General features: G+C 34.0%; 2 protein-coding genes and 1 long non-coding RNA gene across 5 annotated transcripts; all 3 read left to right on the top strand.

The window, feature by feature from the left end:
* Positions 1–1,901: 1,901 nt before the first annotated feature.
* On the top strand, positions 1,902–8,316 carry LOC147386753 (uncharacterized). Its single transcript, XM_086424503.1, has 3 exons — positions 1,902–2,475; positions 6,203–6,432; positions 7,894–8,316. The coding sequence occupies exons 1-3, from the start codon at positions 2,115–2,117 to the stop codon at positions 8,170–8,172; spliced, it is 870 nt and encodes a 289-aa protein (XP_086280629.1). The 5' UTR covers positions 1,902–2,114; the 3' UTR covers positions 8,173–8,316.
* Positions 8,317–35,480: 27,164 nt separating this feature from the next.
* On the top strand, positions 35,481–38,086 carry LOC147386752 (uncharacterized). The gene is made up of 3 exons (XR_015172187.1): positions 35,481–36,110; positions 36,202–36,768; positions 37,509–38,086. It is a non-coding gene; the product is annotated as an uncharacterized LOC147386752 (long non-coding RNA).
* A 12,568-nt stretch (positions 38,087–50,654) lies between these two features.
* Positions 50,655–56,696, top strand: LOC147386751 (uncharacterized). Of its 3 annotated transcripts, XR_015172298.1 has the most exons (7): positions 50,655–50,784; positions 51,252–51,351; positions 53,441–53,507; positions 53,680–53,805; positions 53,998–54,072; positions 55,475–56,568; positions 56,662–56,696. XR_015172298.1 is itself a non-coding variant. In XM_086424466.1 (6 exons), exons 1-5 carry the CDS (start codon positions 52,612–52,614, stop codon positions 55,493–55,495), a joined length of 369 nt encoding a protein of 122 aa, XP_086280592.1. In that variant the 5' UTR covers positions 51,363–52,611; the 3' UTR covers positions 55,496–56,568; positions 56,662–56,696. The 3 variants fall into 3 exon arrangements, 1 of the variants encoding a protein (XP_086280592.1); XM_086424466.1 differs by lacking the exons at positions 50,655–50,784; positions 51,252–51,351 and adding an exon at positions 51,363–52,763 and having other exon boundaries at positions 53,752–53,805; XR_015172299.1 differs by lacking the exons at positions 50,655–50,784; positions 51,252–51,351 and adding an exon at positions 52,272–52,763.
* The last annotated feature ends 15,393 nt before the right edge of the window (positions 56,697–72,089 follow it).

The following is a 72,089-nucleotide window of genomic DNA, read 5'->3' as shown; positions in this document are numbered from 1 at the left end:
TATTTATCTGATATGGGACTAAAATTTTGAAGAATTGTCTCTACAAATCTTATTACCAAGAAAGTAAAAGAATATGACTTTCAAATAAAGCAAAAAAGGAAAAAGCTTATTTAACTTAGATTACACCAATTAAGAAAATCTCTATACTTTACAAATAATACTTAAGAGATCTTGAGTTCAAAATTTACCTCTAGCAAATACATAAATAAAATTATGATAAACATATGAATTTTACAGTAATACCATGAACCAGATCTTTGTAATGTTTGAATAGTGTGTTTTAATTTTTAATTGGGATGTGATAAATAATTTAAGAAATTGGTGTGTAATAAGTAAAAGTTAGAGTGCTGATAGTAGCTCTTAAGGAAAAAGAAAAAGATTTTGAATATTTTTCATTAAAAAAACATGATGTACAAGTACGACCATTACTGAGCATTTCAGTTTCTCCAACCAACAACTGTCGAAATTTGAACACTTGGTACGGTGATGAGGAGAAGGAATTTGATGGGCAGTCCTCGCATCATAATAGTTCTGCAGAGAGCCCAGAAGAAGTCCCGTCATAGGAGATAAGAATTCGTTGTCTTCCTAAACACATAATATTTTATGTTTGGGCCCATTTACCCAATGATATTCAAACCACTGACTATATATATAATCAAGTAAAAGAATATGACTTTCAAATAATACAAAAAAAGAAAAAACTAATTTAACTTAGATTACACCAATTAAGAAAATCTCTATACTTTACAAATAATACTTAAGAGATCTTGAGTTCAAAATTTACCCCCAGCAAATACATAAATAAAATTATGAATTTTACAGCAATATGATAAAAATATCCAATGATATTCAAACCACTTACTATATATATAATCAAGTTAAATGTTTATGTATGCATCCTTTTTCTTCTGTTTTTAGAATACAAAAAATCTCGTGCTTCTTATGATCTCTATCTTCCTAGTTTTTCATGCGTTTTCAATGCGATGACGTTTTTTTTTTCTTTGAGATTGTCCTATTTGCTTGCATTTTTAGAAGAATTCTCGTTTGTTTGTTGTAAGACATGAGTTGAGTTGTTTTACTTATGAATTTCATTTTTGGATGGTCATGTGGGAGCATTTTACATATTTTTAGATTTTATATATATCCTATAAGTGACGTATTTTTGATTGAGTTTTCTACTTTTCTTTTTTACTTTGCATTTTTCTCTTTTTGACAGTTCTCCTAATTAGGACTATCAATGAATCGGATTAGATCTAAAATCCGATTCGTTTCGATATTTCTAGGTTTAAATCAGTGTTTTGGATTCAGACAAGGATCCGATCGATAAGGTTTAGATTTGATATCTTATTGGATCAGATATGGATCAATCATGTCTCGATCTGATAATATATTAGAAAGTATACAAATTATATTATATATTTGTTGAGATATATAAAGTTTACTTAGATTTTATATATATAATTGGGTTTGGGCAAATCCGATTGTTAATGGATCAGATATGGATCTTTGGATACATGCACATCCCCATAAAAAAGTGTATCTCGAGGGAATCATGTTTCTTGAGGAGCATAGATCTACGATTTTTGAACTTGTCATGTTAGGTAGTTGATTGAGCTTGCCACGTGGGGTAGTCAGATTATTACTACTTGAAATGAAATCCCAACCCCATTATTATTCTGTACTTGTAAATTGAGTTGGGTACGCGACATGGACCGAAAACCAGCTACAACCAGTAACTCAGGGGCAGATTTACGATGGGGACTACGAGGCATTTGCCCCCACAAGAATTTTCAAATTATATGATTAGTGAGCTATTGCAGCAGATTTTAACAGTTTGATAAAAAAATCTGTCGTTATTACCCTCACAAAAAATGTTTCACTCTCAATTGCTATCGTAACTATTATTTTCTCTTAATTTTCCTCACAAATTTTTTTCTACTCTTACCCACGTGGGAAAAATCCTGGCTCCGCCACTGTAGTAACCCCTCATAATTCGTGTTGAAGCTGGCGCCGCTTATTCAAATAAACGTTCCAGAAATCTTATCTCGAACAAAACCTTATAAAAATAGAAAAAGTTTCACAGAGCTTCAAATATTCTTCAAAAAGCAGAATCCATGGCAGAGGAATCTAAGAAGAACTTATATCTGGAACCATGGAGACGATTAGATGGGAAGATAGTAATGGTAACTGGTGCTTCTTCAGGTCTTGGCCGTGAATTCTGTGTAGATCTCGCCAGGGCTGGTTGTAAGATCATCGCTGCTGCTCGAAGGATGGATCTGTTGAAGTCTCTCTGTGAGGAGATCAATTCAAGTTCAAGCTCAAATTCAAGTTCGAAGCCTGTTATTAGTGACAGCAGAGCTGTTGCTGTGGAATTAGATGTAAGCGCTCCAGGGAGTGTGATTGATGCGGCTGTGCAGAAGGCATGGGACGCATTTGGTGGGATCGATGTTTTAATCAACAATGCTGGAGTCAGAGGTAATTTTATTTTATTAATTAATTAGTTAATTTTTGTGATTTCTATGTGGATTAATGGTTCTGGAGATTTCGGTTGGATTTGTAGAGTCGTTTGATTTGTGTGGAATGGAATGGGCGATTTGTTACTGTTCGTATAAGAGTAGTTCGATGTTAGATTATTTGGGGATAGAAAGCTTAAGATTTGAAGTTGTTTAAATTTTTTATTTTTATTTTTGAACAAAAAAAATCTGAATTTTCTAATGTTTGGAAACTCGTCAAAGTTAGAATAGAAATCAGGCAGAGTTCTGTACTACTATATTTTTTTTTTCTAACCGAGTGTCCAGGCCAGCTTGCGTGCATCGCAACTAATCTCGGGAGGACTACCACAACAACCCACCGCCATGGCTCCCTGGTTAAATCGTAAGAAAAATCCAAGAGGGAAATTTGAATCCGTGACGTGCGCCTAACCCACACTTCCTGCTCGCCCATACCACTTAGGCAACCCATGTGTGGGTTCTGTACTACTATATTAATAGGGTTTAAATGTTCATTTCTATTCTAAATTAATTAATTAATTTTTTTCAGTAAGAAACTTATTTGAACATTTTAGAAATATAAGTCTGTTAAATTGATGATATTAGGTTTCCCCCTTACAAAATACAATAATAGGTTTACGTCCCTGACCCTAAGCCAACGCATTTTCTTGATGGTTTAATGGAGAAATATTGTGCTTTTTTTTCTTCAAAATTATATTCAAATACTTAAATTACTTTAATTTAAATATTTGTTTATTGTACAAAAATGAATGAATCAGCTCTTATTTTAATTTTATTAAAATTGTCATTTACCCTAGAGTTGTGCTACTGGGTTAGGGGTGTCCATGGGTACCCATTTAACCGAAGCCAAACTGAAATCAAACCATAAACCCTGATTTTGGTTTCCTTTTTATTGGAATTGATTAGAGTCAGGTCTAAAATGGAATCGAATCGATAGGAATTAGAATTGTCAGGTTCTATTCAATGGATACCCACGAATATCCAAAATCGATTTATTTTGTCATTTCTTTTTATATTATAAATGGTTTAAAGTATTCTTTTATTTACACAAAATTCTTCAATTTTTCATGTAAATTATTGATTGGAAAATAAAACAAGCTATGTCTTCAATTTTTTTTTTTTTTTTAACTTTTAACTAAGATGGATTTTTATTTTTGAAAAAAAAACCATTAATTTGTATATTTAGTATAACAAATTATAAGAAAGTTAACAATTTTGTAAATAATATATTCATTTTTTATAATGATTTGAAATACTTGTTTTCCCATTAGAATCTTGAGAATCGAAACCGATGGGTACGAATGTTTTTTGACGGTTTCGATTCCAATTCCATTTATTTTGGAATCGAACTCAGAACCGACAAGAACCAGAACCACAATAAGTATAATGGTTATGGTTCTAAGTTCCTTAGGAAATCAGAACCAACCCATTAACACCCCTAGTGCCCACCATATATGCTCTCTGCATTCATTTTAGGTTTTTTTTTTATTTAATACAAAAACAAAAAAAAGAGATAAAAAATTATAATAATACCTTCATCGAATTACTCTCCACAACCACCATCTTCTCCACAATCCATCGAACAAAAAATCCACTTCTAGTTCTCTCTCTCTCCCTCCATATTTATCTCATTTTGAGCTTTGTGAGAGTTTGAATTAATGGAGATTAGGTTTTATGATTTTTTTCGTTCAAAAATCTTTTTTTCTTTTACTTTTTTGCATTTAATCATCAAAGAAGATTGAAAAACCAACTTTAAAATCTTCAAAAATGAAGATTTTGAATCAAAGAACTAGAATTTTTTTTTTTTTTTTTTTTTACAGTTTTGTCCAATAGGGACTCAGACCGAATTTGTTTTGGCAAATTTGGTAGGTACCTACCGAACATAACATCCTACTGAACATTACCAAACCGTTTTAGTGGGAGCTTACCGAACCAAAATTTTCTTGTGTAATCCTAATGTCTGCAATAGCTATCAACTGAATCTATTTTCCAATGTTCGGTAAGTACCTACTAAATCCGATTTGTAATGTTCCATAGAAAATTATGTGCGGTAAAATGCTTACCGAATATTCTTAAACAAGTTCGATTTGAACCTACTGAATAATATCTATCAAAGAATCTATAACTGCTTCGGTAAGCTTCCACTGAAATGCTTTTGTAATGTTCAGTAGGAAGTTATGTTTGGTAGGTACTACCGAACTTGCTAAAACAATTTCGATCTGAACCTATAGGATAAAATTGAAAAAAAAAACTTTGAGTTCTCTGATTCGAAATTATCATTTTTAAAGGTTTTAATGATAATTTTTTCATTTTCTTTGATGATTAAATGTAAAAAAGTAAAAAAAAAAAATTTTTTTGAAAGAAAAGAACCCTAAAACCTAATTTGCATTGATTCAGCCTCTCACTAACCCAAAAGGAGATGAATTTAAGGAAAAAGAACAAGAAGATTGGGGGGGAGAGAGAGAGATGTAGATGGTGGAAAAGAAGGAGAGAATGGATGGAGAAGATGGTTTGGATTTTTTAATTGATATATGGAGAAGATGGTGGGTGTATGGAGAAGGGTAAAAATATAATTTCCTATTTTATTTATTTATTTATTTATTTTTGTAACTTAAGAACATATATGGTGGGCATCATTACCACGACTCTTTATTCTATTCTTAAATATTTTCTATTTTTAAAATGTTGTTTATCTAAGGTACTATTGCAAATTTTTTTGATGAGTTCACCTTTACGCCCTCGAGTTGAATGAAGGTTCACAATAAAGGTAAATAAGTAAATAGAAATGAGAATATAACCATTTTGTGAAAATAAATAATTACAAAATCAGGTATATAATCATTTCATAAATATGAAAAAAATGTTGTTACAGTATTTTGTGTAAACTACTTGAGGATTTCGTAAAGCACCTTTCATTTGAAGTTCGTTAAAAAAAATAATAATAATTATACTTATAAATTTAATAATGCAAATATCTTGTTTAAAATATATATATATATATATATATATATATATATATATATATATATATATATATATATAATTTGGTGAATTGATAGAACTTCTCAATGAGGTTGTATTTGACAACACATAACTCGCTTCAGAGAGTTCTCGAAATTTTTATTCTAAAACATAATCTACTTGAGACAATAGTTTAGAACTCAAAAAGCTTGATTTGACTCGGATGTCCATGAAGTTAAGTCAAGTTGATAGCTTGCAAGTTTACTCACTTAAATTTAATAAAGAGTCGTGATTTTCTAACTTTTCCCTTCTGAAAAACTCCCCCTCCCCCCGTCCAGTATATTTAATTAATAAATACAAGGCCCAAACAACAATATTGAACTTATGACTTATTGAATTTTCGAGTTTTTGAGTTGAGTTGCCTCAAAATCAAATTGAGTTTAGTCAATTTGACAACTGTTTTTAGTCAACTTAACCAGTAAAATTTTTTAAGAGAGCTGCTATTGGCACCCCAACTTTTACTTATTGCACTCCAATTAAAAATAAAGAAAATGAGTGAATAAGCAAAATTTAGGGGTGCCAATAGGAGCTCTCTCTATTTTTTACACTTTTACCCCCTTAACCCAAGAGAGGATGGCGAACTCTAGTATATATATATATAAAGTAGAATGTATACACAATTCCAAAATTAATATCTTCAATTAACGTGGTGTTTAATTAATGTGTATCAGGTGAGGTGTGTTCTTCACTGGAATTATCGGAAGAGGAGTGGAACAAAGCTTTCAGAGTTAACTTAACTGGAACTTGGCTAGTCTCCAAGTATGTGTGCAAACGCATGCGCAATGGAGGTCTCAAAGGATCAGTCATCAACATATCTTCTATCGGTGGTATTAATCGTGGGCAGTTCCAAGGAGGTGTTGCCTATAGTGCTTCCAAGGCTGGCATGGACACCTTGTCCAAGGTTATACATTAATTTCATTTCATGATGATAAATGAAAATTAGATTGGATTAAGATTATAATATATAAAGAGAGATTCTATTGTCACACCAACTTTTACTAAGATCACTCCCGACCTAATTCTTTGTTGATATCATACAAATGGGATGCTCTTAGTAAAAGTTGGTGTGGTAATAGAAACTCTCCATAAAGAGAGAAAAGGGTCAGATTCTAGTGACTCATATTGAGAAAAACACATGATCCTGACGCTATAAACTCAAAATCTAAAAAGTTAGGGATTTATAAGTATACACAATATCACACATCTCGAAGATACTATATATAAATCCATTAGAATTCTTTCCATCATTTCTTTACCATTATAACGAGAGAAGATGAAGTAAAAGTGGTTCAACACCAAAATTTGAGTGATCATAAATTCCCCCACTTTTATATTTAAATTTAACATAATCAGGATAATTTTAATCAAAAACCCATATGATTGCAACCCTTGATGCTAGAATCATGTTTCTTAATTTTCAAAATTACAAATGTATCATTTTTTTTTTACTACATAATCTACAAAAGAACATTTAATCAATATTTTAAATTACAAATAAACACTTTTGATACATGTGGGTTTGCACATGCCATTATCACCTTTTAGTTCTTGTTGGATTATGATTTATATAAATAAATTTAATAATTAATTTTCTTTTCGAAGGAGATATATTGTGTGTAGATATGAACAAAAAAGGTTTATTGTATCTAGTTCAAATTTAAATTCATGAACATAAATTAATGGATTTAGATGCATTGATTAAGGTTCATGGCATTTATATTGGTTCATAGATCAATGTTTATTCATTAATTTTAGATGAAAGAATTTAGAGATAAACCTAAGGTTGGGAGGTATTATGGGACATGTATTTAATAAATACATGTACAATGCATCTTAGTTAAAAAATTTTGTGGGACATGTATCAATTTATCGTGATACACTTCCCCAAGTTCATCTCATTCACTATATAAACTCATAATCTCATTGATTTTTAAAAAACTCACTCAATTTTTTCATCTCTCTCCATTTTCACTTTACTTTTTGTAAGAATATTTTATTTATTTTCCTTTTGGGCATCTTAAAGAGACAAAGTACAAGTTTCTACCAAGTAGTGCAAACTTGTAGAGGAATGGGATCGAGTCCAAGCTAGGTTGAATCTCAGAGATAGTGTTGCTATATTCCCTTGTACAAACGGGAGGTCCGATTATCTTCAAGAAGCGTTTATGCACCTTTTAACCAAGTTTATTTGATCGGAAATTATAATTATTTATTTGTTTCTTTAAAAAAAATCGAGTTTTGTGCACAATCCCAACAGTTTTATATAAATACAATTTCATTTTGGGATCTAGTTAATGATAATCGAAGAATTATTTTCTTTATTTTTATGTCTAAATTATTACCTAATGTACTGTAATATTTACAGGTGATGGCTTTAGAGTTGGGGAAGCATAAAATCAGAGTGAACTCAATAGCACCTGGGCTGTTCAAATCTGAGATTACTGAGATCCTCATGAAGAAAGATTGGCTAAAAAATGTGGCAATGAAAACTATTCCACTGGGCACATATGGCACATCGGACCCAGCATTGACATCTCTCGTTCGTTATTTGATCCATGACTCTTCTGAATATGTGTCGGGCAACATTTTCATTGCTGATGCTGGTAACACCCTGCCTGGTGTTCCCATTTTCTCTTCTCTTTGATATGTTATCTACTGAGTACTGATTTCTTATGGACAGAAAGAGAAGAAGTTTGAAAAATTCTGATTTTCAAAATAGATGTAATAGGAAAAATATTATCTAAATAAAATGGTTGAGGCATGCATAACGTACTGTCCTAAAATGAAATTTGCCCTTGCTACGGTACCACAATCTGTAAGCGCTCGTTCTCCAGGATACAACAACCCATGTTTCTAATAAGATACTCTAAATTAGAAACATAACTTCAAACTCGACAATGTTGTGTGCTTTCACAACGAATAATAAAATATACTGATAGTCGAAAATATGTTAAAATAAAAATCAGACACCCCCCTATGCGCATGTAGTACGTGAGTACAAGCATTAAGGTTTTTGAATTGGTGGATTCTTGGGTTTTTCTCTTAGAAACCCCTTATGTGCGCGCGTGAGCCCGTCCACTACTTCTATCCACTTTGAAGCTATTAGAAGTACAACTATTTAAGAATTGCAAATCAATTCTTCTTCTAATCGATGTGAGACTAAAATTACTCAAGGCATAAACAAAACTATCAACTAAACTTAAAGTAATAAAGTAAAAAGCATAAAGCATAAAACATAAAGCAAATATGGGATTGGATTACCCTATGGTTAAAAGATTGGTTTACCAAATCTATTGAATATTAAAGGGTTTTCATATTTAACCCTATAAATTCCAACAATATTTACTATATTTTATATCTAATTAAGTACTTATAAATAAATAAGGCTTGCATTTCAAAGTTTTAATCTCAGATTTCATGAATTATTATGATTTTAGCAATTTCATTTTTTTTGTTGATGGAACTCTGGAGCATCTAGTAATCAAATATGAGTCGAGTCTCCCATCAATAGAGTTGGGTTTGTAATCATCTTGAGAACTCCTTTCACACCCTAGTTTCATAGTTTTTAAAAAATTGCCTGAATCTGCTCTAAACTCGGCCAAGTTGAATCAATTGGATTTTAAGGTTACTCGACCCCAAAATTTGATGGTATCAACTTTCTGAGTCAGCTCAATCATCACGGTTTAGTCAAATAAAAAATGCACCAAGTTGGGTTCGAAACTTGATTGAGTATATATACTAATTTTTTGGGAGAGCAAAAAACAATCTATTTAATTTGTTAGAAATATTTAAAATTATTATTTTAAAATATCTATGAGTTTAATATATTTTATTTGACTTGTGGGAATCAACTCACAAGTTTTTGACTTAACATGATTCAGTGGACATCCGAGTTGAGTCGTACTTTCAATTTTCAAACTATGCGTCTGTGAGTCATGCATGGCTTTATTGGTTTCTTAATGTCTCATAATGAGAAAGTTTGGTGCCTTACCCATGAAAATGTCCCTTAAAATAATTTTCATGGGAATACTTATCATGTCTCCTATAATAATTAGAATTTATTGATGCCTTATAACAATTACATGTCTCCCTAAAATAGAGGAAATTATCAAAATGGAGCACTGAAATTGATTAATTCTCAAAATGGTGCACTATTCAAATTGATGCCTTATAATAATTAGAATTTAATGATGCCTTATAACAATTACATGTCTCCCTAAAATAGAGGAAATTATCAAAATGGAGCACTGAAATTGATTAATTCTCAAAATGGTGCACTATTCAAATTGATTTCGAAAATGGTATTTTACCTTGTATGGACATAATTTTTTTTATCAAATCGATAAAAAAAAAATTTCATACTAATTTTTATAATTTTCTTACTCAAAATTCCCTTTCCTTTTTTTTCTACCTTTTTAACCATTTCCACCTTTCACACTTATGAAAACACCACTCATTTATATAATATTGGTACCAAAATTGACCCTGTAATATGTCTTTAATTTTTTTTTTCCATCATTTTTATACCATTTTATCATAAAGATTTAAAAAAAATGTATTTTGGGTACAAAAATTGTAGAAATCACTGTTCATTTTATTTCTTATAGTTTTGCTAAAAAAAATATTTGCAAAATTGATAAATTACCATTTTTGGAATTAATTTAAATAGTACACATTTCCGGAATTAATTAATTTTCAAAACATATTTTGATAAATTAACCCCTTAAATAATCATGTTCAATGTTTAGAAAGTAGAAACCATCCATAAAAATACTCGGAAAGATAATCTTCATTCTAAGGTAACTCTGCTTGTGAGTGGCCCACTTATTGTTGAATAGTTGAAGCGGTAGATACCCGAGAATGAACAAAATAAAAGTTTGACCGAGGCTTGTGTTGAACACAATGTCCTTAAGACAATTTTGTTCCCGCAACTTGGTGCACACGGATTAATGAACAATTGTCTCCCAGGATACAACGATCACACGTGTAGAGGCAGCACTACAATCTACACGTCTAGCGAACCGAACGCTACTGTTTATACTCTCAAAGAATGCAAAAGGAAAATAAAATGCTTGCACGTTTTAAACAGCACAGCAAAGAAGAAGAAGAGAAAATTTTTTGAGTGAATAAAACTGAGGTCGAGATGACCTATTTATAGAAATTTAAGAGACAAGGTGTCTCTTAGGAAAAGGAATGTGCAAGTGTCTCTTAGAAAAGGACAGGTGCATGTGTGTCTCTTAAGAGACACCCAAAGAAATCAAAGGAGGTGTCCTTACTGGTCGAACAGGCACCCATGGTGTTCTAATGGACGGTGAGGGGTGTGCCCCTTAGACGGTGAGGGGTGTGTGTGCCCCTTCATAAGAAAACGGATTTTGAGCCCAGCCCAAGCCCAATACGAAATTAGCAAAAGGGCCCGTCGCCCGCATACGCATTAAGGATATTTTGGACCAATAGATCAAATCCTTCTTGAGCCCATGGGCCCCTTGTGCGCGTGCGTGGGCTTATCCAAGTCTCTCTCTCATATACACTTAAGTGATATAAGAAGTTCTATATAAGAACTAAACAATTTTCTTATTCCTATCCGATGTGGGACTAAAGAGTTTCTCTTATAAACTCAATAATCTTATAAACCACATACAACAAACCATGGCTAATAGGGGTTTTTTGGAGCTGATTTGTCATTCACCCATAATGAATTTTTGACAACTTAAAACATGAAATTATTCTCTTCAAAGAGATGAATAAGTTTCCAAGTGGTCCAACTACAAAAAAGTAATGGGACCCACTTGAATCGTAGCTCAAATATCCCTACTTGATAAAAAAAATCTGGATAGAAATGCAGATTTTTCCAACAATCCCCCACATGAATGAAAAATGGCGACAAATAAAATCGATAAAATAAAATAAAGAGAGTATAAATAGGAAATAAACTACATCGGGGTAGGTAGCTTGCGGCTTTGAACCTTCCCTAGTAAAAAACTATAGGATTTACTAGCTAAACAGTGAACACCATGTTTTGAACTGTTCAAGCTTAAGTGTAAATCTAGACAATAGAATTCACATAGTTCCTTTCCTGACATAGTCGGTTCTCACGATTGTGTTCATTTTGGCCCTGAACATTCCTGGATTCATGAGTGCTATAGAGAATTTTAGCCTTTATAAATTCTCATGGAAGCGGCCCAACTTCACACTCACATAGGTGATTCCTATTAAGAGTACCCTGTTGTACCCCACTTGAAAATCAAGTTATAGGAATCATTAAAAGCAAAGCTTACCCTAAAAAACTATTACAGGCAGCACCGTTACATCATAGGAGTGGATAAGAGGTTTTTCCTCTTTAGTGCTTCTGGCGAATCACACACAACTAGTTGTCCCATTGAACCAAGATCTTGGGATCTCCAGTCAACTAGGTTGGGTTTCCATTGTGATGATTCTTTTGTGTAGGCTTTAATCCCATTCCTCTCGATGTGCAATATATTTGTTCTCTTGTTAAACCTTTGGTAAGCGGATCCGCGAGATTTTCCTTAGATTTTATATAATCAATTGAAATAACTCCATTTGAGAGTAACTACTTAACAGTATTGTGTCTACGACGAATATGTCGAGATTTACCATTATAAATATTATTTTGTGCCCTAGCTATCGCTGCTTGATTATCACAATGTACACAGATGGCGGGCACGGGTTTTGGCCATAAAGGAATATCTTCTAAAAAATGTCGAAGCCACTCAGCTTCTTCTCCTGCTTTATCTAACGCTATAAATTCCGATTCCATGGTAGATTAGGCTATACACGTCTGCTTAGAAGATTTCCAAGAAACGGCTGCACCTCCAAGTGTAAAAATATATCCACTTGTGGATTTTGATTCTTCAAAATATGATATCCAATTCGCATCACAATATCCTTCAAGTACCGTCGGATATCTTCTATAGTGCAACCCATAGTCTAGAGTATATTTTAAGTATCTTAAAACTCTGACTAATGCCTTCCAGTGATCTAATCCTGGATTTCTTGTATATCTACTCAGTTTGCCAACTGAGTAAGCAATATCTGGCCTTGTGCAGTTCATGAGATACATTAAACTGCCAATTATACGAGAATATTCTAATTGAGAGATACTCTCACCAGTATTTTTCTTTAAATGAAAATTAACTTCTATTGGTATTTTAACTGGACTACAATCAAATTGATTAAATTTCTTAAGTATTTTCTCAATATAATGTGATTGAGATAATACAATTCCTTCTGATGTTCTACTAATTTTTATCCCTAGTATAACATCAGCAACACCTAAGTCTTTCATTTCAAACTTATTAGTCAATATTTTCTTTGTTGACTTGATGATATTTTTGTTAGTTCCTAAAATTAACATATCATCAACATATAAGCAAACAATGACATAAGCATCTTCAATGCTTTTAACGTATACACATTTGTCACATTCATTTATTTTGAAACCATTTGACATCATTACACTGTCAAATTTTTCATGCCATTGTTTAGGTGCTTGTTTTAATCCATAAAGAGATTTAACAAGTCTGCACACTTTTCTTTCCTGTCCTTTGACAGTAAAACCTTCTGGTTGTTCCATATAAATTTCTTCATTTAATTCACCATTTAAAAATGCTGTTTTAACATCCATTTGATGCATTTCTAGCTTATGCAACGCTGCAATAGCTATCAACATGCGAATGGAAGTTATTCTTGTAACTGGTGAATAGTGTCAAAATAATCCAAACCTTCTTTTTGTTTGAACCCTTTGGCAACAAGTCTTGCCTTATACTTGTCTATGGAACCATCGGGTTTCATCTTCTTTTTGAAGATCCATTTACAACCTATAGGTTTGCTGCCTGGTGGAAGATCCACTAATTCCCAAGTATGATTCTGCATAATTGAATCAATTTCGTTATTTACAGCCTCTGTCCAATAAGGTGCTTCAGGTGTAGACATAGCTTCCTTAAAGGTTTGAGGTTCATTTTCTAACAAAAAAGTTAGAAAATCAGGACCAAAAGACTTAGTCACTTTACGTCTCTTACTGCGTCTAGGTTCATCCTTATTTTCTATAGACTTTTGGTCTATATTTCCTTGTGAGCTAGTAATCGCAGTATCATAAGTTCTTTTATGAGAACTTATTATTTGTATATTTTTACAAGGAAAAATATTCTCAAAAAATGAAGCATTCCTTGACTCAATAATTGTATTTTCATGAACGTCAGGAATATCAGATTTGTGCACAAGGAATCGATATGCACTACTATTATGTGCATAACCAATGAATATACAATCAATGGTTTTTTGTCCTATTTTAACCTTTCTAGGATTAGGAACCATTACCTTAGCTAAACACCCCCACACTTTTAAATATTTATAAGATGGTCTTCGACCTTTCTATAACTCATATGGAGTTTGGTCTGATTTCTTGTGAGGTATTTTGTTAAGAAAATGATTTGCTGAAAGTATTGCTTCCTCTAACAAATTCTGGGGTAAACCAGAACTTATCAACATAGCATTCATCATTTATTTTAAAGTTCGATTTTTGCGTTCAGCAACACCATTAGATTGTGGAGAATAAGGAGCGGTAGTTTGGTGAATAATACCATGTTCTAAACAGAACTCACCAATGGGTGCTTCATATTCACCTCTTCTATTACTTCTTACTACCTTTATCTTTTGACTGAGTTGATTTTCAACTTCATCATTGTAATGTTTAAATATTTCTAAGGCTCCGTCTTTACTCCTTAGTAAATAAACATAACAATATCTCGTGCAATCATCAATAAAAGTAATGAAATACTTTTTCCCACCTCTTGTTTGCACAAATTTTAAATCACAGATATCACTATGAATTAATTCTAGAGGTTTTGAATTCCTTTCCACAGAATGAAAGGGTGTTTTGGTTAATTTGGCCTCCACACATGTTTCACATTTATGATTTTGATCAATATGAAATTTAGGCAATAAATCTAAATTCATTAACCTTCGCAAGGTATTAAAATTCACATGACCTAATCTATCATGCCACATATTGAAAGACTCAAGCATATAAACAGAAGAATTCTCTTTATTCATAATTGAATTTTTGGGTACAATTGTCATTACATTTAGTTTAAACAGACCATCGGTCAAATACCCCTTGCCCACGTACATCCCATTTTTAGTAAGTACAAACTATCAGATTCAAATACTAATCTGAAACCCTTCTTACTTAGTAAAGATCCGGATACTAAATTTTTCCGGATGTCTGGTACGTGCAACATGTCATTTAATGTAAGACTCTTTCCCGAAGTAAATTTCAGCACTACTTTTCCTTGCCCTTCAATTCTTGAAGTTGAAGAGTTACCCATAAAGAGTTGTTCATCCTTTCCTGTTTTACTATATTCTGAAAATAAATTTTTGTCAGAACATATGTGTCGAGTAGCCCCTGTGTCTACCCACCATTCTTTAGTATTTCCGACTAAATTTACTTCAGAGACAACTGCTGAGAGGTTGATATCAGAAATAACAGCAACAAGATTCTCTACTTCGGACAACTGGGCTTGAACCAATTTATTCTTCAATGAATCCTGGTCCTTACGTTTGCGACAGTCCTTGGCTCGATGTCCTGGTTTGTTGCAAACAAAACAGGTTCCCTTGAATTTCTTAAAGTCCTTACCTTTAGGACTCAGAGTAGAGATTTTCCTCTTTTTGTTGTGAGAGATCGACTTAGGCCGTTTAACTTCTATTACATTGGCCTTGGACTCGTAGTAGTTATACTTCGTCCCTTTCTCACTTATTCTGTTTTCTTCCTCAATTCTTAACCGCACAATCAAGTCCTCGAGCTTCATCTCCTTACGTTTGTGCTTCAAATAATTTTTGAAGTCTCTCCAAGATGGCGGTAATTTTTCAATTACCGATGCCACTTGAAATGATTCACTAATCGACATGCCTTCTGCATGAATTTCATGCAGGATAATTTGAAGTTCTTGAACTTGATTGATAACAGTTTTAGAATCCACCATTTTATAATCCAAGAATCTGCCGACTACAAATTTCTTTTGTCCGGCATCTTCTGTCTTATATTTCTTGTCTAAGGATTCCCACAGTTCTTTTGCAGTGACGATTGGACTATATACGTTATACAGTGTATTATCCAATCCATTGAGGATATAGTTCCTGCATAGAAAATCAGAGTCTTTCCATGCTTCGATAGCAGCAACCGTTGTGCTATCTGATTCGTTTTCCTTCAGAACAGGTGCATCTTCTTGAAGGAATTTGGCCAAGTTTAATGTTGTTAAATAAAACAACATTTTCTGTTGCCAACGCTTAAAATCCGAGCCATTAAATTTCTCGGGTTTCTCTTGGTGATTCAATTTTTCTAATCTGTAAGAACAGAAAAAAAAAATCCAACACACAAAATTGTCTTAAGATTGTTGAATAGTTGAAGCGGTAGATACTCGAGAATGAACAAAATAAAAGTTTGACCGAGGCTTGTGTTGAACACAATGTCCTTAAGACAATTTTGTTCCCGCAACTTGGTGCACACGGATCAATGAACAATTGTCTCCCAGGATACAACGATCACACGTGTAGAGGCAGCACTACAATCTACACGTCTAGCGAACCGAACGCTACTGTTTATACTCTCAAAGAATGCAAAAGGAAAATAAAATGCTTGCACGTTTTAAACAGCACAGCAAAGAAGAAGAAGAGAAAATTTTTTGAGTGAATAAAACTGAGGTCGAGATGACCTATTTATAGAAATTTAAGAGACAAGGTGTCTCTTAGGAAAAAGAATGTGCAAGTGTCTCTTAGAGAAGGACAGGTGCATGTGTGTCTCAAGAGACACCCAAAGAAATCAAAGGAGGTGTCCTTACTGGTCGAACAGGCACCCATGGTGTTCTAATGGACGGTGAGGGGTGTGCCCCTTAGACGGTGAGGGGTGTGTGTGCCCCTTCATAAGAAAACGGATTTTGAGCCCAGCCCAAGCCCAATACGAAATTAGCAAAAGGGCCCGTCGCCCGCATACGCATTAAGGATATTTTGGACCAATGGATCAAATCCTTCTTGAGCCCATGGGCCCCTTGTGCGCGTGCGTGGGCTTATCCAAGTCTCTCTCTCATATACACTTAAGTGATATAAGAAGTTCTATATAAGAACTAGACAATTTTCTTATTCCTATCCGATGTGGGACTAAAGAGTTTCTCTTATAAACTCAATAATCTTATAAACCACATACAACAAACCATGGCTAATAGGGGTTCTTTGGAGCTGATTTGTCATTCACCCATAATGAATTTTTGACAACTTAAAACATGAAATTATTCTCTTCAAAGAGATGAATAAGTTTCCAAGTGGTCCAACTACAAAAAAGTAATGGGACCCACTTGAATCGTAGCTCAAATATCCCTACTTGATCAAAAAAAATCTGGATAGAAATGCAGATTTTTCCAACACTTATATATGCCTCTCCATGAAGGGGGCAATGAACATTGAGAAGGAACCTTCCCTACGACCTCACATTTAGAATATATATTGTTGGAGTTTTCATCGTGCCATCCGATCCAATTAGATCTCATGCATGATCGATAGAGAGAGAACATAATTTTTTAACACAAAAATAACATATTTTCATGATTTTGACTTTGAACGGTTATTAATTATTACTATTTCAATGACTTTATTCTTACATAAATCGTGTGCGCCTGAATAAAAAATCCTATTTGTGAACTCTGAAATAAACTGTGCGCCTCAATGTTCTTCTAATTGAACGACAAAATTTCTCATCTCCTCCTCAGAATTGATCTCCGTTTCTGAGTTTGCAAACTTTGCAGCAAATCTGTTCAAGAAATCAGATCTCCATCCTTGAATCGCTGGAACCTGTAAGTCTCTAACAGATTTCTCTCTCTCTCTCTCTTTGAATTTCACTCGAAGTCTTTCTTATGGCGACATCATTCAAAGCTTCAGCTATGAATGACATCTGACACCACCAATGATCTCTCTCTCTTCGAATTTCGCTCGAAGTCTCTCTTATGGCAATATCATTCGAAGCTTCAACTATGGATGACATCCAACACCACCTATGATCTCTCTCTCTTTGAATTTGGCTCAAAGTGTCTCTTATGACGACATTGTTATAATTTTATATATTCAAATCTTAAACACAATTTTTAATTGTCCCAATAAAATATAATCAATCGCATATCTCAAACATACCATTCATGTTAAATTAAAATCAAGTTATAGTTACTTACCTTGTGCCATCGCAAAAACCATTGATTTAATATGTTGAGGTTATGTACTTCAATCCGCATTCCTTGCAACCTTTGAAACACCAATCAAGTTGATCTTTTCTTACTACTCACCTTCCCCTTTCTTTCTATATGGACCGGTTGTATTTGTGATTGATGGATATCACTTCTTTTGTATGTTTTAAACAAATCGTTTTCTATTCAACTCTTTCAATATAGGATATTCATCAAGGTTTTCTACTAATCTGGGGAAAAAGCTTTGAAGTGGCCAACCTGTTTTAAAATTTTGAAGAACTCCTCTCCATTGGATTACACGTGGTATTTTTAAAGAGGTATTTATAGTTTTGGCAGAAATTTAGGGGACTTAAATAAATTCAAAACTTCACGTTAAACTATGTGTAAAACTATGAAATTTAGAAAACTGTTTTCGTCAACTGTGCGGGGCTTAAATTGGCTGTTGGGTTTGAAATGTAGGGTTGTGTAGTCTATGAGTTAGTGCTCGATCTATTGGGAATCTTTGGCCTTGCAAATTAACTATATTGCTCATTTGTTTACAATTTTTTTCGTCTTATTTTTTTCATTGGTATTTTTTTTATAATATTTTTACTAATGTCTCTTAAAATGTTGAAGTTCTTGTCTGGGGCTTGGAAGCATGGTTTTTAAACTCATCCGAGACTGAGACGTATAGCCCGAGTTAACTCGATATCAGAGCTGAACGAGACCAACTCACAAAGTCATTTTTTGACCGAGATTTACGAGTCACATTCAATTTTTTGATTTGTCTCATAAGATCTCTCAAACGTATCGGAAAACTCGTTCGAGATGACTCGGTATCGGAGCTGAACGAGACGAGACGAGATACCGAGTTTAAAATCCATGCTTGGAAGTCATTAATGAAAATAGAATTTGTTTCTAATATTACTTAGTGGATAACTACAATGTTAGTTTTACTATTTCTGATTGTTCCTTTTGTTCTTTAATCTAACAGAGTTTTCCGACATGGAGCCCCAAACACAAATTTTTCCACTTGTAAAAACTTAATTAATGTTTGCAGAATTTGGATTATTAGTAGTTTGTCCTTTCTTTGTTGAGCAATTAACTTTTAAATTTCAGCATTACCTTTGTAGCATAATCATTGTTCACCCTTTCACCCTTTAGTTGGCGTTTTGTTGTTAACGGTGGATTTTTTCTGCTTTTAGAAATCTTTGTTCTGGATCATTTATGCGGTTCTCCATGTAACATAGTTGCATATGAGTCAAAGTATTTAGTCAAGTGCACTAGAATATTAACATAGTTGCTATTCATGTTACCGCGCTCATTTTTATAACTATATATATTTTGACCCAGACAATTTTTCTTTTTAAATTTACACACGGATGTAATATGAAAGGTCATCCCCGAAGGTATCTAGCAACACATTAGGGACAAACATCTCATCTGCATACACTATAAACCTTTAAAACCAGAACCATTTTTTTCCAAGAAATCAGCCCTATGATTCGCTTCTTGCTAGAAATCCACCTTAGAGTTCATGGAAAAACTTGGATTCAAATAAATATATAACCTTTTTTAAGCTTGATCCAAGGTGTTGAAAACGGACGGCTGCCACTACAACATTTTTGATTTACAACGGTAGTTTATTACAGCGGATACTTTTATCCGCCACTATATATATATATATATATATATATATATATATATATATATATATATTGCAGTGGATTATTTTATCCGCCTCTATAGATACTTTCTTTTGTAGCGGATAATTGGAACCGCCGCTATAAGGACCCCTGCATGCATAGAAAATTCACATTCAATAGTTACTTGCTTATTCAGGTGCACATAGCAGCGCAATGATATATCCGCCACTAAAAAAATCAATTTATTTTTATAAAAAACTCGGTTTAGTAGGTTCTCTCTATCAATTTTTTTAAATTGAATATAGCAGCAGATTATATTTTCTGTAGCTATAGAGTACAACTTTTTTAAACTCGCTTGAGTGAGTTCTCTCTATCAAATTTTTTTTTTAAATTGAATATAATAGCGGATTATATTTTTCGCAGCTGTAGATACAACATTTTCGTCGATTTATAGCAGTGGATGGCTATTTCTGTTGCAGTATGGTGTGAACCATATAAAATTCGAACACGATTTATCTACATCTGTTGCAACAAAAAAAATAATCCGTCTGTAAAACTTTCTAAACTAAATTTGCCCAAGGAAAGAATAGCATGTGAAATTCTTTTCCCTCTTCCCTTTCATTTTCCCTATTCGTCTTTGTCACTCTCTCTCGTTCTCTCATTTGTTGGTGTTTGTGCTTGTGAGATCACTTCGACAAGTTGGATTGCAAAATCTGGTAAGCTCTCTCTCTCTTCCTCTCTCTCTCACTCACTCATCTCCCTCTCACTCTCTGCAACCTATCGATTTCTATCCGACCCTTCAACATCCTAGAATCAACCACTAATACAACACAAATTTCAAACCGTAGAGTTTTATTGATTTCTTATTTGGATTTTTTTTGCTAATTGTGATTTCTATTGGTTTCAAGGTTTAATGAAATAGATCATGTTGTTCTTGATTCAAAGTTTAAGAGGGTTTTATAAAACCTTTATTTCCTTAATTATATATATATACAGACCAAATCTATTGTTGGTTGACGAAGATATCACTAGAGTTGTTGTCGCCGGCGTCTTGCCGTGTTTTCCCATCCACTGTCCTTGGCTAAAAGGTTGGTTCATGCCACCCTTGCTATTGCTGTAATGGTTAAGATTAGGGTTTCATAAAAATTCCAACTATGCGTTTGAAGAAGATGACCTCAATGGGCTGTAAAAGTCCATTAGAGTTTTGGAGTGGACCTACAAAACAATTTTTCATTTTAAATCCTAAAACAGAGTAGGAACACCAAAGCATTCTCTTTTTTATTTTATTTTATTTTTATTTTTTTATTTTTTCTGTTAATTATTTGAATTTGTGTTGGATTGTTGTTGCCCTTTATAGCTCCAATGGAGGATTGTAGATCAACTTTTTGAGATTGTGAAGGAGCTAGATTTCAAGATTTTCTGAGTGTCAAAATGCATTGAAGAAGCTTTAAAATAATCTCCTGAGGAGGGTAAAGCTTTTGGAATTATTTTTTGAAGAATTGAAGGACAGCGAAGAGGTTCTTGGTGAAGAAGAGGTTCAAGCTCTAGTTTCGTTGAGATTTGTCTTGGAATCAGCTAAAGAGTTTCTTCGATCGGTCAACAAAGGGAGCAAGCTCAATCAGATGATGTTTCTTATTCTTCTTTCTAATCAAGTTTCAATTCATGCACGCATCGAAGTTATTTAGAATAATTTGATCCTTTTTCATATCAAAATAGATGGTCAAATCTCCATGTTAATTGAAAAAATGTTAGAGATCATGAGAGCAAATTTCCAGTACAGGTCCATGACATATTCTGCCCATATCTTCATCATACCTGGTTACATAGTATGCTGTTATTCATGGCTTTATTCAGAAACAAATATGTTTGAAGCCCGTGTTCTATAATATTCAAAGTTTTACAAAATTAAAATATTTTTAATTAGATTGTAGTGACGAATTTGATCGACTTGAAAAACATAAGTTTGTCATCCTGTTTGAGATATTTGTTGTCTATCATGTTCTAATACGTCGGCAGAAATGACATCGTGAAAGGAAACTTCTTATGTTTAAGAAATTTTATAATATTTGTGGTGTAGTATTTTTTTCCCCTGTTAAGGCTCAGTTGTTTTCCTCACATGGTAAGAAATCTCTACAGTGAAGCGACAATATTTTTGTACTTCTTCAGTCATGGTTAGATTAATCATTTTTTTTTTTGTTTTTTTTGTTTTTTGGATGGGTAAGCTGGACTTGAACCCACGACCTCTTAGTTGTTTTCCAATATGTCAAACCAACTGAGTTATGGGTCTAAGCCCAAGATTAATTAATTAATCATTTCGTTAAATGCATATAAGTCATATCTGTATCTAATACGTAACGTAAGATCTACACAATCCTTCTGATTAGTCATTTTGGTAATATTTTAAGTATCTTGGTTTTATTTTGGAGAAACTCACATTTGATTTTACTTCTAACACCTGACCCATTCATTTATCTTCTCTCAACGATATATGAGTTTTACTCACTTTTTCAGAAGTATCAATATTCATTTTACGTGTGAACGAATGGGTACATGGGATTACTAGTTGACATGTTAATAAATCACGTTGTGATTCTTATATTTATAGGCACCAGTTAGAAATTTTCATGCTTTCTAGTACATAGAAATTTTTCGAATGGTTGATCTTTCTAATATGTATATTTAGATAGTCTTACGTAATGTCAATGATTTAAATTTCTTTTGCATTAATTATGTTTTATCTTTGGATAATCAATTTATTTTTTGTTGCTTCATTTTTAGGGGTCTTGACAATCAAGGTCTAAAGGGTTTCTTGCCAAATGACATAGCCAAGCTACGTAATCTACAAAGCATGTATATTCTTGATAATCATCCACCTTTAGTTCATTTGGGGATTCTTCAATAGAAATTTACATCTTTACTTTCAATAAGGATTATATTATAGGAACACTTGACTTCTAGGGGCATAAATATCATTCCTTGTTTCTTGACTGTGATGATAAAGTTTTACTATATGTACAAGTGAAAGTTAGTTTAAAATACTTGAAAAATCCAATGCAATTATACGGTGCACTTCAATCACAATGTAACACTTTTTCCCACCATAGGATGACTCAAAAGTACATCATTGTAGGTTGATATTATTATTATTATTATTATTATAATTATAATTAGAGTCACGCTGGAGTGACCTCAAGATTGTACCTCATATCATACATCCTGACGTGAAAGTGTGTATGAACCATAGATGCTTTTTTTGACTCGTATCTCAATGAAAATCATCTATGGTCCCTACACACTTTCACATCAGGATGTGCAATATGAGGTACAATCTTGAGGTTACTTCAGCATTATTATTATTATTATCATCATTATATCTCATTTATTTTATTTATCTCCACAGAAACTTGAATGTAAACGACATTCGTGGGGCCATTCCATCCTCACTTGGAACAATAATTTCACTTTAAACATTGTAAGTAGCACTCTTTGATTTCTTATCTATGTTCAGCTTTAGTATTGCCTATTAGTTTCCACTATGTAATACCAATGATTTGGGTTGAAAAAGAAAAGTTTTGCATCATTAATATATATTAAACTAGATTAAAATATAGTTGGCTAATCTTTCCTGGTTGTATTGGCAGGTCTCCTCAAACCTCTTTTCTCCCTATCAATAAATTATTTTTATATATATCAAGAAAATAAATAAAATAATTGGCTAATTATATGAAAGCTCTAGAACAACACAAAATGCACGCATTTTGAAACAAAACTTGTGTTCATAAATTGTGCCTTCCTAAATGATTGAATTAATGGTTGATTATTTTTACTTGAATGAAGTTATTTCCAATGTAATTTCTTTGTGATTAAAACACATAGTTCATTGGTAGAGACCTTTCTTTCAACCAGTTCAATAATAATTTTCTATCTGGAAGAGTCCTAACTGCACTTGGAGCAAGACTTCTACACAAAGCTAGGTTCAAGTATGCTATTATGATTATATAGGCTTTTAGATGCAAACTCTTGTATAAAATGTTCAAGAAAAAAAAACACTTACTTTGTGCACCTGTAGTTTTATGACTAATGCAGGTCTTTGTGGTATACCCAGATTACCTACATGCGGTCCTCACTTTTTTGTTGGTGCTAAAATAGGAATTACATTAGGGGTATTTGTGGTATTTCTACTGATTAACTTTTTCTAATGTCACTCTAATTCATATGTAAATCACCAAAGAATTAACATACATCTTGGAAGGCTAGCAGGCCAAATTAACAGCCTCTTTATCTCTGTCTCTAACCTATTGTATAAGTGGCTAATCTAAATTATGGATCCATGATAGAGTGTTGACTTCCTTTCTTTTGTTCTTCAACAAGTAACAATGTTGCTGATTTGTTGTACAAAAGGCGTAGAAAATTAGCCATCTTAGTACACTGGAAGCTACTTCCCAGACTTATCAAAAAAAAAAAAAAAAAAAATGAATAGTGTGTCACTGCCTCATGCATGATTCATAGTTTCATACATGCCAGGGCATTAATTCATTGTTTTAAGGTCAATGTTTTGTAACAATTTCCACTGATATTGATGACCGTGGTGTTACATTAATTCCAATCTTTTCAACCTCAAAGCCTTTTACAAACTATTTCGGGGTGAACAACATGAATTGCGAATTGGTGCAGAAGAAGGCTACAATAAGAGAAATACAAAAATATTTGAAGGGAAATGCATTAACAGAGTATATTTCCCTAGATAGAATTAAATGGTAGAACATGTTAGAATTAAAGATTTCAAGTGAGACCTTTTATGTGATGCTTGAGTGTATTGTAGTTTTTTGTTATTTTTCTTGTTTTCTTGTAGAGTTGCTGTGGCTGGTCCCTTCATTTCCTCTCTATTAATAAAATATCTAATCTATCAAAGATAATTTATATTGTAAAAGGTATAATCTTTTTTTGAGTTTCTTTAAAAACATGAAACTGAAGAAAAAACGTTATTGGGATTAGGGGTGTCAATGGGTTGGTTTTAATTTGATTCCCAAGGAAGTTAGAACCATAACCATTATATTTAGTTCGATTCCAGGTCCAGTTCTAAAATAAATAAAACTAGAACCGGAACCGTCAAATATGACAGGCAACCATCAGTTTTGGTTCTAAAGAGTCGAATGAGAAAAAAAGTATTTCTGTAACAAAAAAATTTTCTTCAAAAAATTAATATATTAACAACATAATTATTAACTTAGCTATAATTTGTTATACTAAAGATACAAATTAATGATTTTTTTTTCAAAAGTAAAACATTTATCTTTATTAAAAGTAATAAATTTGTTATAGTCTTTATTACAGAGCTTTGGCTTTTCTTCTCTTCTCTTATCTTCTCTCAATCCAAATAGACAGTAAAGAAAATCTCACATTTGTTACAGTCTTTATAGTATTGTTTTTTATATTAATTTTTGAATTTAAGTGTTGAAGGAAGTGGTGGATAAGAGTTGGATGAAAAAGTCGAGGTAAACTCAACTACTTATGATCCATTGTCAATGTTTATAACTCAATGGGATTTGTTTTTAAAAGTTCTCCTATATTATTTTCTAATGTAGGGTGAGTAGCGATTATATAAACAGTGTTAATAAATTCTTCGACTTTGCATTTGTTAATACATCAACTGACCTTATCCCATGTGCATGTAGGAAATGTGTCAACTTTAAGCTCTTGAAATGGGATGTTGTCTAGGAGCATCTCATCGTTAATGGAATTATAGAGCATTACACATTATGAAAATATCATGGGGAAATTTCTTTCACATCTACACCCATTATTCCATGTGATGATGCTTCGGGTGATGTTGATATGAATGAAATGTTGCACGATGCTTTTGGTATGTCGGGTGTGGACAATGATGTGCCTGATGGAGCAAGTGAACCTATACAAGGGCGCAATGCCGACAAGGACGCAATGTCGAAGTAGAAAACTTCTTCAGGTTGCTTCAAGATGTAGATAGAGAGTTGTATCTTGGATGTACCAAGTTCACAAAGCTCTCTTTCATTGTTTGACTATATCACATAAAGTGTTTGTTTAGATGGAGCAACAAGTCCTATGACATGTTGCTTACGCTTTTAAAGGAGGCATTACCCGAGGGAGAATTGTTGCCAAAATCTTTTTATGATGCAAAGAAGATTATTAGGGACTTATGATTTAATTACAATAAAATTGATGCGTGCCACAATGACTGTATGTTATATTGGAAGGACACAGCCAATAACCAATTATGCAAAGTGTGCGATATTTCGAGATGACAGCAAGTTGAACATAAAGAGAATTATGAGAACATTTTCCAAGGACGAAAGAAAGAAAGATTCCTTCTAAAATATTGCGATATTTTTCATTGGTTCCAAGGCTTCAAAGGTTATTATGTCATCGAAGATCGCATCATTCATGCGATGTCATGACGAGAGTCGGATCAAAGATGAGTCTTTGAGGCATCCAGCTGACTCTCTTGCTTGAAAAGATTTTGACATTAAACATCAATCATTCTCTTTAGATAGTAGCAATGTTAGACTTGGATTGACAATCGATGGCTTGAATCCATTTAGGACGATGAGTATTTATCATAGTACATAGCTTGTCATTTTAATGGTATACAACTTGCCACCATGGATGTGCATGAAACAGTCTTATCTCATGTTATTATTATTGATTCTAGGTCCTTATAGACTCGGTAATGATATTGATGTGGATTTGCAATCATTGATAGATGATTTTGACAACTATGGGAGTGTGGCGTAGACACATATGATGCACATAGCAATCAAATCTTTCAAATGAAAGTTATACTATTATGGATGATTATCAACTTTTCAAGATACGTTATGTTGTCTAGATAAAGCACGAAAGGGCATCTTACTTGTCCTTGTTGTAATAAGGACATTTACTCTCGACGTTTGAAGTATGATAGAAAATTTTGTTACCTAGGTCACCGTTGATTTTTGTTGATTGACCATAGGCTTATATTTGACAAGAGATGTTTCGATGGAGAATAAGAACATCGAATTATGCCAATCTCGTCATCTGATTATGAGATTTTGGAACAAGTAGAGGGCATGAACATCACATTTGGAAAGATTTTTAAGGTTGCAAAAGGTTGCAAGAGAGGGTGAGAAGATGATGTGAGAGATTTTTATAATTAGAAGAAGAAAAGTATTTTCTTTGATTTCTTTATTAGAAACACAACCTATTGTGGCATAGTTTGGATGTCATGCACATTGAAAAAAATTTGTGTAATAATGTCATTAGGACTTTGTTGAACATCGAAGGAAAGACAGGATAATTTAAAAGCTCGTTTAGATTTGCAAGAAATGAAAATACGAAATAAACTTCATCCAATTAGTAGGAAAAATAAGACATATTATCCCCTCGCGTATTTTATAATGAGCAATATTGAAAAAGAGAAATTTTGTAATGTTTTAAAGAATGTTAAGGTTCCAGATGGTTATGTAACGAATATTTCACGATGTATACATCCCACAAAACATAAAATTTTAGGACTCAAGAGTCATGATTGTCATGTGTTGATGCAACAACTACTCTCAATAGTCTTGCGAGGTACATTGGTTAAGCATGTGAGCTCAAACCTAATTGAGTTGTACACATTCTTTAGGGAGTTGTGTTATAAAGTTGCACGGGTAGATGACTTTGAAAGATTGTAGTTTCAGATTTTGGTAATGTTATGCCACTTAGAAAGGATTTTCCCCCAACGTTCTTTGATGTTATGATGCATTTACCCATTCATTTGGCTGCCGAGGCATGAATCGCTGGACCAGTACATTATCGATGCATGTACCCTATTGAAAGGTATGCATTAGTTTTTGTTTTTTTTATATTTTCACATGCACCACACTATTCAATATCATAGTCAAATTATCTCAATGCATGGTCATAAGTACCTTCTCACACTTAAATTGTATGTGCGTAATCGAAGTCGACTAGAAGGTTCCATCATAGAAGGGTACCTCGTAGAAGAATGCTTAACATTTTGCTCGAGGTACTTTGATAATGTGGAGACAAGGTTTAATTGGCCAATTAGAAATGATGACTTTGGTAACACTATCTCAGGTCGACCGTTGGAGAAATAATAAGTGTTTATTCTAGATGAAATATCTTGGAGACAAGCAAATCGATACATGCTCTTCAACTCTAAGACATTCGTCCCATACTTCAAGTAAGAATGCATATTTATTTTAAGTTTTACCATGCATGTTGAATGTAATATATCCATAGTTAATCATATCTCTTAAACTCAAACATATACAGAAAACACAAGAATGAACTTAAGCAGCAGTATCGTCGGGTCAGTCGTTTTGAAATTGATAGGCTTCATGCCAAAGAATTTGAGGATTGGCTTTTCAACAAGTTCTCCCATTCGGAGAATTTTGCACTTTCAAATGAAGTTAATAAATTAGTAAAGGCTCTTGATCGTGTTGCAAAAAGATTCAACACGTATATCATTAATTGATTCAAATTTTGCACGAAAGGTAGTAAAAGTAAGAGAAAAATTCAAAATAGTAAAGTTATAGTGGTTGCAAATAGATCAAGTTTCGTAAGTGTTAATGATATAAACCTAATTTAAGGAGACATTACCTATTATGGTGTATTGATTGATATCATAGAGCTCAATTATTATGGATGAAAGCGTATTGTATTGTTTAAGTGTAAGTGGGTTGATGTTAGAAGAGGAATAAATAAGGATGACTGGGGTTTACAGTCATGAATTTCATATACTTATCCAATACTAAACAAATGTTTAAGATGAACCATTTATACTAGCATCTCAAGCCACACAAGTATTCTATGTCAAGAACTCCATAGATTCATACTTGTATACTACTGTATAGTTAAAACCAAGAGACTTGTTTGAAATGAGAGGAAATGGTGTAGTAGAGGATATCAATGATTACTTGTAAAGTTTGCTTTATAATGATCAAAGTATAGTGGATACTTTGATCGCCTTTGATGATAACGTAACATGGGATAGGTCAGATATGCTAGGAATAAAAATCAATGCACCTTTAATTATCACGATACCTTTAACTGTCATAGATGAAATTAGGGAGAATGATATTGACGAATCAGATTTCAATAGTATTGATGGGGATGAGTTGGAGTCCAATGATGCTGTTTGAAATTATTTATGTAGAATGATGCAATTCCAAGTTCAATGTATCATTTGACATATATTTGGCAATTAATAATTCAAATAACTCATTAGTAAATCTTTGAATTAACCTCTATTATTATTAACTCAAACATTTTATATAAGTTTTCAAAATAACTAATCATTTTCTTGATCTTTATTATAAGATGCATTGTCATGATTCACAACCTCTCCAACATGGGGATGAGACGATACATTTGGGGCCCACGTAGATAGACATGATTGCCCCTTCCGATTAGGTATTTGATTCAATATTTAGTAAAATAGAGTAATTGTTTTTAAGATTTTGCACTCATATACGTATATGTAAGATAATTGAATAATAATTAATTTTTTGTACATGATTTTCTACAGGGTCTACCAAGACGAATAAAAAACGTGTGGGGCAATACACGTCTTGAATCATTTTGGAACGTTGGCCCACAGGATTTAAAAACACGTGTTTGAAAAAACAACTACAAGCAACCTATCTGCAATGAGGCCAAGTTACTTGGACAGTTCTTAGGTACCGCGGTACGGAAACCACGGTTCATATCTTTTATCTATTCAGATTGGAGGCAAGTGCCAATTGAAGCTAAAGAAAACATTTGGAAAATTGTTCAGGTAATTTGAAAAATAAACCAATTAAACTATATAGACTATTTATATTTATCTAGAAAATTTACTCCTATGGTTTTTTAAATGTGATGTGAGGGGTTTTTGATATTGATGCCGACTTGAAGGTTAAGTTCTTGAATTCTTTAATCAGAGATGGAAAGACCACAAATCCTTTTTGAAAAAAAAAATACTATTTAGACTTTATGGTCGCTCCAGATGAGGCAAAAAATAACTTTCCACCTTTTATGGATCAAGTGGAGTGGGATTGGCTTGTTCAATTTTGAGAAAATAAAGTTGGTAAGGTATGACTAACAACATAGTTACATATAAATTCATCAAATTAACTGTTGGTAAGGTTTGAATATTATCTAATTTTTTTCCTTTATAGATGCGTGAAATGAAAAATAAAGCCAATCATAAGAAATAAAAAATGCACCACACATCTGGCACAAAGAGCATCGCAAGAAAATTTGAGGAGTAGGTAAAATCAAATAACCATTAAGCCAATTTAGTATATGATTGCAATAATATTTATTGACTTATTATGCTTTACTTGTTAATAAATAGAAAAGAATAATGGGGTGGAGCCTTCCCGGAGGCAAATGTTCATAGTAACCCACACAAGAAATGACCAAACCTTTATAGATGCATAGACAACGAAAGTTATTGTGAGTATATATTTCTAATCTATTCTGTTAGAAAAACTTTTGTATCCAAATTATCTATCTTATTAAAATGTTTTTAAGTTACAATAATTTTTTTATATATTTTTTTCTTCTAAATCATGTAAGTATTGATTGTATTTAATTTATTTTAGGATGAGATGAGACAAAAAGAGAACGAGTCCTCAGTTTCAGATGGTTCCCAAAGCAACACAGGTAGGAACGACATCTTCTCCCAAGTCATGGGAGAAGATGATCATGGTTGTGTCAGGCTGATGAGGATGGGAGTGAGACCCTCAGTATTTTTCGGACCCCAACCCACCCGTTAAGAGTGTATCTCACAGGCCGTTGAGGCAAATCGTCATGTTGATGAGGCATGCGGAAAAGCTACTGCAACATGCCGAGAGATGATTGAATTTTAGATAAACATGTCGATGTAATTTCAAGTACTGATGTCATTTATGAGTCAGTAACTTGGTCGTACCGTAAATATGGCTGAAGTACTTACATAGGTAATAACTTGTTATTCCGCCTTCTTAAACAAAAAAAATTTTAATTTCATTTTCTTATACTAATAGTTAAAATAATATTGTTTGTAGGTTTCCAATAACAACGATCCACAAACCTCTGTTGAGTAGTAATAGTTTGATCTGCAAGTTTTTTTAACAATGATCGGTGACTAATTTTTATTTTGCAAGTTTCATTACTAATAACAATTTGATCCACAATACATTTTGTTAAGTAGAGATCAATGATCAATATTTCATTTTATAAGTTCCGTTAATAGTAATAGTTGGATCTACAAACTTTTGTTTATTAGGTAGGATTGATCAATTTTTTGTATTGCAACTTTCATTAGTGATAGTTGAAGATGTTACAATTGTTCAATTCAATGTAAATGAAAATTAGACAAAAACTTGGTCTTAAATGTGTGTATTGTGTCTTATATATATGGATTGATATCTAACACTTATTAGGTAAAATATTTTTTAATTCTATATGTATGTAAAATCCTAAATTTTTGATTCGTATCTCGAGAAAATAAATATGAAATTTTGAGAAAATCTTGAAAGTGGGACTTAGGGGTAAAACTTTAGGATGTTTCTGATCATTTTTAATGAAATCCGACCTCACCATTGGATTCAAAATGATCGAAAAACATAGTTTAGCCTGTAAGCACGCTTAAGTATGAGTCTGAATAGAAAAGTTGTAAAATCCTCGATTACCGAGTTAGACTAGGCTAAAATAATGACTTTTTGCTAGAGAAAGAATTATTAAGATTCGATCATACCATTGGATTTATAACGAAAAATTATTAAACATAGACTATTTATTTATCATTTTTGGAGATTAGGAAATCGAATTATCGTCAAAAACGAAAATGACGTCAATTTTAGGGGTCACCTCAGGCTAAAAATGTAAATTTTTGTTATAAATAGAATTTGTAGAAATTGACTACACCATTAGATCTGAAACAAAAAATTAGACGAAATAGAGTATTCATTCGTCACTTTTGGAGTTCAGACGATCAAGTTATCGTTGATCAAAACAATACGCAAAATACCGATTTTATCCTAAATTTTATATAAATAAAATTTTAATTTTTTTTTGTTACTTTGTCTTTTCCAACCCATCTAACAGTCAACTTTTAAAAAAAAATTAGTTTTTTTTTAAACTTCTACCTCAAATCCCTTGCAAACGGCTCGTCGTCGACGATCGATGTAGAAGGAAGAAACGTCTGCAGTCTCATTCTCTACGAAACCCACCCAACATTTTTTCGTTTCACTTTCTTTTTCACACGATATCGTAAAAAATCAATCGTATTTATATACGGGGATTTCAAAATTTCGACCTCGAATTTCATCGGTTTCAGGGTCAAATCGTCCTCCGTCGCAGAAGGGAGAAAAGACGATAACATCGAGATCTTCAAAACCATTAGGCCAGATTAAAAAATCAACCATCTCGAAGTTCGATCTGTCTCGATTTTTGTGCCATTCGCCTCGATTTCCACACACGTGCTTCGATCATCTCGTATAGAGATTGTAAGGAACTCTCAATTTTTATTAGTAAGTGTAAATTGTGAAAATTGCATTTAGGATTTTATTAAAAATTTGTGTTGAGTTTCCAAAAATATAGAATTAATCGATTATTTCAAATTCACGTCAGAACTTGCATATTTGATATATTTAATAGTATTTTTTACAAATTATACGTAGGTAGGATATTTCAACGGGCTATTTCTTTCAATTGAGTCCTGTGCACCACTCGAATCCCATTTTGATCTAAGTGTTGTACTTTTTCAATATTATTGATGAAAATAAATTTCATAATTAGAAAAAAAAATGATTTATTATTCAATGAACTCAAATTGAGTTGATGAATATCAGAAAGTGGATATTTTATTTGAAATATTGAAAACGGTAAAAATCGAAAAAAGGAAAAAAAAAGGAATGAAATAGTAAAATGTCAGAGTCACACCCGAGGGGTGATGTTTGCATTTTACATTGTTGATGTTGTATGTAGGTTGGTGAACGGATATCTAGGGATAATGTTACTGATTGCATGTTTATTTACTTTCTGTTAGTGCGATGCGCTGTTTACGTTTCCGTTCTGTTATTTATTTTAGGCCGATTGGCCACACTTGCATGGTAGGAAACTGGATATCCATTCTCAACCTTGTATTGTTAATTTCTCTTTTGTTTTCAAATGAAAATAATTTATATATATATATATATATATATATATATATATATATGTAATTATTTTGTGAGTTGTTAAAGAGTTTGTGAATGCTTGAAGGGTTAGTGTATCATATAATTCGGAGTGATATACTATCTTAAGATGTATGGTAGGGACCACCAAGCTCATACATGGTAGGGGACGCGTATGAGAGTGGAGTCACAATTAGAATCCGGGTTTATTCCTCTCTATCTTTACCAGTGAACTTGTAATGTAAAGGCGGTTGTATACGAATGGTTTGTATATTTGAGAATCACATGCACGCCTGATAGGCATAGACGAAGATGATTAGTTAGTGATCACTAACAATCTATAGTAGTTGAACGTTCTGACACATCGAAAAGAGACCCATTGCTTACGATCACGTCAAACGGCCAGCTTGAGTCGGATAAATGGTCAACCAAGTGTCGTAAATGCAGCGATTGACCACAAAATCAAGAACTAAAAGTCAAAGAAGAATTATAACATCATATCCCGATTGGGAGCGATCCAGTTGTTAATCCCAACTCTCTAATTCCAATACTCTACCATTGTGTATTATGTATCTGTTGCTTATTTTGATATATAAAATGAAATTTATGTTTAATGTTTCCATTTGATCAATTAGATTTGTATAAAAAGAGAATGTTATAGTGAGTAATGATGATCGATGTAATGTGAGTTTTAAAATATTTAGTTGCTCATTCCTGGCTATGTGTATCAGTTAATCGTAGTTTCTTCTTTAAAACTTTGTATATTTTAAAATGATTCAGTATGTTTATTCGTTTATGTTAGGAAAGGTTATTGACAGAAATTATTTTCTTCCTTACTGGGTAACCATTGTTACTCACCCTTTCCTTCTTTATTTTTTTAGTTTCAGATCCGAAGCTTGGCAAGGCAGGTGTAGAAAACGAGTGAGAATCATTTGGTGGTCAGATAAATAGTCAGAGTTCGTCACTTGGTGAGTATTGGGGTTATACCCCCTAGTGGTGTCAATTTGTCCAAAAATATTATAGATTTTGTTTTGAGCGATATGACTTATGTTAGAGAGAAATTTTTGTATAATCCTATATTATAATTTCTTCTTCCGTACTCTGATCTTTCGTACGTTATTAGATGTATATAGACTTCCGTTAGTATTATATTTTGTATGTATATATATGCAGGATTGTATGTTGTTTATCAAGTGTAGGTTGAACGCCTTGGAATGCTAGCATAAACAGATGAGACCATGCCGAAATTTCGAGGTGCTACCTAGTACTTCGAGATCTGACATAGGGATTTGTATTAACGTTTGGCGGGGCGCCATAATGTATTAGGTAATACCTTTTTAACTCTGTCAATGTAAAATTAACGTTTTACATTGTCGGTCCCAAGCTCGGATAAATGAGGAGGGAGAAGATATTCTATGGATTGATTCACCACTATGAGTTTATTTGCCACAGGCAAAACTCCCATGTGTCAAAAATTAAACTTTTTAGTTAGTTTGAAAACAAATCGAGTACTAGCAACCCATTATGAACTTATATGCAATATGAGTATTTTGTCAAAATTTTCATTTACAAATCCGAGTTTCCTATGCCATGTTTTTTTCAATTTGATATATATGTTTTTTTTTCAACTTGATATATAATTTTAGCCAAAGTATTACGATAGAGATCATTGTAAGATGTTGGAAATACTGCTAGGATCTAAAAGAACATGATGCACTTTCCTCGTAGGTGGTCTAAACATCAATGGTATTTTTAAGGTGCATCTACATTTCAAAGTTTGCAAATTCGTCTGCCCCGTGTGTTCATATCTGCTCTCATTACTTCAATCTTTGATCATCAATACCTTAATCAAAATATTGATTGTTGGTTGAACTAATCATGTTTCTATTATTTAATTATGTTTAGGGCCACATTTACTCTTAATACTACTGTGTTTGTATCCTTTCATACTTCCATGATCCACATTATTTTTTATATGCCTATTGTTGGTTCTACTCTATGGATTGTTGATTTGCTTCAGGAGGTGTTTTAAACTACGCAATGATGTTAATAATGTTGGAATGATGAGGATGAAAAAATGGTGAGGAGTAGTTCAGGGAAATAAAGGGGGATGGTCTTTGTTTGTAAGCCTCGTTGGTCATCTCGACCACTTTCTAATGAAATTTTTGTTGCTTATGCGTTGGTTTATGACAATACCACATGATGCTGATTTTGGAGTAGGGAACAACGTTTATTTGGTTGCAGTGGTTTGAGTGACATATATACAATGTAATTTGTCCTACTCCAATCACTCTGTTGATGGTTTTCCTTGCTCTATTTCAGAGTTCCTTCATATATAATTGGTTACCTTAGTCATCTAGAATATGAACCCATTGCAACAACTCCCATCTAGAATATGAACCCGTTGGCTATCATGTACTATTTAGTCAGTTAGATTTTTGGTTATATAAAGATGGGTTTGGATTTCAACGATTTGATTAGACTTTACTAAGTTGTGGGCCCATTGATGCTCAAGGGAAATGGGAAACTGTGATGAGGCTTCTTGGAGCACATGATATGATGTATTGGATTGTGTCCTTGTGTAAATATATGTCCGATGAGGCAACGATCCTACAAGTGTTGTTCCTTGTTAGATAAAATATGCCATGATTTCAAATGTTCTTTGGTGTGGGAAACAGAGATCCATTTGTTTTCAGAAAAAATGTTGTCAATCTTCATTACATACAAGGCCAAATATAAGCTAGTTTCACTTGCTCATTTTGAAAGATAAGTTTTGTAGTGTAATAAGACTTAATATGTCTCATAATGTGACCTTTAGTGATGGATGGTGATCACATTTTAATATTTCGTCTGTAGCGTTCTCTTGCTGCAGATCTTCAGAACCTTTTATTGGAGCTTTGTAAGAAACAATCAACTTATTTGAAATGTCTCCGACGGCAAAAAGGGGTCTGGTTGGACTTCTTCTTTTGTATTGTTTGTAATAAAATTTGATTAATTTAGAAAAAGAAATAAAATGTTCGGTAGACTATACTCCAAATTGACTTAATAACCATGTTCCCCTTTTTTGGGTAGTTGGATTTGCTTTCCTTTACCAATAGTTGCATAGTTCAATTTATCTAATTTTTTTCCTCTCCAAAAGACAAACCAAAATTACATTGATAATTATGCATAATAGTTCAAGCACATTTGTTTTGCTTCTAAACTTCGTTTGATTACTACTTTGTCATTAGGGTCCAGATGGGGTTGACTTGGAAATGAATCTGAATGGAAGTGCATCTAAACTAGAAGACAACAATGACTTCAATGACATGATATGATGTTTTGCTTGCTTATAATGTTTAATTTTAGTTATATAGTCCTTAATCACAGGAAATATTAGCCTCTCAGAGCAGTGCCCAGAATCTTGATCCTGTTAAAGAAAATACCATATAGTCATTGAATTCTATTTAATTTGTTGCGTCATCTTTTCAGGGGTTTAATCATCATCAAATGTCCAAATTAAAGAAAAATGAGGCACTCACAGCTCAAAGGGAACGAGAGATAAATCAGGTTAGTAAAAAATACTTAGCAAGCTTTCATTGTTCCTTGATCGAAGACAAGCCTAACACATCTTTATAACTATTCTAAAACTCACTGTTAGGTTGTGGAATCAGTAAATGAGCTGGCTGAAATCATGAAGGATCTCTCAGTCCTTGTGATAGACCAGGTTTGAATCTGTATCCCTTTTACTATGTCCACAAATCCTCCTTAAGGATCAAATTTGGATAACTGAATTTATTTCTCCAAGCAGGGAACCATCATAGATAGGATAGACTATAACATTCAGAATGTTGTAGCCTCGGTTGAGGAGGGCTATAAATAATTACAGAAGGTTGTCTTTCTTTTATTGTTCTATGTTGTACTTGTTGATTTCATTTGACCATTTAGTTGGTGGGTTCTCTATGAATTGCTTGAACGATTAAAACGCAAAACACTGCTTATATGGGCCATTTATATGGATGTGTAATGCTACCTTTGGTCAGTTATATATTTTCTGACTTCAATAATTGTTTGTTTCTGTTTTCTTCTTACTTGCATAAGCTCTATTCTTTTCATGTTCATAATCTAACATCTCGGGCATCCTTTTCTGCAGGCTGCTGAAGAGGCCCTTGGGAATCTTAAGTCCATGCTTGATCAGGGCACTCATAAACGTCTGGGGTTCTCCAAGGTGAGTGAATTTGCTCTGTTGGAAGTTTTGCTAATTTTGGTGGTTAATTTGTATTCCTTCTTTCATTAAAGATTTTTTTATTTTATTTTAAACTTTAGTTAGCAATTGCAAGGAGAGACCATACTGCCATTAGAAAAGCCATCCATTGGGATAATTATTCGAAAGCTTAGACTCAAAGTTGGAAGGTAGAGTATGTCCCTAGGAATATCTAGTACTTTCAACTTCATGGTTGTGTGCCAGATCGAGAATGATACCCTCAAGCATGCATTTCACATTTAGATATATTTGTGGTTGTTAACTCGATTTCAGCATTTACTTGGCCGAGTCAAATGCAACTAAACGTGCATGTGTGCGTGAGTGAGATTAGATATGCTAGATTCATGAGTTTGTTCTTTGGTCCATTCTATTAAAATCATCTCACTGATGTTGCTTGGATGAGGACATGGATGCCAATTTTGGGTTGGGATGTGACCGACTTATCCCAGAAGACTTGAAATCCTGACACTAGGTACCTTAGAAAAATAATATTGATAGACAATCATAAATCAATAAAAAACAACATATAATTGATAAATGGAACGGCTCATCACTGTTGAGAATCGGACAGACTATATACATCGTCGTTCTAGCCATTTCTTGGATTGAATAAAGTGTGCACCCTATATCCTTGTTGTCATTGTTGTTATTTGTAGACGTTATCCTTGTTCGCTCTTTTCACCAGATCTTTAATTGTGGTATAGGTTGTTGCAAGAACTCCCAAGTAAATGGCTGAAACCAGACTTCTCTTGAGTATTGCACCCGATGCCTCCAACTGTTAGATATTCTGATAAGGCTCTCCCATCGTTCCCTGAAAAGAATGCACCAACGTTTTTTCTGTCTAGGTACGTGATGCAATATTCTCTTTTAATACTTATTACTGCAAAATGAGTTTTTGTTTACCGTTTTGTATTTTACTTTTTCTTATCAGACCATAAAACTATGTATGGAGCCATTCATAGCATTATGGATTTTGGAATGCTTAGAGTGCTTCATCTAAGTTCCAATGGTTATCTTGATACAACTTCAGGTAACTTATTCATTTGAGGTGCTTGCTGTTCAGATTTATGAAAGTGAATGTTTTCTTTGATCATAAACAACTTCAGGAACCTGCAATTCTTACATCTGAAATATGTTCTCTTCAATTGTGGTCTTGGACACTTGAATGGTTCTTCTTACACTTCTTCTATAAGGAATCTTCAAACAGTGTAGGGGATACATATAGACAACAAGAGTCTTGTGAAGGATGGGTCATTCTCATATGGTTTTGATTTATATATTTTTTTAACCTCATATGTGAGAATAATGGATGGTCAGTCCCCAAAAAATAAATTTTATTTTTCAATGTATGCAGATTGGAGGACCTAGGTTATATATATATATAGATATATTTAACCTTTTTTTACATATTGCAACGGATATTAATATTCGCCGTTATATGTGTAATATTTTTATTGTTTTTTAAAACAGATCTATTGCAGTGGATCTTAATATCTGCTGCTATATGTGTTATATTTTGTATTTTTAAAAAGGACCTATTGTAGCGGATACTAATATCCACCACTATATTTGTTATATTTTAATTTTTTTAACCTATTGTAGTGGATATTAATATCCGTCGCTATATGTATTATATCTTTATTTTTTAAAAATGACCTATTGTAGCGGATATTAATATCCGCCGTTATATATATATATTTTTTTTGCTAAGCAAGCAAGGTGAATTATATTATATAAGTAAAAATTTGTACATAGGGCAGACCCTAATGATTTACAACTCGGAATTGAGGCAGATCGAGCTTATCTCCTATATAAGCCTTTTTTACAATAAGAGGTAAATCTATTTCTCGTATGAATAACAATGATTGTTGACTATGAACTGCTATAGCTGCAAGAGCGTCTGCAACATCATTTGCCTCTCTCCAAACATGACTTACTGTAACTTCAATTTTCGATAGCATTGTCCGAGCCTTATTCACCCATTGATCTAGATTCCAAGAGACGACCTGATTTGCAAGACCCTTCACTATGATAGCTGAGTCCATTTCAATAACGATTTTTTTACCAATTAAATCAAAGCTCTCCAATGCAGTCACCAACGCACGGATTTCAGCTATATTATTTGTCGCTTCTCCAAAAAACCAATACCCTGCTGCCACAAGTTCTCCATGTTCATCACGAAGAATAGCGCCTCCTCCTGAAAGACCTGGATTACCCTTAGCCGCACCATCTGTATTTAGTTTAAACCAACCTGGAGGTGGTTTTTTCCAGCAAACTTTGACTATACGTCTACAAGGATTCGATCTCCTATGTATACCAATGCCTTGTAGCTTTCTGAGTTCATCATCTGAGGAAGGAAGGTTAATAACTAGATGCTCCTCGAGTTCCTTTAACCATTTCAGACATCTATTTATAACTCCCTGGACAGAAGGCTTCTTTTTTTCAAAGATGTAACTATTTCTTGCTATCCAAATGTTCCAGCAAATTACCCATGGAATCATTCCTTTGACACTTCCAAATTGCGATTTTCTTGATAGACCCCATTTAAGAAGTAATCTAGGCGTCATCATGTTGAATTGCTCTTCTAGGAAATGGCAACTAAAAAAATTCCACACCTTAATTGAAAGAGAACATTGAAAGAATAGGTGTTCAATAGATTCCTCCTCACCTTCACAACACGGACATCTTGAAGCCATGGAAAAACCCCATTTTTTTCGATTTCGATCCACTGGGCACGCTTTATGATAGATCTTCCATGACAAAGTCTTCATCTTGGTAGGTACTTGAGCCTTCCAGATTGCCTTGCAAATTTGGGATGCATTACCCCTTTCTCTCAATGATTCCCATGCCAAGCGTGATGAAAACAATCCAGATTTAGTCGCCATCCAGACTGTTCTATCACAGCTACTTTGCTGAATGTTTGAAGCAAGAATCTCTTCCACGGCATTGCCGTCCTGAATTAGATCTCTAAGTTTAGATACATTCCAGCCCTCTTGACTCCATACCTCCTTCACCGTAATATTTTTATTTTCATCCGGGAATTGGTCTATCAACGGAACCGATCCTCTCCAATTATGAAGAAAAAGGGAAGTCATTGCACTGTCTTCAACCAACCTTTTTGAAAGGCTTATTGTTGGTTGAAAAAGACTTCGAATAGTCCTCCAAATCTTCGAACCCCTTGTTTTTGACGGATTCCACCAATTTCCATCCTTAACGTACTTCTGCTTGAGGTAGTCTATCCACAACCCTTTCTCATTTGTCAGTCTCCAGCATATTTTCATTAAACCCGTTTTATGAACCTCATCAAGAGTTTTAATACCTAGCCCACCTTCTAACTTAGGTTTGCACACTTTATGCCAGGCCACAAGATGGTTTTTCCTCCTCCCCTCAGTACTACCCCAAAAGAATTTAGCAAAGCACGACTCCAAAGAATCTGAAATATACTTTGGAATGGGTAAAATTGAGATAAGGTATACTGGAATGGATGTGAGAACATGTGAGAGCAAGGTTAAACGACCACCTTCAGATAGAAGATTGGACTTCCAACCCATCATCTTCCTCGAAATCTTGGAGACCAAGCCCCTACACATTTCTCTAGTAACTCTTCCAGTAAATAACGGAACACCCAAATAATTGGATGGTAAAGAGCCCTGAGGAAAGCCCAAGATTGTCTTAACAAGATCTATTCTCCTTCCTTCTACATGATTAGCCACAAAGAAACAGCTCTTTTCTAAGCTGACTTGCTGACCTGAAGCCTTTTCATAAGATTCCAAAAAATCTTTGATAGCTTTAAGAGACTTCGTAGTAGCTTTAGAGAATATAATCAAATCATCTGCAAATAAGAGATGACTTGGAGCTACCCCTTTTTTTGAAACTGCAAATCTCTCCATTTTTCCTGATTGTGCTAATTGATTCAACCCCACACTTAGTGCCTCCTCCGCAAGAATGAAGAGGCTAGGAGATAATGGGTCGCCTTGTCTTAGGCCACGACTACCTCCAAAAAATCCATATGAACTCCCATTGACTAGCACTGAATAAGAAACACTCTGTAGGCACCCATTGATCAACTTTAGAAATTTTCCTGAAAACCCCATCTTGGAAAGAACTGCCCTTAAGAACGGCCATTCAAGCCTGTCATAAGCTTTCTTCATATCAATCTTCAACGCGAGATTATTCCCTCTAGCTTTCAGATTAATATCATCTAACACTTCATGAGCCAGCACAATATTATCATAAATATTCCTACCTTTTACAAAAGCACCTTGTTCAGGAGATATGAAGGAAGGAAGGATCTCTCCTAATCTGGTGGCCAAGATTTTAGATAAAATTTTATACAAAAAATTGCATAAGCTAATAGGCCTAAAATCTGAAAAAGACAAAGGTACCTCAACCTTAGGAATCAAGGCAATAGACGTGGCATTGACAGATTTTGGAATGACACCCTCCTGAAAAAAATTGGTGACGGCCCTCATCTTGTCATACTTGATGATGTCCCAGCATTTAACATAGAAAATCCCTGAGAAACCATCCGGACCTGCTGCACCTTGTGCATTCATACTTTGGACAGTTTGCAACACCTCAATTTCAGTAGGGGTAGCACACAACTGACCATTCTGTTGAGCATTAATCTTACATTTCAATCCCTCCAGCAAGTTTCTATAAGAGCATCTTTGAGAAGAGTTAAGAAGCTCTTTAAATGAATGGACTGCTTCTTTACCAATTTCTTCTGGGTCTTTTATAGTTGTACCGTCAGCTTTTCTAATTCTTCTAATCGAATTTCTCAATGTACGAATCTTAGCAGAAAGGTAGAAAATTTTTGTGTTTCTATCACCTTCTTTGAGCCAAGATACTCTTGATTTTTGCTTCCAAAACGACTCCTCGTTGCGTGCCCACGTAGCATATTCCAATTTGGATTTTTGACATTCCAAATAAAGACTTTGATCCCAACCTTGAGTAGCAAGTAGATTTTCATATTCTTGAACTTTTGATTCTGCTTCTTTCAGCCTCTGTTGAACGTTGCCCACAACTTCCTTATTCCAGACTTTTAGAATACCCTTCAGCCTCTTGAGTTTAGAAAAGAATCGATACAATGGCGTACCATCCGCTCTAGAAGACCAAGACTCCCTCACAATTTGTAAGAAGTCTTCCCTTTCAGTCCAGAAATCCAGAAATCTAAATTGTCTAGGCCCCTGTAAAGATTTAAATATCTGAATGTGAAGAGGGCTATGATCAGACGATAGTCTAGGCAGATTTGAAACCAATGGCGTACCCAAATCTGAATTCCAGGATGAAGACACTAACGCTCTGTCCAACATTGCCCAAATTCGATTAATTCCTTGCCTATTATTGCACCATGTGAATCTGTTACCTGAAAAACCAGCGTCAACTAATTGTAGGGCCCCAATTAGTTCTCTTAGGTCCTCCATTGATGCACGGTTTGGAAACCTCCCACCCTTCTTTTCATCTGGGTATAGGACAGTATTAAAGTCCCCTACAAGAATTAGATTCCCATCAGCTTTCAGCAAATCTTTCAATTCATGCCATAGCTTACGACGTTCTTCAACTAACCAAGAAGCTCTAATGATACAAAAAACAACATTTTTCTGCTCCACTACAGCTTCAATTAAGATATATTGAGTTGACTGATGCACCACTCGAAACTTAGAGGGATCTCCAAACCAAAACACCCAAATAGACCCACGATTATTAACATCATTCGAGGATGCAGTCCGTGACTTCAGAATCAATTGCATCCGTTCAAAGTTAATGTCTGTTCTAGACATAGGTTCCAACACTGCCAACAGAAGAGGTTTAAAGCTTTTTAACATATTTTTTAGTCTTAAAAGTGATGAGGAATTATTAATTCCTCTAATATTCCAGATTAGAGCTGACATAAAAACCTTTATTTAGAGGTTCCTCTTCGATCTAGTCCGTTTTGGAGGACCCAGATTGGACCACGATCGACGTCTTCGATTCTTCAAAATCTTGGTTCTAACACTTCCAAGATCAGAGGAATAATCTCGCTCTGTAGGATTAGTAGAAGAAATTTCAACATCATCCTCTTCTGATTCTTCTTCTTCATCTACATCATAAGTGATAAACTGGTTCTCAAGATTCAATGGCTGAGATCCATTAGATTTCAGATCCGTGTTTGTCTGAGATTTTTCCAAGGCCGATGAAATAGCAACATCTCTGGATTTTGGCCGTTGTGCATGAGGTGACTTCCTTGAATCCTGCGCTAAAATCTCTCCCTCCTCAAGATTAGGATTCTCTTCGATCTGGTCCACATCAAAGTCCTTGTTGCGCTCCAAAACAACTTCTAATAACGGATGGGCAGAATCCATATTAGGATCCAAGACTACTTCCAATATTGGAAGCGTGTTATTCTTAAGTGGCTCCAAAATTAAATTCATTGCCTGATGCGTGGGACTAGGCGTGGTGATCGTCTTAGCAGCAGAAGTCGTTTCTTTTTGAATTTGAAATTCAAAATTCTGAAGTTCTTGCGGTTCCACCTCAGTAGCCACGTCTTCTGCCAGCTTGGATAATGAATATTCTCCCTTCTCCACTTCAGCACTCTTGGCTGCCATGTCACTAATCTCTTCTGACGAGGACTGGGGAAGAGCAGGAGCTTTCCCCTTCCCATGAATGGCCTGATCAATCTCCTTCTGTTTTGGTCCATCATGGATGATCAATGGCTTGTTAGAATGAAGAAGAATAGCACCATTGTTCTTAACTTTCTCTCTGTATTCTTTACCTGCCTTAGGAACATTATGCTTTTCCAATCGATTAGGCCTTGGAACAGCAGGTTTGATAGGACCTTCTTTGAGCTTGCAGTGAATATCCTGGTGTCCCAGTTTGAAGCAATTGGTACAGTAAAAAGGGATAGATTCATAAGAGATTGGTTGCCATAAACCAACTTGCCCATGATTAATCCTAACTCTCTTAGGATTATCTTTAAGTAAATCCAACAACACGCATACTCTTGCCCAATTAAGACGCGTGCCATGACTAGTCGCACGATCAATTGCTAGCACTTCGCCCACCACCGAGGCAAGGCTGCGAAGATTTGATTCCTCATAGCAGAATAAAGGAATATTAGGAAATGATATCCAAGTCGGAATAGAGGACTCATCCCTCTCTGAAGGACGAAAGAGAGGAGTCCAACTAAAAAATCTCATCATATACCCTTCGATCGAAATCCTCTTCTTCAACCATATCGAAACCATGTCTGATTTAATGGAAAAGTTCAGAAGAATATGACGAAAATCTAACGTTAACGCTTCACAAGTTCCAGCGAGTTTCCATGATCGGACTAACTTTCTTATGCTTTCCACTCCTGGACGTAAATGTTTTCCTCCATTTTTTGGTCTAGCAAACTTTGCTACAAGAGCAAACTTGAATTTTTTCACATCTACATCCGAGAATGAAATTGAAGGCTCTCCAAGCCAAAGCGTTGGCTTAATCTGAGATCTAGAATGAACTTCCTTCAAGGGAGGATCCCCCTCTGTATTCTCTCTCGATCTAGCCACCACTTCCGCAAAGGAGCGAGATCCTACTCTCAAAGGATTTTCGCTCTCCATATGATACCACTTGGTGGAAAAGAATCTGAAAACAACGGATATGAATATTCGCCGCTATAGTTATTACCTACAACAACGGAAGAAGTTATCCACTACTACATCTAGCGACGGAGGCAACAACGTCGAATTTTGTATCCGTTGCTCATTCGCCGCAATAGTTTTTACAGGCAGAAAAAGTACCCTAGCCTGTAGCGAGGGAAAAATCCGTCGCTGTAGATTAAAAATGTTGTAGTGTATCAAACTCCAAAATTTCAAATTAAAATTCAATGGTGAAAATCAAGTTTTTTTGAAAAAGAAATAGTTACAAGTTCTTCGAATTTTATCCTCTATAACCCTGTGGCATCAAATCATGTTTTTGGATGCAACAAATTAATGTGGTAAGGTATTATTTTAAAATATTGTGGATTTTTTGAGTAAAAAACTTGATAAAGTAAGGGAGTTTTTGTCATAAAATGCAACATATAAGTCTATACCTGTGACCTGCATGCGGTGCAACCAGAATCATAATTAGTACGACTAAAGATAAATTGACTCGAAAAAATCACTCGGAATTCACTCGTTGATGTGGATGTGTGTAAGGAACCATAAATCTTTTAGTTGTGTCTCCTAAGGGAAAAGATCTATTCTTTTGTGCACATGCCACATCAGCAAGTGAATGTCAGGTGGCTTTTTTCAAGTCCGATTATCGCGACTCTTATTACATCCTACAATGTATTCCCCTGTGTAAGAGGTTTTGCATCCATTCTCCTCAAACCCCAAATCTAACCTTCAAAATCCCATTTCTTCTTCTTCTTCTTCTTCTATCCCTCTCACTCTTACACATCAACATGAGAATCAGAAGTAGATGTCCTCCTCCTCCTCATACCCAACTACAAAGGCAAAGAACACAACCAAAACCATTAGAGTACTCCCGTTACTGTGTTGTGGTGGAAGAGAATCGATGAATAGGTTGGCGACTCAATACATCAAATGAAACTCATCAGCCTCCAAGAGAGGATGGTATACCCCTTTCTGATCTGCAGCTGATAATTACTAGTGAGATTAATAGTTCGATTTGCTCTGAGCATTATAAAGAGGATAAGAAGCCTTGCATCCCTCACTGCAATCCCAGCGAAATGGAGGTAGATTCCCAAGCACAGACGTTCAAAGAAGGAGATGGAGATTATGATCTCTCCGAAAAGATGACGACATCTGCCTCTGTAAATCAACGGTTTTTGAGGACTGTATCACAATTCACTTTGTTGTGAGAACTGAGAAATGCATGCATGTCTTCTTAGCCATCATCAACATCATATATAAAAGGGTCATTTAATAATTCACTGTTGAGTATGTGACTCGAATTCTAATTGACTCAGTTCGAAAAGCTTGCGGTGCAACATTTTGTGGTGAAATAAAATAATGAGAAATTTTTGGGGCTCATTGACCGTGGTTTTTCCGAAAGGTTTTCCACGTAAATTTGAGTGTTCTTATTTTTCCTTCTTCCATTGTCGATTTGTTCGTCTCCATTCTTTAACATTCACCCCTGTGAAATTGGTGATATTAGTTTCATTCCCTGCAAAATGCAAGATTAGGTTTACTCCCATAATACGAAAGTCAAATTTCGAACAAAGTCACACTTAATAATTAAACCACAATTTCATAAATGGGAAGTAAATAAAACTTCTAACAAAGTCACACTTAATAATTCCTGGAAGTTGGAAAAACTTGATGGAGTGGTTTGATTAGAAAATTGCCTAATCATATTTTTAAGAATCGTGCTGGAGTACGATTGAAATGTACATTGCTGACGTGGAGATGCTTTTCACTAGTATCTCGATGAAAAGCATCTATGGTTTTGTACATACATCTACATCAGCGATGTGAGAATTGATATACATTTCAATGTTACTTCAGCCTTTTCCTATTTTTAATATTAACAAATATCCCTGATATTAAACTAACCAAACCAAGGGTATATTTTACAATTGTTCTTAAAAATTAGTAGTTTTTATTTTTTATTTTTTTTAATATTTACGCGCACATGGATAAATATATTGGTCTTTAGGAAAGGTAGTGAATTTACCTTTATACCCTTGAATTTTTTTTCAGAAATTTAATAATCTAATATTTTTAAAATCAAAACGTGAGAAATTTACCTCATCTTTTATTCATGATATACGTGTTGTTCATGATCTTCCTTTTTTAGCTAGAAAAGCTTTTTTGGGTGATTTCTTAAGTCTTCCTGTAATTTGGAAACTTTAATTTTCTTTCTTGTATAATCTTTTTATTTTGAATAAAAGCTCGGCTTGCTTACCAAAAAAAAACAAAAGATATGATGTGATCACAGATCTTATACACCCAGGGAGGAGGGTTACATTTTAACTTATGAAATTCGTTGGATTGTGTGCAATGACCTATATTTTAATTAATTACACAACAAAAATAGTGGCTTTTAGCGACCCATTTTCAGTGGCGGCCAAAATAGATGTCACTATACAACACAGCCTGCGCGCCAAAAAAACGAAATTTCGCATAAAAACCTCTCTCCCTCTCCCTGTATTAACAGATTATGTACCACTCATTCTCTCTCTCTCTCTCTCTCTCTCTCTATCGAGTTGATCACAACTCCTTTACATCTAGGGTTTTCGATGTTAATGGAGGAAATTTTTCAGTCTAATTGATCTCTCTCTGTATCAAGTTCATCATAGCTCCTCTACATCTAGGGTTTCGATGTTAATGGAGAAAATTTTTAAGTCTAATTGGTCTCTCTCTCTCTCTCTCTCTTTATCAAGTTCCTCTTTGCATTTTTTTGGAGTTTTGAGAATCTAAATCGCAAATTTTGTAGTTCTTTGATCGATGGAGAGGATGTCGAAGGAGTTATTTCTCTTCTCGAATCTGTAATTTCGAAGCTCGAAACCCTAAATTCATCTCCTTCAGATCTCCAATTGGCCTCAACTCTCATCGACTTGGCCAATCTTTACTCCTCTCTAGGTTTCTCTCTAAAATCTGACGAACTTCAAACTCGTGCTTTTCTCATCAAACAAAGATCTCAATCAAATCAACCAATTCACCCTCCTTTAAGGTTAGACTTTCTTACTTTCTTCTTCTTCATTTGTTTTTTTTTTTTTGAATTTTAATAATGTTAGTTTGAATTTCAGGGATTGGGAGATTGTAAAGAAGGTAGATTCGGTGAAAAATGAGGTTTCAACTTCTGATGCTTCAGTTTGCGATGTCTCTGTTTTGTTTGATGATGGTGATTTCTCTTGGTTTAATTTCATGTCTTTTGTTTTTTATTTTTTCTTTTTATTGATCTCTAGTTCTTTCGATTGATGAACTTCGATAATATACTTGTGTATGAAGATTCTTATTGTTGTTTCATGATTTTGATTTTTTTGGTGGAAATTTTACTTTGCGATTGCTAGACTCATTCGATAATCCTTGTTATAAATTTTTGTGTGTGTGTATGTGTAAGCTAGACTTGAACCCATGACACAAAAATGCATTGTAGTATGTCAACAATACAAACGCCGCAGCTTTACAAGCTCTGTTAATAGTATCTTGCTTTTGAGATTATTTACATTTTTATCCCTGAATATTTGTGCGTGGCGTTATGATGCTTGAATTTTTCAACAGGTGATGCATTGGGTAGCTTAAAAGCCAACTTAGTCGATACTATAAACGTCTTACAAAGTTGGGATACTACATTTGCGAATCCCTGCAAATGGTTTCATATTACATGCAGCCTTGACAACAAAGTTATACGGATGTAAGTAAAAAATTGTCCGTAACTTTTGCAATATTAAATGCTTATGATTGGTATAGCATACATGATGGTGAATGTGATTATCTTCACATGTCTTGTTTTAGTGATTTTGGAAATGTGGGTTTGTCTGGTCAACTGACTGCACAACTTGGTGTATTTACTTATCTCTGCTTGCTTTTCCATGTTAATACATGCTTTTCCACAAGTACTGACTCCCCACTAGGTTTTCGAAAGACTTGCACGCTTAAGTTGGTATCGATTACTTCTTAGATGAAGTGCTCCTTGTCAACAAAATTGACTTAATTTCTCTTCTATGACTTTTAATGGGATTGAGCTAATAGCTTAATGGGGGACCGTTCATGGTGTCATAATAACTTGCATGTTATTTGGGTAATCAGAGACATGGTTAAGGTGCCATCAAAATGGTATTTACAGATAAAACTGAATTATCGGACTCATGTAAGCCCATTTTGAATTATTTTATATTAGTTTAATATTCTGTTTTGAAGTATTATACCTATAATTGGTTTAATATTCTGTTAAACAAGAACCTATCAAATATGTATTCTTTTAAACATGAGGGGCTACAGCTTTCACTTTTTTTTTAGAAAAAAGAATTTCTTTTGTATGGGCCTGTAGAAATCATTATTGGTTGAAATGATTTTGTTTTTTAGAATTGGTTATATGCCAAAAGCAATTGTAATAGAAGTATTTTTTGAAGAATGTTTACCAACCAATCAAATACAATGATTTTCAGGATGTTTATTCGACCAATGGACCGAACAATCCATGCCTCATTGCTTGCTCTTATGCTCCAACTCTCGGCTGTAATGGTGGTGACTGACATGTTGGATGGTATGTAGTATCATTGTCATCTCTAGTTTGTCATCAATTATCCATTAGAGAATTCAAATATGGTATGTTTTGTGTTATTAGATCATACTTTACTGTTCAGAACGCATTTGACACAAAGAAAAACTTGCCAATTTGATTAAGTATATGTCATTGTTATGCCAGACATTTTGCTGAATCGGAGTCTTGACTCCGAAGAGAATCCCATGGGCATTTATCTTAAGATCTAATTAGTGATCCATACTTGGTTTTGATTGATCCAATTCAGTTTTATGTGACTAGGCTTATAGTGTACACTCTTTTGCTTCCCCTTGTGTAGTTGCTGCTCTAAACTCCTTGAAGGATGTATGGGAGAACACTTCACCAAATTGGGTGGGTTCAGATCCTTGTGGTGATAATTGGGTGGGAATCCGCTACAACGAATCACGTGTTATCTCCATGTAAGTGCTTGTTATATTTAAGTCCTTGACCACATTGTATCTCTCTCCCTTTACATCTCACAAGATCTCTTATAAAAAAGAAGGTTTCAATCTGTTTTCTTGAAGTTACAAATCGTGTCATGCAGGGCCATGGAAGACACTCAACTTCGAGGAGAAGTACCGCATCACCTGTTCAATTCCCCTCAATTACAAATAGTGTAAGTATCTGCCGACTCTCAAAATAATGTGAAATAGTTCACAAATGAATCTAAGTGCAATGCATATGTTATTACATGTTGTGGGCTAGATTTTCCATGATCTTTGGCACAAGTTGGAACATGTGCCAAAGATCTTATGAGGCTTTGTACAATCCCAAAATTTTTGCAAATTTTTTTTCTTGATTTGTCAAAATTAAACTGAATTGAACCCCATTGCATAACTGTCGAATCCAAACTTGGTTGTTATAATTACCATACAAGGAAAAAAAAAAAAGAAATTGCAAATCTACTTAAATGAACTATATGTATCCTCATAATATATAGATAAATGTTTGGAAGTTGATAGTTTGAAAATGTGATGGCAGGAATTTAGAGCACAACGATTTAAACGGCACCTGGGAACCATTTGAAGGTCCTGATAAAAGAACTTGTGTTCTTATTCACATTTTCTTTTATGCTTTTACTAGGTTTTATGTTGTAAGTTAAAATTGATGTTGCTATCTAAGAGTCTACAAAGAGGAGATGGTTTTTTATTTTTATTTTTATTTTTATTTTTATAGAGTTGTTGTAATGAGGTGGTTGCTTTGTTTGGTTGAGCTAGACTTGAGATGTATTACTATGTACTCCTTTATAATTTATGAGAATTTCTAAAGTTAATTAGTTCTGGTTGATTATAAGTGCATTGTATCCAAAGATTGTTAAGTAATTGTGTTTAATTAATAGGTTGTATAAAATAGGTATTTAATTACAAATAATTTTAAAATAAAAGAAATTAAAAATTAAAAAAATCTTATTAGCGACAGTCATTAGACTACGTCAAATTGCATTTTAAGCGACGCCACAATTGCGCTTAAAACGACTGCTAAAGGCTGTCGTTAATTGCGACAGTTTTCAGCAGTCGTTTAAAGGTCGTTTTTACCGCTACAAGTAAAAGTTGGGGTGCTAATAGCCACTCTCTTAAAATTCCCTTTCTTCCCCGTCTAACAGAGAAAAACAAATTGCTCTCTCTCTCTGTCTGTCTGTCTCTCGCTCTCTCTCTCTCTCCATTCTTCCCTGTCTAAGAGGTTTGATTCTCGGATTCTTCTGTATTCATCTCTCCTTAAATAAATAAACTCGCGCTCTCTCTCAACTCGATCTATTCAAGTTGGATCCATAGCGTTGTTCATCAGGTTTTTTTTTTTTTTCTCGCTCTTGAACTGTTCTAGGGTTTGAGCTCTCGGTCTCACTCAATGATTTTGGTTTTTTATTTGTTATTCCTTCAGATTGAACTCTCGTTCTCTCTCTCTCTCTCTCTCTCTCTCTCTCTCTCTATATATATATATATATATATAATCTTCAACGACTTTGGTTCTAAGTTTTCGATCTGATATCAAAACTTTAATCAAGTTCGATAGTATAGTTTTGGTTTTATTTTTTGGTTTGATTTAAATAAAAACCCTAGTTCTATAGTGTTGATTCAATTTTACGATGTAGCAATTGATCCGTAAATCATATATTTCATTTTCTAGGTTTTTAATATCGAGATGGGATTGACTAAGTTGAGCTTCCGCAACAACAGTTAGGTTTTTTAGGATTTTGTTGGTTGAGATTAGGATACTTCAGTTCTGATCTCAATCACGTTTTCAACAAATTTCAGGTGAGTTTATCTACGCAAACTCAGACCGTCATATCAGTAATAATCGGAGAGTAAAGCTCTTCAGCATTGTCATTAATGAAGAACTATTCTAAAATTTAAGGTCAGGTAAACGAATCTTATTAATCCATCCAATTATGTTTGATAAAATTTATTGATCAATAGGATTTATATAAATGAATCTTGTTTGTGTTTCTTTGTGTATTTGTTTCCAAATCAAGTGTTGCATTTATTTGTTTAATTTTATTTAGGTGTCGATGGTGAATCTTGCAATGGAATCAGTGTTATCCATTTTGCAAAAATTGGAAAATATTTACTGTTTTATAGAATAGACACTAATAATTTCTTTTTGTGTAATGATTTTTTAACTCAATTTGACAGGGTGACTCAAAAATTTGACTGACATGTACCCTGTAAGAACCACAGATTTTTCCCTCGGGATACATAACTACACATCCCCATAAAACATGTGCAATTGTGTATCTCAAGAAAAAAAATCTATGGTTCTTGCATCTGCCACGTCAGTGAGCTTTTAAGTTACCCTGTTAGGTTGAGTTACAAAATCAGCACACTGTATGATATCTTGACTAAGGCAAGCATTGTGAAGAAGAAGATCCCAATGCTCATATTGTGCAACAAGACTGACAAAGTGACTACACACACCAAGTAATTCATCTGGAAACAACTAGAGAAGGAAATATAATACTTAAAACTTACTTTCATCTATGAGTGGGTATGCTGGTTTGGTGCATGTTTGATGATTATCACCAGGTTCATGTCTTTTAATACATATTATTTTGGTCAAATATCAATGTTTGCTTAGAGCGAGCCTTGTAGGGAAGTTTGATCAAATAAAGTGGAATTGATCTGAATTATTGGTTTTTAGACTATAGTCTTGCACATTTATAGTTTCTTCACTTATATTGATTTGATATTGGGAATTTAAGATAATGGATCACCCAAAACCAATTTTGGATAAGTAAACCATCTTGGGGTGAGATAAGTGTTCAATTCTTGGTTCTTGATCAATGTTAAGGGTCTTTAGATTCCAATTTTAGGAGTTTCCTTGTGCAAAAAAGCAAAAGACAAGAAAAAATGTTATAATCTCCAAAATTTTCATCCCCAGTTCTGTTTGGGAGTCGAAAGTTTATTTTAGATCAATTTGTGATTTTTGTGTGTTGGAGACATGCCATCTTTAATTTCTTTTTTATTTTATTTCCCTACTTGAATTCATAGGTAACATTATTACAACTGGATAAACAACTTAAATTTATCTTCTGGATTGAACACGTTTTCATGTTGGTGTGCCAAATACTAATCAGAGAGGACATGTGAGTGTTGCAGTGCTAAGATATTATGTAATATGAGGTCTGAAATGGGACAAGTTTCAAAGGGAAAAAGAAATAGAGGGGAGGGGGCATGCTTAGTAGAATATGGCTCATCCTTTGTAGGACATGGTTTCTTCAACATCAGGAAAAAGGCACAGATGTGCCCACCATTCACAGAAAACGATAGGTTACCCTCCCACCCTTCTATTTTCTTCCTATTATTCTACATAGTCAAATTACCCTCATCTGTCTATCTCAATTCTCAAGAGTCAAGTCACCTTGTAGTTTGTCATTTAGCTGCTGGGATGATAGAAGAGGACCATTCATGACTCAAGTTCTCTAGTTGAATTACTGAGTTGAGTTCTAAGGGCAAGAAAATCTATAGCATTTTATCCTTCAAGGTTAAGCTGTCCATGCCGTGAATACTCAATACCCTGCCCAGCCCAACCCAACCCAACCCAACCCAATCCAATTTACACCCTTACTTGTGACTTTCAAGGATGGCAGAGATTATGTTGAATGTGCCAACAAAGTTTATCTCAAAGGGGGGAGCAAACCCATTATCAACTTATTGGTTCTCTTGCAAGCATGATGAATTTTACCAAAATTCCAATAATAAAATTGATCGATTTACTATTTTGACTTATTACTTAATTTTGGATAGGTTAAGTTTATAATTTTATTATGTATTGGTAAAAATCAAAGTGACATTCATGAGTTAGACATGAACCAATCAAATGGCACTTGTGCTGCATTTATATTACATGGCCATTAATCTTTCTTTCAATCAACAATCAATGCTTGAGTTTGTTTGCAATGGAATTAACCATGCTGACTCAGTTATTACTTTGTTTGTTGATTCAGTTTTGTGGAAATTATGGCCCCTGTATTTTCTCGGGAAGCATGGTGTTGCGTGTGGCATATGATTCAGGTGTCATTACATTTTGATGGAACACGCTGTTCCTTTATTTTTTTTATTTTTTAGATAAGGAAGTGGGTTACTGGTTAATAATTAGTAGGTGAAGGCGGGTTTTGTGGCATTGACTCTCACAGAATTAACCAACTTAGGAAGCTGGCATCTTCATGCTGCTCTTTTATTTCAGGATCCTTTCGGTTGAATGTGTTTTAGATTTTAACCTTCCAGTGACAAGTTGTGTCTAATAATGAGTTTGTAGAATGATTTGGTGCATGGATGGGGATTGGACTTTGCGCTAAGAAGATGTGTTGAGGTTAGTGGATTTTTTTTTTTGATTCATCTCTTTTACTATAAGCACATATACGCATGAAGCCTAAGCAGATGACCTGTATGTTCCAATCTTTTGCCTTGTTCGGATTCAGACAAGACCGGTGTGTTAAAGGTTGACTAATCAGATAACCCCTTTATGTCTGATTTCACCCCTTAATTTCCTTCATCTAAGCAGTCTGCATACGAGAAGATCTGTGTGGTTGACTCGCAATGGATTGTTCATCAAGTCATACCTTCTCTTGGGAACCAGGTGAGACATCATTCTTGACAAACTTGTAGCATAGTTTAATTGATGTTTCTGTACTTTGTGAGTTGTGTTGAAGATTCTTGATGTAGAACATTATATCCAATTAATTTCTCTGTTTGTATCTGATGTATTTTTTTTCAAAAAAGCCAAAAACAATCCTGTTAAGAACATAATTAGTTTTAATTAGAAGTCGGCCTTATTTTGTTAGGTACTTCTACTATTGTTCGAATTTATAAAGTAAAACCATTTCCTGGAAGCAGTAATCCCAGAATGTAATGTTCATTGAACACTCAGAAAAAAATGAGAGATATTACAATAATTGTAGTCACTATGATAAGCTGAAATTATGTAATAGTGATTTACCTGTGCATATGAGATTAAACTGGGGTTGAATTTATTCATGTCTTAACAGGACCATGAGTTTATTTACTAATCTATCTAGGATAATGAACCTCTTTTGGTGCATGGTAACGACCATGGCTTTAGTCTCAATATTTAAGGTGATACTGCTTGTTCCTTGTAAACAATCTAAACTCAGTTTAAAGATGAAATCTTGTCCCCAAAAACAGCAAAGTTATTATGTAATTCCTACTTAAACCTAGAATTACCAATTATCATGTGGGCTTTGAAGCTTTATTTCCAATGGTTGCATATTTCCAATAATGCATCCTTGGGAGATGTTACATGTAGTATGTGTGCTTTCAAGTAGGAAAAGTGTAAAATATGTGTAGACGTCAAAACAACAAAAATCTTTAATTGTTATCTTATATGCATTGCAAAAGCACAAATTTTTAAAAGTACGGATTTTTCATAAGTGATTCTTATCTTTGCTTAGTTTGCTAATAAATTATTCTTCCTGATGTTATTTTATTTTTAAATTAATTCGTAATCTAGTAATAAGAATAGTAGTGGAACTGACAGAAAAGACCTCGTGTGGAAGCATGCTTACCTAAAAGAAATAAAAAACACAAATGGTTTCACATGCATATTCTATGAGAAGACTTCTAAGGGTGGGATATTTCGACACAAACATCTTAGTCATCTTCATCGAAATGTATGTTTGTGTGTAAAATTTATCAAAGGTTAAGAATGAGAACTTTGCTCGATGGTGTTATCAAGCAGGCATCTTATTTAATATTGCTTTTTTGGGTAGCTTTAAGGATATGATTGAAGCTATTGGTCAATTCGGACGAAGTATGAAGCCTTCAAAATACCAGTAGCTAAAAATTCCTTCTCTAATCAAAGAGGTAGCATACACTAATAGTTGGATGGAAAGCCATAAAGAGTAATGGGCATTGATTGAGTGCTCACCTATGTAAGACTGATTGACTGACACAATGGAGAGGGTATTGATAAACTTCTTAGTAAATAACTTCTTAGTAAATAACATTCACCTATATTGCAGTTTCAAACTGAAGTCTTATAATTTCACAAGCTCTCGTTGTCATCTATCTGAAGTTTTTCACCTCATTTTCTCTGTCTTTCTCTGTTTCAAGGTAGATACCATGTAAGCATCCCCCCCACCCCCCAAACCCTTCCCACTTAATCTTCATCTCCATCATCCAACTCCTGAACAAGTGCAGTTTCTGTAGTATTCTTGATAACTGTTCTCTCACACTCTTGCCAGTGCGCCACTGGCTGGACATGTGGCTTCAGACACATGCGTGGCACCTGGTTTCATGGTGGAATGGTAGGGAGGGGGGTGAAGCTTAGTCCCACATCGGTTAGGAACTGTTCGAGATCCCAGGCTATAGGTGAGACTAGGACCTTAGGTTGTACCGACACGTTTTTCCTGTAAGGGGGAAAGCAAAGCGGTGAGTGGGCCCCGGCTTGCAAAGCGGACAATATTGTTACATGGTGTGGGTCCCTGCCATCACATGTTCTTCCTAAAACCACACTAGAGGTTTGAATTATACTAGAATATGGACATTCAATATCTTATGCATCCAACGATTATATTCTTCTTGGGTTGTTTAGTGGGGTGTGAATTGCAAGTTCGATATTAATTGGAAAAAGGACACCATGAACCAGATAAACTATTTTAGGGGAAAGACTTCAGAGTTCTGTTTTTTCTATTGCTGCTGAATATCTTGTTGGGATCAGTTTGGATATCTCTATATTTGTGGCCTATATATCGGTATTCCATGCCTCAACCTGCAGAAGAAAGTGCACAACAAGGCTTTATTTTTTTTCATTTTCTGATTCTATGTATCTATTTTTCTGGACAAGTCTTATTTGAACAGAGACTGATTCAATGTAATCAAGAGCTTGAACTGATTGATGCAGGCAATAGAAGTTGTTGATTTGGACCAGCAGACTAAAATGGTTGCAGAGCTTGATGGCCATGTAATGCGTTGTGTACGTGACCAGAACGGGAACCATGTCATCCAGAAGTGTATTGAATGCGTGCCTGAAGATGCAATCCAGTTTATCATTTCATCCTTCTACGACCAAGTAGTGACATTATCCACCCATCCATATGGCTGTCGTGTCATACAGGTTAGAAGTGATTTGCCTATCTTCGATTCTCATTTCTTTGTATATAGATTAACCTACCTTTGATGCTGAAATAGTATTAATTTAATGTCACAGAGAGTACTGGAGCATTGCCATGACCAACGCACAAGACCAGTATGGGAATTATGTTGTTCAGGTCTGTTATGTTTTCAAAAGCTTTTTATGTTGAGAATAGCATCTGTGGGAATTAAAGTCTTGTTTTTTCCTGCCCAAGACATCGCCTCAAGAGAATATTTTAAACTTTGTACGTGATAATAAATGCAACACGCATGACTGCAGCGACTATTGGAACATAAACCTGAGTCACACTATGAAATTAGATGGAAAACAGTGGTATAACAAAAATTAAGATAAAAGCAAAGATATCATAATACCAATTATTCTATTGGGTGCTTCAATCACGTTTTCAGACTAGAAGAAACACATGCACGTACAGTTGATCTATATGCTCCCCAACCTTCTAGAATGCAGCAGTTCTGCTCACAATATCACTGATCTTATTCATTCCCGCCGCCATATATATATATATATATATATATATATATATATATTTTTTTTTTTTTGGGATGGGTAAGCTGGACTTGAACCCACGACAAATTGTCCCGAGAGAGTATCTAATGTGAAAGAAACAATCAATCAATCTTCGACAAGCCCTTCGATCTACTTTGGTAAGTTTTATCTGTGATCTAAAATAATACTTCCACATTTTTTGTCAAATCCCATCCGTATGGGCATGTCTCTTTTTTCCTTCAAAAGTTTAGATATCGGTTTGTAACCGATGTCCAAAGTCTCAGACTTAGGACATCAGTCTTATAGACATCGGATTTCAATCGATATCTAATGTATATATTTTTTTGGGTAGTGCTTTCAGATTTGGAACGGTTTTAAGCCGTTCCAAATTCTGTGTTATGACGGTCATTTTAACGGACTAAAGCCGTCGTTGGTTTTCGACGGTCTTTGTGACGGTCAAAAGCCATCGTTTTTTTCGACTTTCTTCAGCAGTCGCATTTTATCGCGATTCCTTTTAAAACGACTGCGCAAACGACTGCAAGGGCAGTCGTTTTTGTCAAAAACGACTGTTCAAGACAGTCGTTTATCCCGCAATATGACGTAGTGTTACCACTATTATAGGCGTTCAAATTGTACATGGTTTACATCTACAGCGACGGTAATACAATTAATTAGCGGCGGTTTTTAACCGTCAGTATAGGCCTCATTTACATCTATAGGGCTTAATATGGTTTTTAGCGACGCCACCTATAGTGGTGTTACACGTGGCCATCACTATTAATAATAGCGGCTGTTTTTTTGTATTTGCGACGGTTTTTGACCCCCCCCGCTAAAAACTTAAAATTTTGTAGTGTTATCATTATTTTTTTTATTATTTTTGTTTACTTTATTGGTACCAAAGAGAGGTTACTGTTCCATTCAACAAGAGAAGGAACAATCATACTATAGAACAAGAACCCGTAGTGGAGAAAAAAGCAAAGACAAAGACTGAAGTAAAGGTGCAGAGAACCAAGAAGGGGAAGAAAGAGAGGCAATTCAGTGATGGAGGGATCAAGATGCAGCCGTGTTAATGGGAGAGGTTGGAGGTGGAAGCAAATGACCCTCATGGGGTATGCTCTATGCCAACACCATTTGGGAATGGCTAGGATGAGAAGCATGAAGAAAATTGGCATCCCCGAGCCCATTGTCATTGCACCTGGAATCGACAATGATGCGTCTTGATTATAGTGACTATATGTACATCATCAGAGACAATCCTAAATCCTCAAATTTCTATATTAATGTAATTGGTAAAGATTTCTGATGTGGAATTTGGTAAATCCAGCCTAGTTGAACTGCTAAAGTTGAATCAATACATTGGTTAGAGATTGATTATTATTAGATGAATCTACTAGTAGTGATTACTCTTGTTGGACTTAGTTCTTGGGCTAATTTATCAAAACATGCACCAAAAATTAAAAAATTACCAAAATTGTGCACTATTTAAATTAATTCCCAAAATGGTAACTTATCATTTTAGGAAATAAATTTTTTACCGAAATGGTAAGAAATAAAATGCACAGTATGTTTTTACAATATTTGTATCCAAAATATCCATTTTAACTTTATATTGAAATTACTTAATCACCCTTCTTTTAGTTTATATTCAAATTACATCTATATATACTCTCCTATCTTAAGAGAGCTGTTATAGCTACACCAACTTTTACTAATGCCACACCAATTCCTATGTTAATCTCCAAAGAATTGCACATAATTGGTGTGGCGTTAGTAAACTTGAGCTGGCAATAATAACTTTCTCTCTTTATCATATAACAAAGATGCATTTTGATGAATGTGAAGTTGAAAAATAGTAAGAAGGTAGAAGAAAGAGAAAATGACATTTTTTGTATGCAAAATGTAGAAATTATTGTTCATTTTATTTTTTATCATTTTAGTAAAAAAGACGTATTTCCTAAAATGGTAAATTATTGTTTTTGGAAATAATTGAATAGTGCACTGTTTTGGGAATTTTTCAATTTTTTAAATTTTCATTCTCTTTCTCCTATTCACATTGAGTATTTTTTTTTTAAAATTTTTAAATTACCTTTGATATGAGATCAGATATTATTTTTATACAATGTCAAAATGATCTCATTGACATTGAACTTTTTCTAAAATAAGGGCATAATCATAACTTCAATAAAATTAATAAAGGGTTGTAGGCGTCAATATTTTGACAAGGTTCCTACATCTTTCACAAGTCACAAGAAAAATCCTAAAAGTTATAAATGGACTACATCTCTAAATTAAGTCCATTGATGACTGGGAATGAGCCTCTTATAATTTAGGCTTTGGACTTTTCAGATAAAGCCCATAATCGTATAAATCAAAGTGAACCACATAATTATCGGGTCTTACAACCAAATAAATGAGTTTGACCCACCAACAATCCATAAAATCCTTAAAATTTGATTTGGATGAACTTAACCTTTAAATAAAACAATCCAAGCTCTTTTGGTCGGGGCATAGTTGTAAATTAAAGCACCCTAAGTCTATAAATAAAAGTCTCCTTTATTGGAAGGGGATGGGGATCACTTTCTCTTAGAAGACAGAAGTTCTTAAGCCCTCCTTCAGAGACGAAACAAAGTTCTTCAAGAGAGACTTGAATTCTGATTTAAGAGAAAAACAAGCTCAAAAGCCTTTCTTTAAAAGTTAAGAAATCCTTTTCAACTAATATAGTGCGAAGTTCGGAGGGAAAAAAAATCTATATAAACTTTTACAAAAGATCAAACTTAAAAGTCTTTATTCAGAAATCAAAAAATCATTCTCAATCAATAAAGTGCATAGCCCATAAGGAAGAAAATCTATAAAAACCTTTACGTAAGATCAAACTCAAAAGCCCTTCTTCAGAAGTCAAGAAATCATTTTCAACTGATAAAACGTAAAGTCTGGAAAGAAGAAAATCTACATAAACCTCTCCAAAAATCAAGCTAAAAAATTTTCCTTGAAAGCAATGAAATCCTTTTTAATCGATAAAGCGTGAAGTCAGAAGCAAGGAAAAAATCTACAAAGGCTTTTACAAAAGATCAAGCACAAACAAAACAACAATCAAAATAACTTTTCTGCCGATCACACGCGAAACTTGGAGAAAATAAAAATGTACACGTGTCACCACTATTTTTGTACTTGACTGTTAATCAGAGGAAAATATTGAAACCTGCATCTCCTTTTTTCAAAATCAATATAAAATTATTTGCGATCTTATTTCATGAATATCCAGGTAGCTATGTGAAATTTGTTCTTGACAAGGGTATTTTTGATAAAAAAAATTACCAATTTACTGTTCATGCAATCCCTGGATTGTCTCTGCCAGTACCACCTATATTTAGTTTTACCCAACCCTTACAAGGTTTCTCCCATGAAAAAGTCAGCCTTATACTAGGAGCCCATGGTCTCAACCAAAACCCCATCGCCATTAGAGCAGCACACTCACTAGGAGATGAGCTTCTCATAAACTTCGCTACATAAACTTCGCTACATTTTCATGCTCAAAGAGCCATTGTAACGCCCAATTTATCATATTCTGTAATGTATTGTGAATTATTGTTTCGTACCACTAAGCTATCAATAAACATTCAATTTGATCGTTGTAATAAGATTTGATAATTTTCATGCTTCAATTGTAAACATTATATTGATCTTTCTTTATAGATCTAACAAGAGATAGAGGTGAGCCCCATTTATGTGTGCCTCAAGTATTATAGGTGAACATCAAAGATTTTTTTAGAGTAGTCAAATTTTGCGAAAAGAATAAAAGAAGAAGAAAAATCCAAAAGCTTATCCATTGCACAAGGGGACATGCCCCCTTGATATTAGATAAAATGTTATAAAGCATCTCCATGAACTCCAGAACCTAATTTAGAACCAATAAAGGAATTTTAATAAAAATAGTAAGTAAATATATTTAAATATACCCACCTTGAGTTGGTGGATTAACATTTCTAACTCACCAAAATTATTCCAATTTGCACCTTCCCGTCTTCTTATAAATCAAAATTTTTAATATGATTATCACCCAAAGAAGTACTGCACTTATTCCCATCATGATCGAACAGGCCAATAGAACGCCAATTTTTCCTTTGACCGACGTAGCGAAAGTATTACAAGGCTAGAGCGCTTTGAAGAAAGTTACCCATACGGAATTTTATTGTGAGTCTATTAATCATGTACCAAGAAAATAAAAAACTAATGGTATTTATTGTTGCGAGTGCAAAGAATAATGTAAGGTTAGTTCACTCCGATTTGAAAGATATTGGTGTTGCAGCTGTGTTTGACTTCGTTCTTTACATTTGAGGTTTCCTGCCATAAGCCACCGGGTTGGTTCACTCCGATTTGAAAGGTTTCTGTTATAATGAAACAGGCCACTACTAAATCTCCACCATCGCCCGTACTATTACAAGTCACCCTCACCACCTTCACTATCACCACCCCCACCTTACTACTATAAATCTCCACCACCTCCTTCACCGACACCACGACCACCTTACCAGCTACTACAACTCTCCACCACCACCTTATTACCCTCACCACCTTCACTATCACCACCCCACCTTACTACTATAAATCTCCACCACCTCCTTCTCCGACTCCACGACCAACTTACTAGCTACTATAACTCTCCACCACCACCTTATTACCCCCACCACCAAATAAATCACCACCACTACCTTACTACAAATCTCTCACCACCATCTAAATCTCATCCACCACCACTTAAGTCTCCCCCTCCACCGCACTACTACAAGTCTCCATCCGTGCCTTCAACATCGCCGCCACCACCTTATTACTACAAATCTCCATCACCACCAATTAAGTCTCCTCCATCTTACTACTACAAAACACTCTCACCACAAACTAAATCATCTTCTGTAACATATTCACTAATCGATCTACCACTTCTGTAATGCATTCTCAAACAATGCTTCATTCCTTGCAATACAAATGCTCCAAAATATGTTACATGGAACCATATTTCTTAAAACCGCCATCTGAGATTTACCTCTACTAAGCCAAATGTTTAAAGAACTGAAGGAAAAAAGTTGGAGGAGTGAGATGTAGGAGTCAAACAACAAAATACTTCCAAACTTCTGGAGCCAAGTTGTATTTGAAGAATGGGTGGTAAATTATTTATTCCTCCAACACGCAGCATGTACACCTTGAAGGAAATGAGAAACCCCATTTTTTGCGCACAGAATCTACCGGAACAGTTGCGTGCATTATTTTCCAAGACAAAGTTTTAAACTTTGTGGGGACTGGAAATTTCCATAATTTCTGCCATTTTGGATTACTTATCCCTTTGTTTCAAATCGAATTGCAAGCTAGCTTGGACGAAAATTGGCCTGAACCACTATTTATCCAAATCAAGCGATCCATAGAACTAATTTGTTCCATGGACCATCAATCTCAATTTGGGTTCATTCCAATCACCATTTGTCCACACATCGGCTACTTTAATTCTTGGATTTTCATCTAGATAAGAAAAAGCTAGAGGGCCACCACCCCTCCAATTGTGATAGAATAATGAAGTAGTAGCACCCGAGTGAACAAGAACCTTTGAATGGGACAAAGTTTGTTGCAATTGAGCTTTAATAATGCGCCACAACCTAGATCCACCCGCCTGAGAGCAAGCTTCCCACCAGTTTTAATCAGTCACATATTTCTTCTTTAAATATTTGCCCCATGACCCCTTATCTGTTTGCATTCTCCAACAGAACTTCACGATACTTGTTTTGTATGTGTCTTGCAATCCCCTAAGATCCAAATCTCCTTCATCTTTAGATTTACAAACTTTGCTCCATGCTACTAAATGTCGTTGCCATGCTCATTCCCCCAAATGAACCTAGCAAAGCAGACCTCTAATTGCTTAGAGATAGTAATTGGAATAGGGAGAATTGAGATGAGGTAGACTGGGATGGATGAAAGAACGTGAGATAGACAGGTTAGCCCGCCGCCTTATAAGAAATTGGTCTTCCAGCCCTCCATTTTCCTAGATATCTTGGCTGCCAAATCCCTGCGCATCTCTCTAGTCACCCGACCGTTAAACAAAGGTATCCCCAAGTAATTTGAAGGTAATTCCCTCCAGGATTGTTATGCAACTAGGCCTTGCTGATTTGGGAAAGAAAAAAGTTATTCTTTGTTGTACTAACTTGCTGACCAGAAGAAGACTCCTAACACTTCAGGAAATTCCTTAAGGAAGATAACGATTTTCTTGTGGGCTTTGTGAAGATTTTTAGATCATCAGCGAAATGCAAGTGGCTTGGAATTAGATCTCCTCCGGCTCAATTGAATCTCTCCATTTTTTTCAAACAAGACCAGATTTTGAAGACATTTTGTGAAGTTGGTTGGGGTCTCCCTGGTGAAGACCTCTAGAGCTTTGGAAATAACCATAAGAAGTACCATTGATCAGAACTGAGAAAGAAGCAGATTCAAAGCAACCCCTAACCAACTTCACAAAATGTTTGATTGAACATTTTCTCGGTAAACTTCATTTTCTTAGACACCATAATTTTTCTATCAGGCTGGTAAAATTGTCATCCAACTGTAAATGATTTTCTTGAGCAAATATTTTCTCAATAGAAGAACCATTTAAAAGTTGTTTGAAAACAACTTAACTATGCTAGCCATAACAAATGGAAGATCTATACTAAACATAGAGATGACATATACTAAATGTTTGGGCCCTAAAATTGTCCTAGAGAGTCCTATCCACTCCTTCACATAGGACTTACATGGAAAGTTTAATTCCAAGAAAGATGACCCAAGCTACACAACTAGAGTAGGGGCATGGTTTATTAAGGCTCTAATGCAAAAAATAAATAAAAAACAAAACAAAATTTGAGTGAGCTGGTAGAAGTGGGAGAATGGTAATGCAAGTAAAAGTAAATAAACTACAATGTAAACCAATCTTTAACATCTTCCTCTTCTCTTCTGTGAATGGGTGTCAACACTCTTTTATTTAAATTTTTAACTATCACCAACTTATTTTGAATAACCACGCGTGATAAAATTGTATCTTGGTGTTCTTCTCTTGAGCCGCACTATACTTTTCAACTCAACATTAGCACTAACAGTCCTTACATCCAAGCTCTTCTGAGAGTGAAATCTCCTTTGGACGAAAGAGTTCAAACCATTTAACTTCAATCACTTTAATGACCCGTGAAATATTATTTGGCTCCCTTAGCCTATTGGTGAATTTTGGTAGATTAAAATATTTACAAATTCAACTTGATTGATGACATATACTAATTTTTCATTGCTGATTTTTAATTTTTCTCACAAATTTATTGTACACTATTGGCATGCCAACTTTTACTAACGACACACCATTACTTTTGATATTAAACTTAGATTGGTGTGTTATAAGTAAAATTTGACATGTTAGTAGGAATTCTTTACATTATCTTTTCTTTTTTGTTTTATATGTCTACCAAGATATGATTTCGGTGGGAATAAATACCTCCCTTTCTCACTTAAGACCAAAGGGGACGTACATGCTGTTGTCCACGCTGGCATATTCTCTAAGGTAAGAGTTAGCCTTACTAACTAAGTTAGATAACAAATCTTACTAAGATCTGTTGAGCTCACTTTGATGCATCCAGAAACCGATTCTTGCCTTAGACTTTAAAAAATTAAAAAAAATTAGAAAGATCAATTTTCACCAATAAATTTCGGAGATGGTTGGGAGTTCAATAGCCGTCAATTTTAAAAATATTGGATGAAGAGTAAAAAAAAATATATATATATATATATATATATATATATATTATCTTTTTGTTGGTTCTGACATTTTTCCATGAAATTTAGAGGGCTGTTCTGTTGGATTGGCAGTTTTGTAGCCCATTGGAGCTCAAAGACTCCTAGTAAGATTTGAAATCTTAATACGTTAGTAAGGAAAGTGTTTTTATTTATTTATTGTCCTGGGTGTGTATCAAAATTCCATGCCTTTGATGAAATCAGAATTATAATTAATGCCACGTTTCTCGTTTTTCCTAATTTGTCAAAGAATTTGAAGCCACCCCTGGGCCCACAGATCTTCTTCAACACTCCCTCAGACTTTTCCTTTTAAATTCCATTTCTTCCTCCTCTATCCCTCACGTCGTACATATCGATATGAGGATCAGAAGAAGATTTCCTCCTCGTCCTTCCCCTCCGCACCTACTCCGTGGGCCAAGAACAACAAAAGGAATAAACTGTCCCAGATGTTTTGCAGCTGAGGAAGAGAATAGACGTATAACCTGGTCATATGATCCATCAAAAGAATCACATCAGCAGCCATCGGAGGAGATGACGACTATTTCCATTCAATGGAAGTATTATAAATATCATAGCGAGTTTTGCAAGTTTTACAGTCCGATCCAAAGAGAGGTTTTCGAACACATGCACATATCTTATTCCTTCTTCTCTGTCTTTGTATCTTTCTCCTTCGGCGACCAACCAAGCCCATTTTATTCAGTTAATGTGTGTTTGATCTCATTTTGTTGTGCTTTTTGTTCCAGGAATTGAAGGAAGGGGATGGCGAAAAAGATCCCTCAAAACAACTACCAGTATCAGGCATAAATAATCCAAGGTTGTTAAGCATTATATATCACTGTGAGAATAATGCATGCATATCTTCATAAGTCATCATCAGTCATATGTACCACATACATGTTAAATATTTGGGTCAATACTTTGTTGAAAAAGAAAAATGGAATGGAGAATTGGAAGAAAATTAACAAGGTACATAAACATACTACTCACACATACATGAAACATAGCTTTGATAGGAAAGCGGGATGTAATAAAAGAGAAATTAAACATGATATAAGTAGTACAATAGAAGGTAACCTGAAAACAATAAGCTCAATCATATCAACATAGAAGAAATTTTTTACCGCAAGGGGTCATATCTTAGATTACATTAGCATGAAACATTGATTGCTCTAACCTACATGAATCTTAGTGTCATTTACTAAACAATAGATGCCCCCACTGAATAGAAATATACGTGTTTAGGTACCTACACCCACGTTCATATCTACAGATGTGATTTACATGCATTTAGAACACGTATGTATACACATGGGTGATAAAGAAGGGTTTGGGTGATCGAGTTTTTTTCTTTGTTTTGGGATATAGTCGGAAAATTTTCTCAGTAGGGAGAGTTTCTTAGAGAAGTTTAACTGTCACTTTGCTTTCTTTGATTCCTAAAGAAGCCAATGCCTCTAGGTTTGATAAATTCAGGCCTATTTCTCTTTGTAATTTATTTAGAACGTCATTTTTAAAATTATTTTTAGATTGTCCAAGTCAGTACTCTGTGTTTATTAAAGGAGGCAAATATCTGATGATATTTTTTTAGTGTATTACTTCTCCTCTCGGAGTGGTCATTAATAGATCTCCAAATGGGAATTTTGAAGTTTTGAAATTCTCTGATGTGATCCTTTGTATCATTTTTTATTACATTGGTGATGGAATCTTTGTGGAAAGATATCATGAAGATTCTTCTAATGTTCAAAGTGAGAAATAAGTTTAAGGTGGGTAAAAGTAATAGGGTGAGATTTCTGGAGGACACTTGATGTGGCTCTCATCCCCTTAGGGAGGAATTCTATTCGAGTTGTAAATTATGATAAAATAAAAAAAAAAATAATGACCTTGGCAAGCAAAGATCGATCCACAGAGACAATGTTAATCTGGTATTTTTTTTTTTTATACTTCAAATCCAATTCAAATTTATATAACTAATTAAAAGTAGTTTCGAGAATAATTTATCTAAAACAAAACACTAAAAGAAAGGAATTAAAATACTATGAAAAAGTATAGATCAATCTGATCCACCATCACAAGTTCTATAAATAATTTTACGACACCATCACAAGTTCTATTAATAATTTTACGATCATCTATTTATCTTGATTCATTAAACAAAGTTAATGCTTGTGGATCGTAAAATTTAACGGATATATTAGAAAAAAATTTCAAATTATGTGATTAACGTATTAAATCAAGATTATAAGATAAGTATTACGTAGTCTCTGTGAAGCATGATTTATCTTAAATTTATTAAAGAATAAACCATCAAAATTGATAAACAATTAATATTAAATCCTATAATATTTACTTAAGATAATCACAATAAAACAATCAGACATTATTATGAGAACAATAAAGAGATTAATAAAAATTTACTTAGGCTTCCTCGACCGATCCAACGGAGAGTTTAGCCAATAGTCATTACAAGAAGAATAAAGTAAAAATAAAATAAGAAAGACATGAAAGAAAGATAGAGCAAAGATGAAAGAAAAGTGAATCTTCTTTATTGCTTATTGAATTCTGAAATAGACAAAATTTCTTCGATTACAACTTATTTTTCTAAAGAAAAGCTAAAATAAAAACATGAACTACAACTAATAAAAAAAACTAGATATACATTTACAGATCTCCTTATTTTATAGATATTTTAAGCTTTAGTCTGGTCTCCTATTTATAGAGACCAGATTAGGATTTCTAGAGTTCGGGATCCTTTTATAAACATGAAAATTACAAAACCATACTTCAATATGAAGTATTTGTAAATGCCAAGCTTTTGTGCAGATCTCAAGGTTGGAATCACTGACTTGACCACGCCGTCCTAGTCAACCTGGGTGCCACGATCCAAGTGGGCCCAATTGATTTGGGTCTTTGTCAGTCGACTCTTTCCGAATCCTTAATTGTAGTAGCTTTTTCGAATTTTCTGATTTATTAAAAAAAAATTATGATTTTTTTCTGTTACATGAAAATAACAGTAATTAATTACAAATTACATCATTTGATTGAAATCAATAATTATTATAGACTAACAGTGAGCTATATCTAATTATAGGGTTTAGTGTATAATTTACTTATAAAGTCTATGTAACTAGGGCTCTACTATTAGAAGAAATATGGGTGAAAAGGAGGCTTGAGACCTTATCTTCTGTAAAACGTTCAATGATTGAGAGATGGAAGAGGTTGGTAGGTTAATCGTTGGCACTTTTTCACTCATTTCAAAGGTGGAGAAAGAGGATGATAGAGGGTCGATGGTGAGCAAGGAGGGGAAGTTTTTGGTGAGGTCATTCTATCACACTTTGTATGATATTGGGGAGCTCCCCTTCCCCCATGTCGCTATTTGGCGACCAAAAATGCCAATGAAAGTAGTTTTTTCTACTTGAACCACGGCACTAAGATTTTATATAGGGGGTTTTCTTTGAGGATTTTATTTACAATTGGGATAGAGTGTGTGGTACTGCTACTGAGTAGTTTAACCTTTTGTAAGGCTCTTCGCTTGGTTGTTCACCTTGGTCGGCCTTGCATTTCAATTAATGAAGTATGACTTATCAAAATAAATAAATAAATAACACATTAGATGGTTAGGAAGATTCATTTAAAATTATCTCCCTAATCCTTTTGTGCTAAGATAGACCTTAGGATAGCTTCTATCCGAGTCTGGAGGGATTTCATTTTCTCTTTCTTATCTAATATTGGGTGTGACTGAGCTTCTATTCAATGGATTATGGAGTGTATTACTTCTCCTCTCTTTCGAGTAGTCATTAATGGATCTACATATGGACATTTTTTGAAGTTTTGAAATTCTCCTATATGATCCTCTGTCTCATTTTTTATTTACCTTGGTGATGAAATCTTTATCTTGATTATTAAAGGAAAAAATTGTTCTTGGAAGCATGCATATTTCGGTCTATGTAGATACCCCATACTTCGTTAGTTACTCAGCCAAATACAAAAATAAAAGGGGGGAGGTTTAACTCATTAATTTCACATTTATGTTTTTAAAATGATATCCGTATATTCTGAAAAATGGTTTGACACTTTGGCAAGGAGTTTTCGATATATATTTCAAGAATTGTTTCTTTCTTCTGGCATTGAACCGAATTTAGAAAAGAGTAGAATCTATTTTAGTGATTCATGTTCTACAAGATTGCAACCCTGGTACTCTTCAATTCGAGAAGGGAGAGCATCGAATAAAGTACTTGGATCGTCCCTTATTTTCTTCTTGTCTATCTTGCTCCATGTGCCAGCCGTTACTTTAAAATATCTATAGAAGGCTAGATAGTTGCAAGTTAAAATTCCAATCTTATGGAAGTTGCCTTGAGCTTATAAAGTCAGCCATAAGTAATTTTCAAAGTTTTTGGAGTGTCTACTTTTGTATCCTAAAAAGAGTTATGGCCAAAATTGACTCTTTTTTATCTCATTTTCTTTGGTGAGACCCCTTGTTAGTTCTATTCATACTATAAATTGGATTCATGCTTGTCTTGGAATAAGATTAGGGATTGGAACTCAACAGATCTTATGAAATTGTTTTGGAATCTTGTTCAAAGCAAGTCCTTATGGAATAAATGTGAAGCACTCCTTCAAGACCTAAAGCTTTTTCATGCTTTAGGGAGGAAGTTAATGGTCGAAAATCTGATTCTTCACTCCTAATAAGAGTGGTTTAAATGGTGGAAATATTCCTTGCAAGCTGGAGCATCTATTTCAGGATATTTTTCATGGTCTATAGCTTTGGCTGAGTGGGAAGGAAATCTTATTGGAGCGAGGGACATAAGGTGGTTGATGGGCTAACTAACTTCGCTTTGAGAAACAAGCAATCTTGCATCTTTTATAATGCATAGGGAGGTTTTTATTTAATTTAAAATTAAGGGATTTTATGAAAATTTGGTGTTATCTTAAGTTTTAAAAGAAATATTCAGAAGTCGCCCTTAAGCAAGTAAAAATTACTGGAAGTATTTTTTGGAATACATTGAGTCTAATTTTGGTATTATTCAATCTCTAAATAGATTACAAATAAAATTTATAGAAAACATACATAGTGTAGAGGTCCTTAATATGTGTTTTGTTTCCTTTTTAATTGAATAATAATATAGAAAAAAAAAAGTGTAACTTTAATTTCAACCCTTTGATCATCTAAGAGTTTGGTGATATGAGAATTGGTTAGAAAAGTTATTCAAAATTTAAAATCATTTCTTAAATAGAGATTGTTAATTTAGAAAATTCTTTTTAAAATTCAAATTGATGTTTTTATATTCATATTAAAGTAAGGAAAGAATTTTTAGATAGTCAAAGCTTTTCTTAATTTTTAAGTGAGATGGTAGGATATTTAGGGTAAATAAATGAGATAATACCTTGTGACATTATTCCTGAAAATTTCTTTTTGGAGTATATCTTTATTTTATTATAATGTTTAATTGCATCCTAAAAGAGAGAGAGAGAGAGAGAGAGAGAGAGAGAGAGAGATCTTCATCTTTTCCTTCATATTTTTCTCTAGCACTTCATTACACTTTTAAAAAAAAAAATTATTTATAATCTCAATCAAGCCTTGATAATTTTCTATTATTAAAGAAGAAAGAATCATTCGGAGAATTGAGAGAATCAACATATTCGAATCATAAACTCATCATAAAAAAAATGGTAGGTTCATATTTTCCTTTCTCTCTCAATTAAGATAAGATATTTATGATAGAATGTGATATTTCCTTGTTTGAAATTGTAATGTTCTTAGATTTGTTTTGGAATTTTATGCTTAGAGTATGATGACAGTACTTTATAATATTTTTAGATTATCATTTTCATTGAAGTTTATTGTTTTTATTTATCAATAATATATTTTTCTCTCATGAATTTTTTATGTTCTATTCATTTATCTTACATAATTCTTAGTAAAAAGGTAGAGATGAGCTCCTATCCGAGCTTGGTGGCTTATGCTTTTTTTACAAAATTTCAGATTTTTGTTTAAGGAAGTGATGAAGATGCATGAGATCGAGAGGAAATAATTTAATGATTAGTTTTCACCTATAGTGATTTATTTGCTAAATGGTTATTTAGTTCTATCAATTGATGTTCAGGAGTGTACAGGGCTAAGGCTTTAATTTGTTTTATGTTAAAATGTTTGAGAGCTTCTTTTCTTTTTGTTTTAGATTTCTAAATGTAATGAAGGAATAATTAATTAAGTTATTTTTTATCATAATAATAATAATAGTAACATAATTTTTTTATCCACTAATTAATTGAATTTACTTTTTATTTCACCCCTGAGTCCTAGGTTACAAGTTGAATCATGGCTTATGAGTAGAATTATGGAGTTTGTCATTTGGGGTTTGACACCTTAAGCATCTTCTTGGGCTTGGAGAGAACTTACTAATACTAGAGAAAACGTGGCAAAACATATTCTATTTATAGTAGGAGAAGATACTACTACTTGCTTGGGGCTTGACCCTTTGCTTGACGGTGGAGTAGTGGTCAATAAAATTTGCAGGAGACCAATGTTTCTTTTTATCACTTTGATAGCTTTCCTAAGGCCAAAATTTTGATTATTGATGAAGAACATTGGTTGTATTTGCCTATGCAGGAAAATGAAAGGATGAAGGGAATGTTTAATGGTCATCCTTATATATTTTCGAGCCTTACGGATAAGATTGTTTGGATGTGTTCACTTTTACATCAGATGGGATGCTATTATGAAAAATGGATGCTAAGAAATCTTGGATCAAAATAGTTTGGGGTGAGGGAAGTATCAAGGGGAATGATTCTATATATTTGGTTGGCAATCCAAGACAAGTTTCTTACTATGGAATTTCCTAAATGCATCCATTGCGTATTATGTCGGTCAAATTTGAGGATAGTTGGTATATTTTATTCAAATTCCCATATAGTGATTGGATTTGGATAGAAGTGTCCTTCAATTCGAAAGTCTTGCTTAAATATAAGGTAGTTTTGGGCTGCTTTTGACGAAGCAAGGTTGTTCTTCATTCTTTTTTATTGAATTTAAATCTCCAAGAAATATTATGCAGGGCTTTTCTACTAGTATTTATCATTTATGGAAGGAGCATAGCCCTAACGGCTTTTTGAGGACAAAGTAACCCAAAAATCTTTTGTATTCAAAATAATTGTTGATGTTCATAATACGTTTGATGGATAAGTTTTTCCGATTAAAGTTAGACTAGAGA

Source organism: Akebia trifoliata, chromosome 14 (assembly GCF_017979445.1).
Source record: "Akebia trifoliata isolate Shusen 1 chromosome 14, ASM1797944v1, whole genome shotgun sequence".
NCBI classification, from domain to species: domain Eukaryota; kingdom Viridiplantae; phylum Streptophyta; class Magnoliopsida; order Ranunculales; family Lardizabalaceae; genus Akebia; species Akebia trifoliata.
The sequence above is the reverse complement of the archived record's forward strand: the minus strand, read 5'-3'. Positions and strand labels throughout refer to the sequence as shown.

Coding starts and splice junctions, on each gene's coding strand:
- LOC147386753 (XM_086424503.1), top strand. CDS start 2,115: ATGGCAGAGGAATCTAAGAAGAACTTATATCTGGAACCATGGAGACGA. Junction 2,476..6,202: donor CAACAATGCTGGAGTCAGAG/GTAATTTTATTT, acceptor AATGTGTATCAG/GTGAGGTGTGTTCTTCACTG. Junction 6,433..7,893: donor GCATGGACACCTTGTCCAAG/GTTATACATTAA, acceptor TAATATTTACAG/GTGATGGCTTTAGAGTTGGG.
- LOC147386751 (XM_086424466.1), top strand. CDS start 52,612: ATGAGGTCTGAAATGGGACAAGTTTCAAAGGGAAAAAGAAATAGAGGG. Junction 53,508..53,751: donor GCGTGTGGCATATGATTCAG/GTGTCATTACAT, acceptor ATGAGTTTGTAG/AATGATTTGGTGCATGGATG. Junction 54,073..55,474: donor TACCTTCTCTTGGGAACCAG/GTGAGACATCAT, acceptor CCTATATTGCAG/TTTCAAACTGAAGTCTTATA.